A 67,490-nucleotide genomic window follows, 5' to 3' on the forward strand; every position below is an offset into this window, starting at 1 on the left:
ACGACAATTACACTGAAGATTTCGCGAGTGGTTATGCTCCGTACGATGCTTAGTCCGACCATAGAGTGGAAGCGCCCTTGTGCCATTTATGAGTTTTATACTTATAGGGATATTGTCTATAAGATTGAGAGCAATTTAGTTACCTATTGTACCTGCTATTGGGATTAGATTCTATTATGTTTCTTCTCTTTTAGAACTACATTTTCGCTGGTTGTAGAGTGGGATTTCGCCTCACTTTACTTATTTGATTTAGACACTCTGATTATATTTAGTACTCTGATTTATATATGATTTATTCTTTCCTTATTTGGATCTATAGTTTATCTTTCGCACATCGATTATTATTGTTCATGATTATGTTATTGTTTATGTGGGAGGTTGATTACTCGATACCTGATCTTCGGGCTGTGGATCACACTCTCAAGTATGCCAGTTAGGGTACCGGCTGGGAGGATGTGACAAATTGGTATCAGAGCCCAAGGTTCGAGGAAATCCTAACCACAAAAGACAATAACGGAACATTCCTGAGTCATAGATCTGAAATGACTCCTCTACTCTTAGAAGTGAATAATAGAACACTTGGATTAGAAACTTAACCGATGAAGCATAACAAAACATTTTCGAATAACATACCATAATTATACTTAAACAAATGTCACTAATGCAAATAAAAGAAAGGTGCATAATATACAATAATTAAGTGAAACAAAATGAACTTCATTAATTTCAAAAGCTTTTACAACGATTATATCTGAAATGCATAAATGAAAACCCTAAGGTACAGTCTATCTAGGTGATCTCCTCTAATCCCTGTATGCTCTGAACTCCTCCGCTAGCTGAGTCACCTGATGCTCTATCCTATCCCGTCGTGACTCCATCCTTTCATACATCTGCTCCCGTCCGACCTCCATCCTCTCTAGCATGGAAGTCATCGATCTCATCCGTGCCCCAAGATCTGAAGTCTCCGGAACCGCATGAGAGGGGCCACCGCCTCGAAGTGCGATGAAGGAAACTCGTGATGCACCGGCCCAGCCTCGTGCATCTCTCAGATCGTCTCCGGCCCGATCATCACTATCGGGACCGATATCCTCTCCTCCATCCCTCGACTCCCTGATCCTCATCCTCTGTCTCCTCATCATCCTCACCCTCCGGACCAGGAGATCTCACAGTCTGCTGCAGTCTCATCTGACGAATGGTCCGAGTCCCGATGACATATCCCTGTGAACCAGTGTCCACTGGTGTATCCTCGAAACTCACCCCGAAATGCCGAAGATCAAGGTCGGTAGCCTCCCATAGCAAAGGTTCCGCATGCTAGGCCGCAGAACCAAGTCCAGCATGACCTGCTGAATGATGTAGGAGAGATCGATCTCGAAGCCCATGTAGATGCGGTAAATGACTAAGGCCTCCATCACCGTGACCGGATGGTGATGTCCGGCCTTCGGCATAATGTTTCAGCCGACTATGCGACCGATAATCCGTGCAGAATCTGTCATCCATCCGCTGGTCCACGGAGTGAAGCATCGACGACTATCCCATAGTGTGGAGCATATCTCGCGTAGCTCGTACGGCATCAGATAGCTGTCCAAATCTGCTCCCCGCAGTATCCACACACACTGTTGTGGATAGTAAGGAACCCTCAAGATCTCAGCCAGTGATCGGGTGGAAAAGCGAATCTGAGTCTGGAAGACCCTGCTCCTGAGGACAAGTCTAAGTGGATGTCCTTGACCTCGAGCCTCCTCAGTGTAAGTAAGGTTGCTGAAGAACAACCTCACTAGCTCCGGGTAAACCGGCAGATCCTCAGTGAAGAGATGTGTCCACTGCAACGTGTCGAATCTTTGCCGAATCCTAAAGACTCTGAGATGGCGTAGGTGAAGCAGACGTCCCAGCTCGATGTTGCAGTAACTGAAGTAGGCCTCGTACAAAAACTCAGCCTGAGGTGTGTCGAACATGTCCGGTCTCCGAACCTCCCGTCTAGGCTCGAAGGAACCCGACCTCCGCCCCCGAGTACCCCTACAATACGACCACGACCTCTACCTCGTCCTCGCCCTCCCCTCTGCATAGTGTGTATCTGTGAAAGAGACAAGAGACATTTCCAGTTAGTGCTACTTTAAGATTTAAGCCAAAAGGGTATTTTCGTAATTTTTTGAAAAATTTCAAATTTGGGGAAAATTTGATTTGAACATACTAGCATGTGCGCAATACTTGGAATTTCATGTCTATGAAGTTTGTTTGAAGAAAATCGATCGAAAACTTGAATTAAAGCGAAAAATTCAGCAAGAAGGAAAATTTGGGGGATTTTGCAATTTAGGTCAAAATTGGATTTTTGAAAAGTTGAAATTGGTTAAATCAAATTTTATGGACCTATCTACAATATCATCTTGAGCATGTAGCATTTGATTTCGTGCGAAAATTTCAAGCGGTTTGTGAGAAAACGAAAATTTTCTAAAGTTAACAATTTCGGTACGAAAACGTTGCGAGATGAACACCAATATGTTAGAACTTGTTGTCTATGCATGGCATTGTGTTTAAAACCTAGGGAATATGTTTCTAAGTATTCCTAAGCATGATTTCTAGCATTGGATACAAGCAAAACATGGTTTTGTTGAAATGCAAGCATGAGAAGATGAAAATGGAAGAAAGAATGAAAGATTTACCTTGTTTGTGATGGTTGTGTGTTGAAGTGTTGTTGTTGAAGCACCAAAACACCTCAAGAGCACTTGGAAGAACCTTTGGAGACTTTCCCTAGAGCTCTCTCACCTTTGAAAGAGGATAAAATGAAGTTGGAATGTGGAAATGAGGCTTATAATGCGAATTTTCGTATTCTGTCTTGATTGGTCGACTCATTGGTCGACTGGGTCAGTCAACCAATCACTCGACCAATGGACACAGAGACCTCATTTTCTGCTGAATTTTTGGAAAATGTGATTTTTGCCTTATGGATTATTGTTTGATGACTATATGGATATATTTAAGCATGATTTAAGTTTTCAAATCATTTGGACTTGTGGTTTATGTTGAAACTTCGAAATTCGGTATTTTGATGTTCTCAGCTTTTGCAGAATGGTTACTCTGAGAAGTGGGCGTGGTGAATCCAGTGGTCAGGGAGATGGTGAAATACCTCATGGAGGTGGTGAAATACCTCATGGAGGTGGTGAAATACCTCATGGAGGTGGTGAGATACCTAATGTTGATCAAGGTACCCATGAGATACCCGGTGCCCCGAATGTTGGAAGCTTTCGTGATATTGCCAATATTATGGGCAATATGATGCAGCAGCAAGCAGCTCAGTTCAACCAGATGTTGGCGGGTTTCATGACTCTGCATAATGAGACTCGAACTGGTGCTAATGTGAATCCTCATGCCGCAGTCCTGAATGCGGGAGGTTTAGCTGGAACTCCTCATACTCGCCTGATGGAGAGTTTTCTGAAGATGCAAGTGCCCACTTTCACTGGAGTTACCAAGGATCCCTTGTTTCCTAACAAGTGGCTTCGTGAGTTGGAGAAGGCTTTTCGACATCTGCAATGCTCGGAAGCTCAAAAGATTCTGTTTGCTGAACAGAAGTTGCAACAAGAAGTTGATGCATGGTGGACCTCCACTCGGCCTGTTTTGGAAGGTTTGCATGTAGGAGTTGTAACTTGGGAGTTGTTCAAAGAAGCTTTTTGCTTGAATTATTTCCCCGAGGCGGTGAAAGATGCGAAGGAAGCCGAGTTTATGGTTCTCACACAAGGATCTTTGTCTGTGTTGGAGTACCAACAAAAGTTTGAGGAGCTTCATTTCTTTGCTCCAGAATCTCTGAAGGTCGATCTTGCCAAAGCGAAGAAGTTCTTCAAAGGACTGCGCCCTGCCATTAAAGCTTACCTCACAGTCCAGCCTATAGTGAGCTATGCTCAAGTGGTGCAGAACTCGAAGAAGTTGGAAGAAACAGAGAAGGAGAATGCTCGTATGCAAAGGCCCTGGCAGCCAAGGAACCCTGGGTTGGTGTATCGTAATGATTGGCGTTTTGTGTAAAATCCAGCTTTTACCTAACCTTGACCCGACCCGGTCATTGTTATGTTTGTAGGTCCAAAGACCCGAAGTGGTGGTAGGAGGGACTTATGGGCCCTACTGGTTGATGACGTAAGGTCGGGATTCCAGTTTATGGACATTGATGATGCTGCTCCTTCCTTGAGCACATTACCAGTGTTAAGTTAGAATCTGCGCACTGATGAAGAGCGAGACAGTTGAAATAGAAAACGGACTCCTATGCATAATCCAAAGGTACTCCCTGAAACTAGACTTCTTGAGTGAACTGTAGGAGAAAACCCCATGCAATTTGACCTTGTATAGCCCTCCAAGTCCGCACCTAAAGTTGCTGAACTATTCTGTAAAATTCTGCAGAGTTTGTTTTGGTCGATACTATTGGTCGATACCATCGACCAAAGGTATCGACCAACATGTCTGTTGAGCCCAGATTTAAAGATTCTTGGAATATTCTTTTCTATTTATTTATTCCTCGAGACTGGAGCCCTATTCTCGCGTCTTTAACATCTGGGAACGTGAGAGAGCCTCCCAAGAACTCCTCCTTGGTAGTGGTGAAGCATCTTCTTCATCAATCATTGCCAACCACTTATTCCTACTTTCTTGTTCCACTTTAAAGGTATGACTCTCTCTCCTAATCACTTTCTCACTCATCTTTTCTCTATTTTACTGTTGGGACCATGGTCAAGGTGCTGCAACCTTGCATACACCTTGCCATGAACCTTCTAAACCCCATACAATGATGTTTTCACCGATAGGACTATGATTGATTCACCTCATGATCATTGACTACACATTTCCATGATTTATTGCTTACCAACTTGCTTTATTTACCAAAACTGAGATGAAGCTCGTGATTTACTTAATCTATACCTTGCATATGTGCTCCATGTTACTTCTAAACGATTCCCTACCTAATCCCCCATGTTTTCCCCTAATTTGCATTGAGTTATAGCCAATGCTATGATCTACAACTCTTAACCTTAATATGTCAATTTGGGGATTTCCAAATGGACCATTGGATTATGAAAGTTTCTTGATAATTAGTGTCCCCATGTTGTGCTTAGACTATCCTCCAAGTTTCATGTCAATCCAAGACCCGGAAGACCAAATCTGGGCAAGAATCCGAAAAGCCAGCTTGCTGTCCTGGAATTGATTTGGTCGATACTATTGGTCGATACTATCGACCAAATGTATCGACCAATAGAGTTGTTGTCAGCAACTTTTGCCCAGTTCTGATTCGTTTGATCTCCGATTGTTCGATTTCTTCTTTAACCTTTCATATATGCTTGTTTAGGACTTTAAGACTATTTGGGCCACTGCTTGTGATCTTGGACCATTCTCTTCTCCGATTCAAGGTAAGGATAGTTATCGATGTAATTACCTAGGATATGGAAATCTTGACTTGGTATTCCTAACCTAGTAAATATAGTTTCTATTTCATATTCTTATCATGTTAGACTTGCTACTTATGACTTTTAACAGTAGCTTTGTGTTTACATTATATTACTTCAATGTTTTATCATGTTTATCAATTTCAATATATGATGACTTATGTCAATGTCATGAATTGAATGTTTATTATGACGTTGTATCTTGTGAACTGATATGATGAACTTGGGCATGTGATTGCTTAAGTATAACTTGGGATTGAGGGGTACCCTACTGGTGCTTCTGTCCTTGGACATCGGAGGGAATAGTATGGGATGTTCTCCGAAGGTGTCCATTGACGCTTTCCCGGGTTATTGAATGACATGCATAGGATTTGTCTAGATGTATGGCTAGGATGTCCCTATCATATCAGACCCGATTCGGAAGGGCATTGAGACCGAACAACCCGTGGTAGTAGTGTGGATTTGTGGGCGCTCAAGACCGGTATCCACTCCGTGAGAGGACATAAATTGCATTACGGTTACCCGAAAGGGGCCATTTATTGGTAGGGTTACAAATGGCTAGACTTGGGCTCATGGGCACTCAAGACCGGTGAAATGATCCGTGAGAGGGACATGAGAGCTTCCCGTTTACCATTTGTGGATGACCAATAGGGTTGATGAGTCCGGTGAGTAATATCCGTGACTCTAGTGTGAAGGATACCGGAAAGGATCCCGAGAGGGGAGGAATGGAAGTATCTGGAACCGGCATGATATGATTAAGTAGATGACTTGCATTGGGCTAGGCTATACCACGACATGCGCCAATACTTAGACCAAACGGTGATGTGAGAGAGCGGTGACCGAAACCCCCAACCATGGATTTGTCCGAGAGGGATGCAGGACCCAATTCCCCCCGGTGATGAGTGACTGAGACTACCTAAAGAAGTATGGTGCTATGACTTAAAGCATGTCTACCATAGATGACCAGCATACTTAGAATAAAGTCATATTGCATTATATGCCTCATATCATCTCGCATCATTTTATGATTATCTTGTGGTTTATGTGTGGTGGGATAACTTCCTTGCCGAGTTCTTTTGAACTCATTCCTTTTCTCGTTGCAATATTTTGTTAGGCTATTCTACAGGTGATTACTCCGATGGCACCCTCCCCGAGGCGGACCCGGATACCTCATACTACCATCCGGAGGTCAAGCTACGTTGAAGACTTCGGTGACCATACCGAAGAAGATTACCAGGCGTACCAGGGTTAGCCCCGGAGTTGTATGGGAGCAGTCATGTTGGGTCTCCATGATCCTCAACTTTGAAGAAGATATATTTATTATGGAGGAGACTTATGAGTAGTTACCCCTTCTTTTGTGACAGTATACTTAGAAGAATTGTAATAACCTTAACTTACCTTTATAACTTGAGACGTGTACTTAACTAAATTTTGACCTCACTTCCGTTTGGTGAAGGAGTGGATTCCGCCCACTGCCTTCTTAAGTTATCTGATTTGATATTTATTTACGCACTCTGATTATGTCTGACACCTTATTTTTGAATTCCATGATCATTCATTGTTAGTTTATGATTATTATCTGTTCATGATTGTATTATCGTCGATGTGGATTATGTGGTCCCTGAACTATGGATCTTCAGGGCTGTGGATCACATCCCGGGTATGCCAGATAGGGTCCCGGCTGGGTGGATGTGACATTTTGTGAGACCTACACCCTACCCCACTCCTGCTTTTCAGCCTAGGAGTGTAGGTCAGAACTCGAGTCTTCAGCAGCCCGGCCAGTTTAGACAGTATGGCGGAAACCGACCACCAGTGAGTGCAAGTGCTAGGCCTGTGAATGCAAATCCTAGGCCTTTTGTTCAGAAGCCCCCTGTTGCAGCTACCCCAGTTGGACCCAGCAATCCTGTTTGCTTTTATTGCAAGCAAGCTGGTCATTTCGCTCGTGCCTGTCCGGAAGCGGCCCGTCCAAAGAGCTGCTCCCGGTGGTGAAGAGTGCTCCTACTCCTCCCTCTCGTAGAGTGTTCAGTATTTCCAAGTCTTGAGCAGGATCCAAGCCATGAAGTGATTAGGGTACATTGTTAGTTGCTTCTATTTTCGCATTTGTCTTATTTGATACGGGTGCATCTCATTCTGTTCATGTCATCTCGCATTCATCAAGAAGACTGACCTAATCCCCGAGAAGTTGTCTAGTTGTTTATTGATTAGTACACCTACTGGTCCTGTTGTGAAACTAGATAAAGGGTTAGTTAAATGTCCTGTGTTGATTGGTGAGAAGAACTTGGAAGCCAATTTTGTGCTTCTTGATATGAAGGACTTCGATGTTATTTTGGGAATTGATTGGTTAACAGCCCACAAAGCTGTGTTTCTTTGTTCCTCAAAGAAGATTCAGTTCCATATTTGTGGAAGTCCGGTCTTTGAATTTCTTGGTGAGAAAAGAAGGGTTTGTAAGAAGGTGCTGTCTACACTGATGCAAGTCTATGCCCTAGTGGATGATGCTTCATCTGAAGGCAAGGGTAAAGTGGAGAAAAGAGTCGATGAAGTTAGGGTTATCAGTGACTTTGTTGATGTCTTCCCTGATGATCTATCGGGAGTGCCTTCAGACAGGGATGTCGAGTTTTCTATTGATCTCATCCCTGGTGCCGCTCCGGTATCTAAGGCTCCGTATAGGATGGCTCCTACTGAGTTGAAAGAGTTGCAAAACCAGTTGAATATACTCATTGATATAGGTTTCGTACAACCTAGTGTATCACCTTGGGGAGCTCCGGTCTTGTTTGTCAAGAAGAAAGACGGTAGTATGCGCCTATGCATCGACTACCGTGAGTTGAATAAGCTGACTATCAAGAACAGATACCCGCTGCCCAAAATTGATGATCTCTTCGATCAGTTAAAAGGTGCAATTGTGTTCTCAAAGATTGACTTGAGATCCGGATATCACCAATTGAAAGTGAAGTCTAGTGATATCTTCAAGACAGCGTTCCGAACACGGTATGGCCACTACGAGTTTAGGGTCATGCCTTTCGGATTGACCAATGCTCCTGCGGTGTTCATGGACCTTATGAACCGAGTATTTCATGATGTGCTTGATAAGTTTGTGATTGTTTTCATCGACAACATCTTGATCTATTCGAAGAGCGAAGAAGAGCATGCAAGCCATCTAAGTTTCACTTTGCAAAGATTGCGAGAAAAGAAGTTGTACGCCAAGTTTAGCAAGTGTGATTTCTGGCTTAAGAGAGTAGTATTCCTTGGCCATGTGGTTTCAGCTGAAGGTATTCGTGTCGATCCTGAAAAAGTCCAAGCTGTGGCTGATTGGGAAAGACCGAAGTCGGTAACGGAAATAAGAAGTTTTCTTGGATTGGCGGGTTACTACAGAAGGTTTATTGAGAACTTTTCTCGGTTGGCTGCTCCTATGACTAAGTTGACCAGGAAAGAAGAGAAGTTTGTTTGGTCTGACGCCTGTGAGAAAATTTCCAAGAGTTGAAAGATAGATTGACAAGTGCCCCGGTTTTGACTATACCTGATAGTTCCAGTGGTATGACAATTTATACCGATGAGTCAAAAATTGGATTGGGTTGCGTACTGATGCAACATGGCAAGGTCGTAGCCTATGCTTCTCGGCAATTGAAAGATTATGAGTGGAATTACCCCACTCACGATCTAGAACTTGCCGCTGTTGTCTTTGCTTTGAAGATTTGGAGACATTACCTCTACGGTGAGAAGATTGCCATTTTCACGGATCATAAGAGTTTAAAATAGTTCTTTACCCAAAAGGAGTTGAACATGAGACAAAGGAGATGGTTGGAACTAGTCTCTGATTATGATTGTGATATTCAGTATCACCCTGGGAAGGCAAACGTTGTTGCTGATGCTCTTAGTAGGAAGAACCAGAAGAAGACTTTGGATTTGAATGCTTTGAGTCTTCCATTGTGGTCTTCTATTGAGAGCCTTTGATTTGGAAATTGTCCCTGAGAATTCTGATTTTTATTCTTTCTACCATGACGGCAAGATCTGGCGTTAGAGATAAGATTGTTGCTCTACAGAGTTCTGATCAAGAACTTTTGATCAAAGTTGAGAAGATTTCTTCAAATCCTGAGTCGGACCCCGACTTTGGTATATCCATGGATGGTGCTTTATTGTTTAGAGGAAGACTGTGCGTGCCTGCAAACGAAGAAATTAAAAAAGGAAATATTGAAGGAAGCACATCAGTCAGTCTTTACTATACACCCGGGAAGCACCAAGATGTACAAGGACTTGAAGGAACATTTTTGGTGGATTGGTTTGAAGGCTGATGTTGATAATTTTGTTGCCAAGTGTGAGACTTGCCAACGTGTGAAAGCCGTTCGTCAACCCCCATCTAGATTACTTCAACCCCTTCCTATTCCTAGTTGGAAGTGGGAGGATATCTCTATGGACATTGTGACTAGCTTGCCTCGGACAAGTAAAGGCAATGACACCGTGTGGGTGATTGTTGATAGGTTGACCAAATCAGCCCACTTCATTCCTATGAAGATCACTCATACTCTGGATAAGCTAGCAAGGCTTTATGTGGATAATGTGGTTCGCCCGCATGGTGTGCCAATGAGTATTGTTTTTGATCGTGATCCTAGGTTCACCTCAAGGTTTTGGAATAGTTTGCGAAAGCCTTGGGAACCCAATTGAACTTGAGTACAGCTCATCATCCACAATCGATGGACAATCCGAGCGGACAATTCAGACATTGGAAGACATGCTCGGATCTTGTGTGGTGGATATGGGTGGTAATTGGGATGAACACCTAGCTTTGGTTGAGTTTGCCTATAACAACAGCTTATCAAGCAACAATAGGCATGGCTCCATTCAAGGCTTTGTATGGAAGTACTTGTAGGACACCTTTGTACTTGGATCGAGACAGGTGAAAGAAAAGTCTTAGGTCCTGAGATGATTGAAGCTACGAGTGATATGGTTGATATGATAAGAGAAAGGATTAAGTCTGCCCAGTCAAGACAGAAATTTTATGCTGATAAGAGGAGGACCGATTTGGAATTTCAAGTTGGAGAGAAAGTTTTCTTGAAGGTTTCACCAATGAAGGGTGTGATGAGATTCAATATTAAGGGAAAGCTTAGCCCTCGTTTCATTGGACCTTTTGAAATTTTGGAAAAGGTCGGACCTGTTGCGTATCGATTAGCATTACCTCCGCCTCTTGCTGGTGTTCATAATGTGTTTCATATTTCGATGCTTCGGAAATACATAGAGAATCCGGAACACATTTTGCAACAAGCACCTGAAGGACTTAGTGCTGATTTAACCTACGATGAAGAACCGGCCGAAATCTTGGATAAGAAGGACAAGCAGCTGCGGAATCGCACCATCCCTTTGGTGAAGATTCGGTGGAAGAACCAAACCCCTGAAGAAGCTTCTTGGGAGAAGGAAGAAGATATGAAGGAGAAGTTTCCTCACCTCTTTGGAAGCAATGGTACGCTTTCAATTTCGAGGATGAAATTTCTTTAAGGGGGGGAGAATGTGAAACCCAGCCCTAACCTTGACCCGGAAACTTTGTTATTTGTAGGTCCAGTGACCCGAAGTAAAGTAAGAAGTCAGCTTTGGGCCATCCCAGTGGAGGACTTGGTGTCTGGCTTTGAATCCATGAGTGTTGATGATGAGGTTCTATTTATGGAAACTGAATCTTGATGAAGATCGGATTAGTTGATGGACTTGGAGTGCTTTCTATCATGGTTTGAAGGCATTTCTACCTATTAGGTAAGTCACTTGGTATGTGTGCAAAACCCCTTTAGGGTTGGATTTGATCTGGGCCTTCAATTCCCTGTTTAGAAGTTGCTGAACTGATTGGTCGACTCATTGGTCGACTGGACCAGTCGACCAATCCAATCGACCAATGGGTTCTGTCTTTGGTAATTAGGTCTTGCTTGCTCTATTTAAGTCCAATCTCGAGTCTACTTCGTATTTTCTGCCTCCAAACTCTTTGGAACGAACCAAAGACCTCTGCAAGTCATCTCCCTTGCGTCCTTGGTGTTTATCTTGACGAATCTTCGTCAAAACTCGTGTTCTTACACAAAAAGGTATGTTTACACTCTCTTCTTCTTCTTCATCCTTGTTTTCTTTCCTTTTTGAGTTGAGACAGTAGAGGATATGCTGCATTCTCTGTTGCAAACATCTCTGTACTTATCTCTCATGATCTTCCTAAGGATTAATGGCTAATGCGATGATCTTAACCATGATCATTGCAAGCTTTTGAAGGAATCATGATCAAATCATGATATTGTCTTTGTTCATCTTTTGATTTAAATTCTGATCTTCTTAGATCTAATATATTGATCATATTAGTAGTCAATCGCTGTGTTTTCTTTACATAATCCATGATCTATCAATCTCTAGTTGTTTCTCTTCTACCATACCATGCTTTCTTCAAGAATCATGACTGATACATCTATGGTAGGTTTTGTTTCCTTATTTAGATTTATGTTCTTAGATCTATTTTCTTGAAGATCTAAGTATGCCTTCCATGATATCTTTATCAAAATCAATAATTCATTCTCCTTTTGTTCTTGTCTATGATTTGTATCTTGAATTTCTCAAGAACCATGATTGATCTAATTATGGTTACTTTTTGTTTCCTAATTTGTAGCTTGAAAACTTGATTCGATTAGTGTTTTGAGGTCCTCTATATGTTAGGATACTACCAATGTAGTTTACCCCTTGTTTAGTACCCTTTTGAACCACCAAATTCGGTTCTTTATTCTTAAAACTCTGATTTTGTAGGCCACTTGTCTCCATTGGTCGATCGATTGGTCGATGGGACAAGAGACCAATCCAATCGACCAATGAGTACATCAACTCCAGATTTGGTCTGTTTTGGATGTTTTGATATCTTTTCTGTTAGGGATCTTTCCTAATATATTGTATACACTTGTTTAGGACCTTCTTCTCAAGTTTGTCAAGATCTTACTTGATTTCTTAAGATTCCTTTGCAAGTTATAAAAGGTAAGGATGGTTACTTCCTTAACAACATAAATTGCATATCTTAGTTTCTATATTTGAATCTTGTTAATTTATTTCTTTAATTAGATTCTTACAATGTTATACTACTGTAGTACTGTCTTGATATCAGTAACATTACTTGTTTATATTAAATTGACTCATGTATGATTTACTTATCAGTTATACACAAGTTGATTGTAATTATTGATTTCTTTCCATATATGAAGTTACCATATATGTGATGTTATGAATTGATGCTTGTGTATGCTTAAGTATGGTTTGGAAAGGAGAGGTGTCCTTTTGACACTTCTGTCCTAGGACTACTACGGGAATATTATGGGATGTTTCCGGAGATGCCCTCTGGACACCTTCCTAAACTGTTGGATGACATATTTAGGACTATCTAGTAGTGTTTGGCTAGGATGTCCCGTTATGTCAGACCCTAATCGGAGGGGTATTGAGACCGAACAACCCGTGGTAGCAATGGGGATTCATGGGCGCTCAAGACCGGTAACCAACCCGTGAGAGGACAGGAATCACATTGTGGGGGCCATTTATCGGTAGGGTTGCATATGGTTAGACTTGGGCTCACGGGCGCTCAAGACCGGTAACCAACCCGTGAGAGGACGTGAGAGCTTCCCGTTTACCATATGTGGATGACCAATAGGGTTGATGAGTCCGTAGTCAGGGACTATGAGGACTCTAGTGTGAAGGATACCGGAAAGGATCGCCAGGGGCGAGGAATGGACGTATCTGGATCTGACTTGATGTAACTGAGTAGAAGACTTGCATTTGGCTAGGCTTTAACCCTGACATGCGCCGGTACTTAGACCAATGGTGATGTGAGAGAGTGGTGACCTATACCCCAGCCATGGAATGTCCTGAGGGATGAAGGACCCATTACCAACTGATGATGAGTGAATGAGACTTTCCTAAAGAAGTACGGTGCTATGACTTAAAGCATGTCTGTCATTAGAGACCAACATACATAGAGTTAGATTCATACATTCATTGTTTGTCTCATACCATATTGCATTTATGTTTGTTTTGTAATCCTGCCATTTATGTTATTATGGATTTAACTGCTTTACTGAGTTTCTTTGAAACTCATTCCTTTTGTACAATGTTTGTTAGACTACTCTACAGGTTCTGAGTATCATGACTGCTCGTATGAAGAAGCGCAAGGAGAAGAGGCATATCTCCAGGAAAGTGATTGCGGTTACGACAATTACACTGAAGATTCCGCGAGTGGTTATGCTCCGTACGATGCTTAGTCCGACCATAGAGTGGAAGCGCCCTTGTGCCATTTATGAGATTTATACTTATAGGGATATTGTCTATAAGATTGAGAGCAATTTAGTTACCTATTGTACCTGCTATTGGGATTAGATTCTATTATGTTTCTTCTCTTTTAGAACTACATTTCCGCTGGTTGTAGAGTGGGATTTCACCTCACTTTACTTATTTGATTTAGACACTCTGATTATATTTAGTACTCTGATTTATATATGATTCATTCTTTCCTTATTTGGATCTATAGTTTATCTTTCGCACATCGATTATTATTGTTCATGATTATGTTATTGTTTATGTGGGAGGTTGATTACTCGATACCTGATCTTCGGGCTGTGGATCACACTCTCGGGTATGCCAATTAGGGTACCGGCAGGGAGGATGTGACACGGGGGGGAAAACCCGGGGGTCGCGTGGGGGGGGGGGGGGGGGGGGGCGGGGGGGGGGGGGGGGGGGCGGGGGGGGGGGGGGGAGAAAATGAGGAAATGGGGGGGTGGGGGGGGGGGGGGCCTGGGGGGGGCGGCGGCGGTAAAAAAAAGAGGTGGTGGGGGGGGGGGGGGAGGGGCCCGACCCCGCTTTTGTGGGGGGGGGGGGGGGGGGGGGAGCCCCCCCCGGTGGGGTGGGGGGCGAGAAAAAGAAAAAAGAAGGGTGGTGATGACTTAAAGCATGTCTACCCTAGATGACCAGCATACTTAGGGTTAGAATCATATATCATCATTGTCTCATATCATATTGCATCATGCTATGCTGTACATCATATGATTTGTGTTATTATGGAATAACTTTCCTTGCTGAGTTCTTTTGAACTCACTCCTTTTTGCAACATATTGTGTTAGACTTTTCTACCAGTACTACTACTGTTGATTATGACGGTCAACACTATGAGGACTAAGTTGGTGACTCATACCACTTTGGCTACGGTGACTACATCGGTGAAGGCTATCAGTTCAAGACTCATATTTGTCAGGAGTAGATCCGGCCTGGCTTAGTGTCTTAAGATTATGTTATTGAGGAGACATTGTATAAGTTAGAAGAAACTATAACTTAGTTGCTTACCTTGTTATTTCCCTTCTTTGGAGATCTGGTTGTAATCTTTACCTTATTTCGATATACCTTCCGCACACGTTTGTAGAGTATATTTCCCCTATACTCTATAGTGGTCTTTTGATTCGATACTTGTTATTCCGCGCTCTGATGTTCTTCGTGATCCTTCTGTGATCATTTCTTAACTTTTATTATTAGATTACTTGAATACTATAAATTGTTCTTGCTTTTGATTATATTATTGTGATAAGTGGATATGATCGTTCCTAAACTGGATCTATTGGGCTGTGGATCACTCCCGAGTAACCCATATAAGGTACCCCCTGGGTGGATTCGGGGCGGGATGTGACAAAACGTAGCGATGATATTGCTGAGAAAAGGTTAGGGGAGGTCTCCAAGGTGAAAGAGGAGACTGCCCGACTTCGTTCTTTTGTCGGGGAGCTTGTGGTGGCCAAGTCCCGAATGGAGGAGATGAATAGGGAGCTGGGACAACTGAGGTGGTCGACCAAGAAGGATCAACCAAAGGGTCTTCCTTCATCAAACTTAAGAATTTTGGGGCTTCAGGGCTAAATCCAACACTTGGGCCTATAACCAACTTAGGGAAAGGTCCGAATTGACTTTCTAGGGTATTCTAAACCTATCCAGACTGAACTTTGGGTCCCATTTATAGGTCTAATATCCACAAGTCACTTCTTTATCCCAAAAACAAACAGGGTGTCCAGGCTAGGTTTAGGGCTGGATTTCACACAAGCCTTTCGAATCTCTGGTTTTAGATCTTCGGGAAACTTGGGAGCAACAGTAGCCCCTAGCTTTTCCTCCAATTCTTGCCTCTCCCGAACAAGATCACTAATCTTGGCCTCTGAGGTTGAAACGACATAGGAAGACCCTGACTGCAGTTCTACAAGTGAATGCATTGGTGGAAAGTGCATCACTTAATGCTTCATCCAGGAATGAAAGCAATATGAGAAGAAAATTGAGGAAGTCAAGGTAGTAAGAGACTTCGTGGATGTTTTTCCAAAAGATTTATCGGGTTTGCCTCCAAAAAGAGAACTAGAAATCATGATAGAATTGATTCAGAAGCCGCTCCTGTGTCAAAGGCACCATATATAATGGCACCCACTAAACTGAAAGAACTATAGAACCAATTGAACGAGCTCTTAGAAAAGGGATTTATTCAACCAAGCGTATCACCTTAGGGAGCTCCAGATTTGTTTGTAAGGAAGAAGAATGCTAGCATGCATCTATGCATCGATTACTGAGAGCTAAATAAGTTGACCATCAAGAATAAGTACCCACTGCATAGGATAGATGATCTCTTTGATAAGTTGAAGGGAGCAACAATATTCTCAAAAATAGATTTGAGATCTGGATATCATCAACTTAGAGTGAAACCAAGTGATATCTGTAAGATACCATTTAGGACTTGGTACGGACATTACGAGTTCAAGGTAATGCCTTTCAGTTTGACAAAAGCTGTTGCGGTATTTATGTTTTTGATGAACCGAGTATTTAATGATGTACTAGATAAGTTTGTGATTGTATTCATAGACAATATCGTGATATACTCAATGAATGAAGGAGAACATGTTGAACATCTTCATTTCACTTTGCAAAGACTAAGGGAGAAGAAGCTTTTCGCCAAGTTTAGCAAGGGTGATTTCTGGTTGTCTAAGGTAGTATTCATCGGCCATGTAGTTTCAGCAGAAGGAATCCGAGTTGATCTTGATAAGGTCAAAGCAGTTGTAGCTTGGCACAAACTTAAGACTGTGACTAAGACCGGAAGTTTTTTTGGGAGTGGCAGGTTACTACAAAAGATTCATAGAGAACTTTTATAAATTAGCCACTCCTATGACTAAGCTTACTAGACTTGGGATAAGTTCATCTGGATTGATGCTTGTGAGAAGAACTTCTAGGAATTTAAGGATAAACTGACATGTGCCACAATGTTGACTATACCAAATGACTTTGGCAGACTGACAGTTTATACCGACACTTTGAAGATTGGCTTAGGTTGTGTTTTGATGCAACACGAAAAAGTAGTGGCATATGCCTTAAGGCAACTGAAAGATTATGAATGAAACTACCCTACTCACGACCTAGAGTTAGCGGCAGTAGTCTTTGCTTTGAAGATTTGGTGTCATTATTTGTTCGAAGAACGAATCGCGATCTAAACGGATCATAAGAGTTTGAAATACTTTTTCACCTAGAAGGAGTTGAACATGCAACAACGTAGGTGGTTGGAATTGGTTAAAAATTATTACTGTGATATTCAGTATCACCCTGTAAAAGCCAATGTAGTTGCAGATGCACCCAGCAGAAAAAGTAAGAGAGAAGGAGTGATTTGAATGCATTAAACAAACCACTTTTGTACTCTATCTTGAAGTTTGGACTGGAAATTGTTCCAGAAGGATCTAAAGTAATGCTTGCAGCTATGATAGCAAGGTCCACCATAAGAGATAGAATAATTGCCCTACAAGATTCGGACTGGAGTTGAAAGAAAAGATTGAGAAGATCTCTTCTAGTCCACAAGAAGAACCTGATTTCTTTATACCTACCGATGGCGCTTTTGTCACATTCACCCAACCGGTACCCTACCTAGCATACCCGAGTGTATGATCCACATCCCCAAAGATCAAGTATCGAGGAAACTTACAATAATATAATCACGAACAAGACATAATCAAGGTAACATTACATAGACAGAGAGATCAATATAAGATGAAGAGATTAACAATATTATCAGAGTGCAGAAAGAATGATACCAATATAATAATCAATGTAGAATAATCACATGTAGAGTGTGTGAAAAATCACTCCACAGAACATAGCGGAATGTAGCTCGAAACTAAAAAGAAAAGATTACAATTGGTTCCCAAAATAAAAGGAAAAGAAAAGAAGTAATCAAAATAAACTATGGTCTCTTCTAACTTATAAATACAACTTCTAAAAGTATAAGTCTCAGAATCCAAATAGCGAGTAACTAGCACATGAGTGCGACTAATACTGACATGATACGTCTTCACCCATGAGTTCTTCACGTTCGTAGTCACCGTAGCCACCAGCTTGGGAGTAGTATGCGTCATTGGTTTGCGCTTCATAGTACTGGCCTTCATAGTCGTCAATACCTACAGGATAGCCTAACAAAGATATTTACAAAAAGGAGTGAGTTCAAAAGAACTTAGCAAGGCAAGTTATATCCACAGTGACTTAGTAAACATGATATCAAACATAACATGATGCAAGATGATAATGAGACAAACAATGCATGTTTGAATCTAACTCTAAGTATGCTAGTCTCTATTGGTAGACATGCTTTAAGTCATAGCACCATACTCCTCTGGTTAGGTCTCAAATCAGTCTCCCTCAACCATTTCGGTATCATGGGTTCTCTGGTGGTAATTGGGTCATGCATCCGACTCGAACATTCCTTGGTTGGGGTTTAGGTCACCGCTCTCTCACATCACCATTGGTCTGAATATTAGTGCATGTCAAGGTTAAACCTAGCCAAATGCAAGTCATCTACTTGGTTATATAAAGTCAGAGTCAGATACTTCCATTCCTCCCCTCTCGGGATCGTTTCTGGTTTCCTTCTCACAAGAGTCAGCGTATCCTATGGCTACAACCAACTCAGACTATGGACTCATCAACCCTATTGGTCATCCTCAAAATAATAAACGGGAAGCTCTCATGTCCTCTCATAGATTACACACCGGTCTTGAGCGCCCATATGTAACACCCACCCAGCCGGATCCGGCCATACCCGAATACCCATGGGGGTGATACACCGCAAGATCTAGTTTCAGTGACAATTCCATACAACACATGATATAGCATAATTAAAAAGATAAGAATAAATCAACTTCAAGTATACAGTTATCAAATCTGAATGATCAAAAGATTACAGTCATCCATTATCTAAAGTTAATCAAAATTGACATCAGAGTTTGAAGGAAGCATAGTTTGTTGCAGCGGAAATTAAACTAAACTGATTCCCTAATGGGATCCAACCTCATAAGAACAATACTTGCACGGGCATGAAGCTCCATGCGAACCTACATCTTCTTCAATCAATCCTTCAAGAAAGTCTGTCGGCAACGAATGCTCCACTTGGAAGGAGTCCTCATAACCTGCAATATATTCTAATAGAAACAGACACATAAAAAGGAATGAGTTCAACAGAACTCAGTGAGGTCAAGTTAACATCATATCATGCATTCGTCCACAAGATTTCCACATTATACCGTGCATTCATTCATAAGATTCCACACCACACATGTGAAACCCGGCCCTAACCTTAACCCGGATACTCTTTTGTCTGTAGGTCCAAAGACCCGAAGTAGAAGTGAAAGTCAACTATGGGCCATATTAGTAGAAGACATAGTGTTCGACTCTGAACCTATGGAGATTGAAGATGATGCCCCATACTTGAAGACAGTGTTGGATATAGAGAAGAGACTGCACCTTGATGAAGAGAAGATTAGTTGCTGACCTTAGAGCTTTGTGGGATATGATTTAAAGCCATTTTTCCATGCTAGGTATGTTAAAGTATATGTGTTTAAAGTTTCGTTTGATTCCGAGTAGTGGAAGACCCTCAAATCCCTGTTTTTGGGTTTGCTGTCAGCCTGGGTCGACTGCTTGGGTCGACTGGGCCATGCTACCCAGCCAATCGACCCAGAGATGCTGAACTCGAACAGAATCTTCTGTTTTGAGTATCTTGCTATATATACCCCATGACTTCGTGATTTTAGTATCCCTAGCCTCCATAACACTTAGAGAACGAAGGGAAACCATCTCCAAGCCTCCAAGAGTGAAGAAGAATACCTAATCTTGCAATCTTGCAAACTCTCTCTCTTGTTCTTCAATTAAAGGTTAGTATTCTATCTTCTATGTTATTGATTTATTCTTTCCATGATCACTCTCATCTTTGAACTGAGATTATGATGAAGATGCTGCAACCTTGTAGTCATATCTTTACAATCTCTTTCATTCTCATATGCCATGATCATCTCATTCATTCTTAACATGATTCTTATGATTTCTTCTTAAACTATGATCATATTCCTATTTTGATTTATTCTAGCATTACAGATACTTCTCTATGATTGTTCATACCTCTGATCTACTGTGTTCTTGTACTAGAATGAGATCTTATCATCTCTAGTTCATCTCTTTCGTTCATAGCATGTTTCCAATGAAAACTATGATTTAAAATTAGTAAGTAATGGTTTTAATGGTTGTTTAATGTCTAAATTATGCTTTTTAGTCTTAGACTACTGTGTTAGACAATCTCTCCAAGTTTTGTCGCATTCCGGATTGTGTAGCATAGGTTTCGGATCAAGATTCTATTCTTAAATTCGGATTTGCTCTTGGGCAGACTACCTGGGTCGACTGGCTCAGTCAACCCAACCAATCAACCCGCAAGAACAGAATCTGATTTCTTCGTCCGATTCGATTCGATTGATGCTTATTCTTTTAGGACTACTTCCTAATGATTATGTGATGCTATTCTAGGGTTTATTTGCTAACTTTAGATTCATCCTCTTGTCCGTCCGGAATATATTCGAATCTAGTTAAGGTAAGGAAGTTGTTACCATATTAACATAGATTGCATAGATTTAGTTTCTAATTTGGGAACTACTTAGATTTGCTACTGTTATGTTAGTTTCTATTATGATATGAATGCTGCAAGTACATTAGGATCTTATTTCCCTATTTACTTTATGTACTTGATTATGTATGAATACTTACTCATGTATGTTTCTTATTTATTTAATCTGTCTTATTATACTCTTTCATATGATGAGATATCTGTCGTGGATGATATGACTGAATTATGATTGTGATTGTTTAGGTATGATTTGGGATTGGGGAATGTCCTTTTGACATTTCTGTCCTTGGACCTAATTGGGAGTAGTATGGGATATTTCCAATGTTGCCTTTTGATGCTTTCTCGGATTATTTGTTGTCATACCTAAGACTTGTCTAGCAGTGTCTGGCTAGGTTATACCCCTGTTATATCAGACCCGATTCGGAAGGGTATTGAGACCAAACGACCCGTGGTAGCAATGGGGATTTATGGGCACTCAAGACCGCTAACCAACCCGTGAGGGGACATGAATCACATTGTGGGGGCCATTTATGGGTAAAGTTGCATATGGATAGACTTGGGCTCATAGGCGTTCAAGACCGGTAACCAACCCGTGAGAAGACATGAGAGCTTCCCGTTTACTATATGTGGATGACCTATAGGGTTGATGAGTCCATAGTCTGGGACTATGCTGACTCTAGTGTGAAGGATACCGGAAAGGATCGCTAGGGGCGACGAATGGACGTATCTGGATCTGAGTTGATGTGACTAAGTAGAAGACTTGCATTGGGCTAGGCTTTACCCTGACATGCGCCAATACTTAGACCAATGGTGATGTGAGAGAGAGGTGACTTAACCCCCAACCAAGGAATGTCCAAGAAGGATGCAAGACCCAACTACCACCGGCAGACCCAAGATGCTAAGATGGCTGAGGGGGAGTGATTGACCTATCCAAAGAAGTATGGTGCTATGATTTAAAGCATGTCTACCTATAGAGACCAGCATACATAGAGTTAGACTCATACATACATTGTTTGTCTCATATCATATCATCTTATGCTTTGTTTGTGTTACTATGTTATTTATGCTATTATGGAATAACTTGTCTTGCTGAGTTTCTTTTGAAACTCACTCTTTTTTGTACAATATCGTTTGTTAGATTATTCTACAGGTCTTGATGGCTATGAAGCGCAATATGAGGAAGCGCAAGATGAAGAAGCTTACCATACGCAAAGTGCTGGCGACTACGAAGATTACTTTGAGGATCCCTCGAGTGGTCTCTCTTGTTACCAAGATTAGCCCTACTGTGGAGTGGGAGCGTCTGAGCGTAATCGATGAAGTCTATGTTTATGAAGACATCCTTTATAAAGTAGAAAAGACTCTAGCTTAGTTAGAATATATCTTTCTTTCTTGTCTTTAGAATCAATTGTAATCCCTTTGATTATCGAACTACATTCCGCTGTACTCGTGGAGTGAGATTCCGCCTCACTCAACTTTTGATTTATATATCTATTGGTATCATTTCCGCACTCTGATGATTATCTCGTTACTTAACTATGATTCATTTGAATAATATTGTTAACATTGATTTAGTCTTGTTCTTGATTATATTGTTGTGAATGTGGGAGGTTGATTTTACTAACTACTGGATCTTGTGGACTGTGGATCACACACTTGGGTATGCCAGATAGGGTACCGGCTAGGTGGATGTTACAACACATATAGCATGAGTATCAACAATATAATTAATGATAATGACATAATGATTATGATATTATGCTCCTAACTCTATCATGAGATCTCTATGGTAGACACGCATTAAGTTTATACACCAATCTCCTTTGGGCGGTCTCAGTCACTCTCCCTCAACAAGAGACGTCTATTGGGTTCTCCGCGGTTGTTGGGTAAAGTCCTGTCAAGCCATTGTTGGGGTATAGGTCACCACTCTCTCACAAATCACCGTTTGGTATAAGATTTGGCGTGTGTCAAGGATAATCCTAGCCCAGTGCAAAGTCATTCGGTCTCGTACTACATATGGTCCGGATATCTCCCCTCATGCGTAGTGCCCTTTTGGTTCGATACCTTCGTACCTATGAATGGAATCCTCAACGAGAGGCATCTGTTGGATCCCATTTTTTAACCCAGTGGTCATCTACATAAAATGGATAGGATGCTCTTCATGTCCTCTCATGGATCATTTCACCGGTCTTGAGCACCCAGGAGCCCTTATCTATTATATGCAACCCTACCTCTCTATGATGATAGTGGGCCTACTTGACACTCAGGACCCAGCCACTAACATCACAGGTTAACCGGCTTCAATACCCCTGCCGGAAGGGTAGTAGTACTCATGAGGTTACCTAGCCAAACACTTCTAGACACTTAACATTTATGTACTTAGCTCTAGATGCATATTCATGTAAGTTCACTAGGGTAATGGGCGAACCCACAACCCTAGTTTGAAACATAAAATAAAAAGAGTAATTTAATCCAACATAATCCATATATCTTCACATCAATAATTTAGGATTTGAAAATAAAAGAAAACTCACTCCATTCATTCTCATCCATTCTCATATTATTTTCAAAGAATATTGAAAATGGAAGCAAACATACTTTCTTACCTTTCATTCGTGCAAAGTCCCACACATGAGCACAAGAAAATAAATACTAAATCAAGACAAGATATCAATAATGAAAATTAATTAACATGATTAAACATGCAAGATAAGGTTAAGTATATTCCTCACCTTTCTAGTTAGTATAAGCTCTCCAAAGTTCCACAAAGTCACACTCACGAGTTGGTGATTATAATCAAAATAAACCTAATCATGTAAGAAGATCAATAGACATAAGTTAGAAGTCAATTGGGTTTTAATAGAGTTCCCATAATCACCCAACAAAAGCCTAATCTGCCAACTAGGTTTGAACCCACCGTTCTCAACCTAGTTTCGGCGAAAATCAATATTTCACCATCGATTTGAAGTCGAATCAAAACAAAACTTTGGGAATGTCTAATTGGCAGCAATAGGGTCCTAAGGGTACCTTCAATTTGATCCAATTCGTTTTAAATCAAAAAGCCCCAAATTAAAGAGAGTCAAAACGCAAAATCGTTTGCAACGATCCGCACAAACCACTCAAAACTAAAGAGAAACATAAATAAAACTATTTGCAAGCATTTAATACACCTATCATGTTACAACTACTCAAATTCAACATTTATTGCGAAGAACTACTATGAAACCCAGCCCTAACGCTGACCCGGAAACCCTGTTGTTGTAGGTCCAGCAACCCGAAGTAAGGCAAGAAGTCAGCTTTGGGCCATTTCAGTAGAAGACTTGATGGCTGGAGTGGAATCCTTGAGTGTGAATGTCAATGTCCCTTCTATGGAAACTGCACCCTGATGAAGATTGGATTAGTTGATGAACTTGGAGTGCTCTCTATATTGGTTCGTAGGCATTTCTACCTACTAGGTATGTCACTTTAGGTATGTGCAAAACCCCCATGATGTTTGGACTTGATCTGAGCCTTCAATTCCCTGTTTTGAAGTTGTTATTCTGATTGGTCAACTCATTGGTCGACTGGACTAGTCGACCAATCAATCGACCAATTGATTCTCTTTTTGAAATTTAAATCGTGGCTACTCTATTTAAGTCTAATCTCGAGAATACTCCGCCTCATATGCCTCCTAAGCCTCTGGAACGAGTTAGAACCCTATTCTAATCGATTCCCTTGCATCCTTGGTTGATATCTCGCAAGAACTCAAGCAATCTTCATCCTCCTGCATCAAAGGTATGTGTATGATATCTTTCCTCTCTATCTCTGATTTTCTTTTCTTGAATCTGTTCTTGATTGAGATCAGGAAGATGATGCTGCATTCTTGCAACCATCTATTCCATGATCTCATCATGTTCCTTGAGATCTATAATCATCATCATGATCTCAACCCTTGCCAGTTGAATCCTAGAAACCCTAACCCTTGAAACCCTAACCCTTGAAACCCTAACCTTGTGTGGTCATCTGGAGAACCTTTGGTAATCCCCCATGAGAGGGAAACCTCTTGGGTAAAATTTATATGAACCTAAACTTTATCATTGAATGATTCTTCTTGTTAGTTTTGACTATCAATTTACCTCCCTTCATCCGGAACTCTCAGCCTTTTCATGGGAGCCAAAAAGGGTGAAACCCTAATTTCTTGGGTAAAATCAAAACCCCTATTTTGATCATGTTAGAAGACTCTCACTTTATTTTCCTACTAGAATTGTAACCTATTAATCTTTAATTCCTTACCCTTGATCATATTATATTTTTCCTTCATAATCTATGTTTAACCTAATTAGGTTAACTTTCTGGTTCCTGAGTTGTGACCTGGAAACTTGATTTGATTAATGGTTTGTTGTCCTCTATAGACTTAGATGTTTCCATTAAAGTTTCCCCCTTATTTTGTACCCTTTTGAACCACCAAATTCAGATTCATATTCTAAAAATTCTGATTTTTGAATTGTCTCTGTTGGTCGACTGGGGCAGTAGACCAATCAGTCAACCAATGGGTACAGCAACCCCATTCTTGGTCTGTTTTGATTGAATTGTGATCTTTCCTTCTATGTATCTTTCCTAACTCATAGTATACACTTGTTTAAGACTCTTTTCTCAAGTTTAGTCAAGGTCTTACTTAATTCTCTAAGTTCCTTTACGAATTAGAAGGTAAGAACAGTTATCTCCTTAACTACATAGATTGCATACTCTCTGGTTTCTACTTTACGAAACTATGAGTTGTTTACTGTTTGTACACTTTATATTCTGATGTAATACTGTGAGAACAGTAGCTCTTTATCATGTTTCTTTTATTACTTAGACTTATGTGAGATTGCTTATTACTATATTGTTTTATGAATTGATCATGACTTTACATTCTCTTTTATATAATGAGTTGCTGATTGTATGTGTCATGACTGATCTGAGACTGTGTTTGATTAAGTTTGGTTAGGGATTGGGAAGTGTCCTTTTGACACTTCTGTCCTTGGACATTATCGAAAATAGTATGGGATGTTTCCGGGGTTGCCCATCGACACTTTCCCGAATCATTGGTTGTCATACCTAGGGTTGTCTAGCAATGTTTGGTTAGGTTGTACCCCTGTTATATCAGACCCGATTCGGAAGGGTATTGAGACCGAACGACCCGTGGCAGCAATGGGGATTCACGGACGCTCAAGATCAGTAACTAACCCGTGAGAGGACGGGAATCACATTGTGGGGGCCATGTATTGGAGGGTTGCATATGGCTAGACTTGGGCTCATGGGCGCTTAAGACCGGTAACCAACCCGTGAGAGGACATGAGAGCTTCCCGTTTACCATATGTGGATAACCAATAGGGTTGATGAGTCCGTAGTCCGGGACTATTAGGACTCTAGTGGAAAGGATACCGGAAAGGATCGCCAGGGGCAAGGAATGGAAGTATCTGGACCTGAGTTGATGTAACTGAGTAGATGACTTGCATTGGGCTAGGCTTTTCCCTGAAATGCGCCGGTACTTATGCCAAATGGTTGTGAGAGAGTGTGTTGACTTAACCCCCTGCCATGGTTTGTCCTGAGGGATGTCGGACCCACTACCAAAAGGCGTTGTGTGTTTGACCTACCCAAAGAAGTATGTTGCTATGACTTAAAGCATGTCTGCCATAGAGACCAGCATGCATAGAGTTTAGATGCATACATACATTACTTGTTTCATATTGCATTGCATCTTGTTATGGTTTGCTTCCATGTTATTTATGTTGTTATGGATTAACTACCTTACTGAGTTTCTTCGAAACTCATTCCTTTTGTACATTGTTTTTGTTAGACTATTCGACAGGTACTGATTACTATGGCGAACAGTACGATGAAGCGCAAGCCGATGAAGCGTACTACACGCAAGGTGTTGGCAACAATCAAGATTACTCTGATGATCCCTCAGTTGATCAAGCTGCGTACTACGATTAAAGACAACGTATATGTGGAACGTCTCAAATGGAGTGATGAAGTCCACTATATTGAAGACGTCATCTATAGAATAGAAAACTCTGATGTTTAGTTATCTTCCTTAGTTCCTTTGATTTAGTTGTTATTTCTTTTAGATTTACATTCTGCATTCCGCTGTATATTGTGGAGTGATTTCCACCTCACTCTACTTCTTTTGATGTGATTACATCTAGTATCATTTTCGCACTCTGATTATATTGATTATTCATTTCTTGACTTTAAGCTTTTGTTTATAATATTTAAACCCTGATTATTTCCTGTTTATGATTATGTTATTGTATATGTGGGAGGATGATTTCCTCGATACTTGATCTTCAAGGCTGTGGATCACACTCTCGGGTATGCCAGTTAGGGTACCGGCTGGGTGGATGTGACAGATTGGTATCAGAGCCCAAAGTTCAAGGAAATCCTAACCACAAAAAACAATAACAGAACATTCCTGAGTCAATATCGCCAATCTATAGACGTTCTAAAATCACCCTTTTTACACCTTGATGATTAATCTTTTCTCTTCACTTAAACTCTAGGAGAGTTCTTGAGTCATCTCAAGGGTCATCCACCAAAATTGGATCCATTTCCAACCCTTTGGACTCCACTTGAATGGCCCACATTTTTCGTCGAGCCTGGTTTTCTTGGTTTTGAAGCCTCGGGTTAAAGGGGTAGAAATTCGGGGGATTTCACACCATAAGCCCAAGTCTACTACTTACGACCCTACCAATGAATGGCCCCCACAAACCCACATTGCTACCACGGGTTACTTGTCACATCCACCCAACCGGTACCCTATCTGGCATACCCGGAATGTGATCCACAGCCCCGAAGATCCATAGTCCAAGGACCACATCATCCACATCGACGATAACATAATTATGAACAATTAATATTAAACTAACAATTGATAATAATAGAATTCGGAAATGAGATACCAAAGATAATCAGAGTGCTAAAGTAAATATCTTATCAGATAAATTAGGAAGGCAGTGGGCAAAATCCACTCCTTCGATCAAGCGGAAAGTGAGGTCAAAACTGGTAAATTACAAATCCCAAGTTATGAAACTAAATTTAAAGTTATTACAATTCCTCCAAGTTTAACTGTCACAAAAGAAGGGGGGTGGGCAGCTACGCATAAGTCTCCTCCACAATAAATATGTTCTCTTCAATAGTGAAGACCATAGAGATCCAACATGGCTGCTCCCAAACTATCCAAGGGCTAACCCTGATACGCCGAAGGATCTACTTCGGTACCGTCACCGAAGTCTTCATTATAGCTAGCCTCCGGATAGTAGTATGAGGTATCCGGGTCCGCCTCAAGGAACATACCATCAGAGTAATCACCTGTAGAGTAGTCTAGCAAATATTGCAACAAAAAAGGAATGAGTTCAACAGAACTCAGCAAGGTAATTATTCCACAACACATAAGCCACAAGATAATCATAAAATGATGCAGATGATATGAGACATATGATGTGATATGATTCTAACTCTAAGTATGCTGGTCATCTAGGGTAGACATGCTTTAAGCCGTAGCACCATACTTCTTTAGGTAGTCTCAGTCACTCATCACCAGGGGGAATTGGGTCCTGCATCCCTCTTGGATAAATCCATGGTTGGGGTTTTGGTCACCACTCTCTCACATCACCATTTGGTCCAAGTATTGGCGCATGTTAGGGTAAAGCCTAGCCCAATGCAAGTCATCTACTTAATCATACCATGTCAGTTCCGGATATGTCCATTCCTCCCCTCTCGGGATCCTTTCCGGTATCCTTCACACTAGAATCACGGATATTACTCACCGGACTCATTAACCCTATTGGTCATCCACAAATGGTAGACAGGAAGCTCTCACGTCCCCCTCACGGATCATTTCACCGGTCTTGAGTGCTCATGAGCCCAAGTCTAGCCATTTGCAACCCTACCAATAAATGGCCCCTTTCGGGTATCCGCAATGCAATTTATGTCCTCTCACGGAGTGGTTACCGGTCTTGAGCGCCCACAAATCCACACTACTACCACGGGTCGTTCGGTCTCAATGCCCCTCTGATTCAGGTCTGTATGACAGTGACATCCTAGCCATACATCTAGACAAGTCCTATTTATGTCATCCAATAACCCGGAAAGAGTCGATGGACATCTTCGGAGAACATCCCATACTATTCCCTCCGATGTCCAAGGACAGAAACACCAAGAGAGTACTCCTCAATCCCAAGTTATACTTAAGCAATCACATGCCCAAGTTCATAATACCAATTCACAAGATATAACATCATAGTAAACATTCGATTCATGACATTGACATAATTCATCATATATTGAAATTGATAAACATAATGAGACATTGAAATAAAACTAATGTAAACACAAAGCTATTGTTGAAAGACATATGTAACAAGTCTAACATGATAAGAATATGAGATAGAGACTATGTTCATTAGGTTAGGAACACCAAGTCAAAATTTCACATCCTATGTAATTATGTCGGTACCTATCCTTACCTTGAATTGGAGAAGAGGATGGTCCAAGATCACAAGCAAGTGGCCCAAATAGTCTTAAAACCCTAAACAAGCATATATGAAGGGTTAGAGAAGAAATCAGAACAATCGGAGATCGAACGAATCAAAACTAGGCAAAAGTTGCTGACAGCAACTCTGTTGGTCAATACATTGGGTAAATAGTATCGACCAACAAGCATCGACCAAAAGAATTTCGGACAGCAAGCTGGCTTTTTGGGTTTTGGCCCAAATTTGGTCTTCCGGGTCTCGGATCGATACGAAACTTGGGGAATAGTCTAAGTACAATATAGAGACACTAATTATCAAGGAATTAACATAATCCAATGGTCCATTTAGAAATCCCCAAATTGGCATATCAAGGTCAAGAATTGTTAATCATGGCATTGGCTATCTTAATGCAAATTGGGGGAAAACATAGTGGATTAGGTAGGGAATCACTTAGGAGTAATATTGAAATCATATGCAAGGTATAGATTAGGTTAATCATAGGCTTCATCTCAGTTTTGGTAAATAAAGCAAGTTGGTGAGTAATAAATCATGGAAATGCATGGCTAATGATCAAGAGGTAAGTAAATCATAGCAAGATCGGAGAAAACATCAATGTATAAGGTATAGAAGACTCATGGCAAGGTGTTTGCAGGGTTGCAGCACCTTGGCCATGGTCCCAACAGTAAAATAAGAGAAAAGATGAGTGAGAAAGTGACTAGGAGAGAGAGTCATACCTTGAGAGTAGAGCAAGAGAGTGGAAGTGAGTGGTTGGCAATGATTAATGGGGAAGATGCTTCACCATTACCAAGGAGGAGTTCTTGAGAGACTCTTCCACGTTCTTAGCTGTTGCAATTGTTGGAATAGGGCTCCAGTCTCGAGGAATAAATAAATAGAATGAAGAATATTCCAGAGAATCTTTAAACCTGGGTTTAGCAATACTGTTGGTCGATACATTGGGTCGATAGTATCGACCAATAGTATCGACCAATTCATGTTTCTGCAGAATTTTTCAGAATAGTTCTGCAACTTTAGATGTGGACTTGGAGGGCTATACAAGGTCAAATTGAATGGGGTTTTCTCCTACAGTTCAGTCAAGAAGTCTAGTTTCAGGGAGTACCTTCGGATTGTGCACAGGAGTCCGTTTGATATCTCAACTGTCTCACTCTTCATCAGTGCGCAGATTCTAACTTAACACTGATAATGTGCTCAAGGAAGGAGCAGCATCATCATCAATGTCCATAGACTGGAGTTCGGACACCACATCATCAACTAGCAAGGCCCATAAGTTCCTTCTACCACCACTTCGGGTCTTCGGACCTACAAACACAACAATGTCCGGGTCGGGTCAAGGTTAGGTAAAAGCTGGATTTTACATTACTCGGTCTCAATACCCTTCCAAATTGGGTCTGATATAATAGGGAAATCCTTGTCAAACACCGCTAGACAAGCTGTAGGTATGACAAACAATAATCCTGGAAAGAGTCAAAGGGCACCATAGGAAATGTCCCATACCACTTCCACTGATGTCCAAGGACAAAAACGTCAAAATGACATTCCCCAATCCCAAATCATACCTAAACAATCACATTCCCAATTCAGTCATAACATACACAACTGATATTCCAACATATAGGAAGGTACATATAAACATGATCAATTGAATATGTAAATTACACGAATAGTATCATACATGATCAAACTATTAAGAGAAATACATGAACAAGGTCCTACTGTACTTGGAGTACTTACAGCAGTAAAATCATAATAAGAAACTATGAGAATTGTAGCAAATCCATGAAATTTCCAAATTACAAACTAGGATCAAGCAAATCTAGGTTAATATGGAAACAACTGTTCTTACCTTAATAAGATTCAAAGAAATTCCGGAGAACAAATAGATCATGTCCAAGTTTAGCAAACAAACCCTAAACAAACATAAATACATCATTAGGAAAAAGTCCTAGAAGATTAGAAGTCAAACGGATCAAATCGAACAAAGAAGCAAGCTACTGTCAACCTTGGCAGCCTACTTGGTCGATTGGTCCAGTTGACCAACAAGTCGACCAAGTGAATAGTACGTAGTTGAAAATTGAATTTTGGTTCGAAACTCAACTTTTGGGATTCAAAACACTCCGAAAATTCAAAGGAACATTAGGAATAGTAATCTAAAACTAACTAGCATAGCTTAGACACCAACAATGATCAAAATCATGACTTTCTAATTTGATCAAAAACATGGTTTTCAATGAAAACAACCATGGATTCAAAGGAGAATTTAAAGAGAACAAGGTTTCACTCTAAAGGATCATTAGCAATAGATCAGAGATGAGAACTGTGAAATCCCCCATATTTCTACCCCTTTAACCCATGGCTTCAAGACCAAGAAAATCGGGCCTCGTTGACGACAAATGTGGGCCATTCAAGTGGAGCCCAATGGGTTGAAAATGGAACCAATGTTGGTGGATGACCCTTGAGATGACTCAAGAACTCTCCTAGAGTTTAAGTGAAGAGAAAAGATTAATCGCGATGGTGTAAAAAGGGTGATTTTGCAACATCCGTAAATCGGCAATGGAGAATCTGATTGACGTGAATAAGGTATCAAATCGAAGATCGTCGAAAGACCTTTCAAACAAGCCAAAAATCACCAAAATCTGAGTCCATTTGAGGGTTCAACTTGGGGCCGGTTGAACAGCCGGTCGACCGCCCCAACCCCCCACCCGTTTTCCAGCTTCGGGGCAGAATCGGGTTTTTCATGTTTAAAACCCTATTTTGAGTTTATAACCTCTCATACTCGCATTTTAGAAGGCTAGTACGAGGCTGAGTCTAAAGGAGGAGGAGAAACCAAGGGAAAGGAAGGTTTTTAACCTTTCGGAAGCGTGTCGGCACCAGGATCTTTGCGGGATCATTAGGAAATGTAAGATTCATCAAACCCTCTTCTGTGGGCTTGGTTTTAGGAGTAGTTCTTCGCAATAAATGTTGGATTTGAGTAGTTGTAACATGATAGATGTATTAAATGCTTGCAAATAGTTTAAATTATCTTTCTCTTTAGTTTGTGAGTGGTTTGTGCGGATCGTTGCAAATGATTTCGCGTTTTGACTCTCAGAGACGCTCCCTGGCGACTCATGAGAGCCAAATTTGGGGCTTTTTGATGCAGAACAATTTGGATCAAATTAAAGGTACCCTTAGGACCCTATTTCTGCCAATTAGACATTCCCAAATTTTTGTTTCGATTCAACTTCGAATTGATGGTGAAATATTGATTTTCGCCAAAACTAGGTTAAGAACGGTGGGTTCGAACCTAGTTGGGAGATTAGGCTTTTGTTGGGTGATTATGGGAACTCTATTAAAACCCAATTGACTTCTAATTTATGTCTATTGATCTTCTTACATGATTAGGTTTATTTTGATTATAATCACCAACTCATGAGTGTGACTTTGTGGAACTTTGGAGAGCTTATACTAACTAGAAAGGTGAGGAATATACTTAACCTTATCTTGCATGTTTAATCATGTTAATTAAATTTCATTATTGATATATTGCCTTGCTTTAGTATTTATTTTCTTGTGTTCATGTGTGGGACTTTGCACGAATGAAAGGTAAGAAAGTATGTTTGCTTCCATTTTCAATATTCTTTGAAAATAATATGAGAATGGATGAGATTGAATGGAGTGAGTTTTTTCTTTTATTTTCAAATCCTAAATTATTGATATGAAGATATATGGATGATGTTGGATTAAATTACTCTTTTTATTTTATGTTTCAAACTAGGGTTGTGGGTTCGCCCATTACCCTAGTGAACTTACATGAATATGCATCTAGAGCTAAAGTACATAAATGCTAAGTGTCTAGAAGTGTTTGGCTAGGTAACCTCATGAGTACTACTACCCTTCCGGCAGGGGTATTGAAGCCGGTTAACCCATGATGTTAGTGGCTGGGTCTTGAATGTCAAGCAGGCCCACTATCATCATAGAGACGTAGGGTTGCATATAATAGATAAGGGCTCATGGGCACTCAAGACCGGTGAAATGATTCGTGAGAGGACATGGAGAGCATCCTATCCATTATATGTTGATGACCACTGGGTTAAGGAATGGGATCCAATAGATGCCTCCCATTGAGGATTCCATTCATAGGTGGGAAGGTATCGAACCAAAAGGGCATTAGGCAAGAGGGGAGATATCCGGACCATATGTAGTACGAGACCATATGACTTTGCACTGGGCTAGGATTATCCTTGACACGAGTCAAATCTCATACCAATCGGTGATTTGTGAGAGAGTGGTGACCTATACCCTAACCATGGCTTGACAACACTTTACCCAACAACCGCAAAGAACCCAATAGACGTCTCTTGTTGAGGGAGGGTGACTGAGTGTCACACCCCACCCGCCGGTCTCGGTTATCCGCCCAACAACCCGTGGGAGTGAACCGTCATAGGATCCACGGTCTTACCCATCAATAATAATAAACACAAGTATAGACAATCAAGAGCAAGAATAAGTGCAATAATTAATAAAAAGGTTACAGGAGTCCAAATACTCCAATAAATATCCAAGAAAGAATCAAAGGAAAGAATCAAGAATCAAATGTAATATCGAGTTCAGCGGAAGCAAAATAAATAAAACAAATAATCTTCTTTCCGATTTTCTTTTCTAAATCTAAAAACTGGTTTTCTAAATTAGTAAGTAAAGGGGTCCTCCAATCTTTCTCCATACGATCATCAAATCCTAGCACTCTGTCTCCGTTGGCCATCAATGGGTGCTAAAAGCGCACACCAAGCATCTTCAAGAGGCTTCATGCTCTGCAAGTTCATGAACCACTGTTTGTGCCACATCAACTTCATATGAGAAGGCTCTTTCATACGAATCATCTCCAACTTCCGACGTGCCACCATTTGTACAACTCATATAATATGTACAATGAATGGAATGAGTTCTGACGAACTCAGTAAGGAACACACAATCCTCATATATATGTCAATACAATCCACGAATGCACATATGAAATGATATGGATGATATGCAGAAATATGAATGCTACTAAGATCTAACTATGCAAGTCTCTAATAGCTAACATGCTTTAAGATATACACCAGCCCTCCTCTGGGTAGGTCTAGTCACTCTGATCCAGCAAGGACTGGTTACCTCTGTAGGGATCCTGGGCAAAGGGTTAAGTCCACACCTGGCTCTCAAACCATGGCTGGGGATAAGTCAACACTCTCTCACCACGACCATTGGCAATGAGTACTGGCGCATGTCGGGGTTTCTAATCCAATGCAAGTCATAATGGTAACATACTATATGAAGTCCAGATACTTCCCCTATGGCACCAACCAACTCAGTTTAGTATCCTTCGCAACCTAGGAGTGAGAACCGTCACGGACTGGCTACCGCTGTTGGACTCCACTCCTGAACCCTATGGTCATCCACATATTATTGGGGCGGATGCTCCCATGACTCCTCATGACACTCGGTCCGCTCCTTGGACATCCATGAGCCCAACCCTAACATATGCAACCCTACCATTGCATGACCAACAGTGGACCACTGAGTCTCCGCACAGGACTGATTACCGCTGTAGGATGAAACAAAGTCACGTCACCATTGTCACGGGTCACCCGGCTTCAATTCCCCTACCGAAAGGGTAATAGCATGTGGGGTACCTAGCCATGCAATTCTAGACTCTCCTAGGTATGTCATCTAGTAATCATGATAGTGCTAGAGGCATCAGTGAGCATGTGTCCCATACCACAACCCTCTGATATCTCCAGCCAAGATATCCCAATGGAATACCCCTTCCATCACAACTACACTACATCACTCTTTATCATACCATAAACAATTGTGCAATATCATAAAAGATAAAGTACATAAAAGAACATTTCAAACTACAAGTTTACAATAAGATTCACATGCTTTATACAATTGCAGCAAGATACATAATTAAAGAATAGTAAATAGAACACCTGATTCATCATGTATATGTACTTTAATATAAATAAGAATGCATGTCCTTACCTGTAATTTAGTAGAAGTCCTTTAAATTGCAATCCAAACACAATTATAAAACTTTAAGTAGAAACAGAGGACACCTATATGCAGGGTTACAAGAATGTATAAGAGTCAGAGTGAAAACAAATCCAAAATCAAACCTACACAGTCACTGGAAACCAGCCGGTTGCTTGTGTCGGTCGCTTAGGTTAAGCGACCTCCACAAGTGACCGCCCCTGTTTCAGATAGTTTCCAACTCCGAAAATTAGACTTTTGATTATTCGATTTCAATCCATTTTGGGATGATCTTAGTCCGAATTTCAATCCTAATAGGTCTATAACAAAGGGATGAAACAGAACCCTAAAATTAACAAAGATCAACCACCCAAAATTCTTCCCTTGATTAGATCCATCCATTAACAAATGCAGGGATTCGTTTCAGGACAGAATCTCATCAACAACATTGGAAAGGGAGTTACAACTAATCAATTGGGTAACCACTAACAAAAATGGGGATGGGTTCATATCAATTAGAGGTTAAAAAGAAGAGAATAGCAGATGGAGATTCATTACCTTAACCAGAATCACCAAGAATAAAAGGGAAAAGGTTCCAGATCACTAACAGCACTTCGCCCACCTTCCAGCACGTTTCCACTGCCGCCTAATCGCCCAAAATAGCAATCTCGAACATAATAATGCATTAATAGGGCAAGGGATGTTATTTATAATGAACAGGGGGCAAAATAGGGCATTTTCCCGCAAGCAGAAAGTGGCGGTCGCTTGGTTTAATCAACCGCCACTAGCAACTGGCCCCAAGTATATTGCTATACAAGGGTGCTTTGCTCAGGGGGTTGAAACCCAAACACAACCTAACCCAAAACAACACATGGGGGAGGTCTTACCTTCATTCCGAACATCTCCAAACACCACTTGCCTTCTACCAGAGATCCAACTTCCTAGTAAGGCAGGTTCTTCAACAAGAGAATCCAAATCCATGGGTTTAGGGTATGGATCATGGATTTCTATCTGGACACTCCACAAAATTAATCCGACTAGACCTTCGGGTTCTCAGACTTGCAATACGGATTTCGGGTTAGAAATACGGGGTTGCTACACTGAGACCGCCCAAAGGAGATTGGTGTATAAACTTAATGCATGTCTATCATAGAGACCTCATGATAGAGTTAGGAGCATAATATCATAATCATTCATATATCATGTTATTATCATTAATTATATTGTCGATACTCATGCTATATGTGTGGTGTGGAATCTTGTGAATAAATGCACGATATGATGTGGAAATCTTGTGGACGAATGCATGATATGATGTTGAGTTGACCTCACTGAGTTCTGTTGAACTCATTCCTCTTTATATGTCTGTTTCTATTAGAATATATTGTAGCTTATGAGGACTTCTTCCAAGTGGAGGATTCGTCGCCAACAAACTTCTTGAAGGAGTGACTGAAGAAGATGTAGGTTCGCATGGAGCTTCATGCCCATGCAAGTACTGTTCTTATGAGGTTGGGTTCCATTAGGGAATCAATTTAATTTAAATTCCACTGCGATAAACTATGCTTCTTTCAAACTCTGATGTCCATTTTGATTAACTTTAGATAGTGGATGACTGTAACATTTTGATAATTCAGATTTGGTATATACTTGAACTTGATTTATTCTTGTCCTTTTAATTATGCTATATCATGTGTTGTATGGAATTGTCACTAAACCTAGGTCTTGCGGTGTATCATTCCCACGGGTATTCGGGTATAGCTAGACCCGACTGGGTGGGGTGTGACAAGAACTAACATGAGGATGGATCTAACATGCTAGAGAATTAAAATTAAACATACATTCATGAAGATATCAATGATCTCACTTAGAAAATCAAATATGGAGATCATAGCATCATTGGAATGAATGGAGATTCATTCTCAACTTTGGAGATTGTTGAAGAGGCGTTTGCAAGGATGCAATACCTACTTCATAATCAAAGTAAGGAGATTAGATCATAGCAAGAGTAAATTCAATAGCAAGTTAAGAGATTACTAACCTTGATGATGAACAAGAGATGAAAACTTTGGGAATTTGCAAATAGGTCTTTCACAACACCAAGAGAGGCTTTGAGAGAGGTTCTCCACGTTCTCTAGGGGTTTTAGAAACAAAAGAGGCTAAGAAATATGAAGTCCTATTAAATAGAGCATCAAAGCCCTAATAAGAGGATCTTACAAGATCTTGCTGTCTCTGTTGGTCGACTGCTTGATCGACTAGCCCAGTCGACCACCCAGTCGACCAAGCCTGACAGTAAGGCTTAGTCAGAGACTTTAAGGCCCAAACCTCTTCCAAATCAAATGGGCTTCTTCCAACTCAACATATGACTCATCTAGCATAGAGGAATGCCTTCAAATCGTGTCCATCTAGGCTTTAGGTTCATCGATTTCATGGGTTCCAGATCAAACACCATGTTGTCCACTGAGATGGCCCATAGTTGCCTTCTTCCTTCACTTAGGGTCTTCAGACCTACAAACAACAGGGTTTCTAGGTTAAGGCTAGGGCTAGATTTCACAACTTTGACTTATAGAGGGAAGACTGTATGTATCGATAGTAGAAGAACTTAAGAAGGAAATTTTGAAAGAAGCACATCAGTAAATATTCACTGTACATTCCGAAAGTACCGAGATATATTGAAATCTGAATGAACACTATTGGTGGATTGGATTGAAGAAGATGTAGAAGATTTTGTGGCCAAGTGTGACACTTGCTAGTGAGCTAAAGCTGTTCGACAACCGTCGTTGGGACTTTTGCAGCCGCTCCGGTTCCTAGTTGGAAGTGGGAAGATATTACTATGGAATCGTCACTAGCTTACCCCAATGCTAGTAAAGGGAATGACAATGTGTGGGTGATCATTGATAGATTGACCAAATCAGCTCATTTCATTTCTGTGAAGATCACATATACCATGGATAAGCTAGCAAGAATGTATGTGGACAATGTACTGCGTCTACATGGAGTTCCTATAAGTATAGTATTGGATAGAGGTCCAAGATTTACCTCTAGATTCTGGAATAATCTACATAAAGCATTGGGAACTCAACTGAGTCTAAGTACAGCTCATCATCCACAAACCGACGAATAGTCTGAGTGGACAATTTAGATCTAGAAGACATGCTCAGATCTTGTATAGTGGATATGGGAGGTAATTGAGATGAACACCTAGATTTGGTGGAATTTGCATACAACAACAGTTATCAATCAACGATAGGTATGGCTCCTTTTGAAGTACTATATGAACACACTTGTAGAACCTCGTTATATTTGACCGAAACTAGCGAAAGAAGAATTCTAGGTTTAGTGATGATAAAAGCAACAAGTGTGATGGTTGATATGATCAAAGAAAGGATCAAGACATAACAATCAAGACATAAGTCTTATGTGGATAAAAGGACTAATCTGGAATTTCAAGTACTGGAAAGAGCTTTTCTAAAAGTATCACCTATGAAGGGTGTAATAAGATTCAACGTCAAAGGAAAGCTTAGCCCTCAGTACATCGACCCATATGATATCATTGAGAAGGTTGGACTGGTTGCATACCAATAAGCCTTACCTCCATCCTTAGCCGGTGTGCATAATGTATTCCACGTATTGATGCTACGTCAATGTGTGAAAAATCCTGAGCATCTCCTCTAGCGAGAACTAGAAGGTTTAGGAGCTGATCTTTCCTATAATGAAGAGCCAACCGAGATCTTGGACAAGAAGGACAAACAGTTGCAGAACAGGACCATACCCTTGGTGAAGATCCAGTGGAAGAACCATACCCCCAAGGAAGCTTCTTGGGAGAAAGAAGAAGAGATGAGACTGAAGAATCTTTATCTTTTTGGAAACCTAGGTATGCTTCCAATTTTGAGGACTAAATTTCTTTTAGGGGGGGGGGAGAATGTGAAATCCCTTAAAACCCTAACCCAAAATCCATATTGTAGGTCCAAAAACTTGGAGTGCGGGAAGAAGGCAACTATGGGCCATCCAAATTGAAACCATTGGATTTGACTTTGAACGAATGGAAGTAGATGGAGATGATGCTAAGTTAAGACTTTGTCAGATTACAGAAGAAAAACTAACTCGAATGTTGACAGAGTTGGTAAATAGATCGAAAGTATAGTAATGGCACAATAGAAGGTCTTGGAAAACCAAGCAAGACCCTTCCATAACTTGGAAAAGGTCCCAAGAAGAAGCCAGGGCTTCTAGAGCACCAAAATTCCCTTTTTATTAAAAGTCCAGGGGTTGGCAGTCTGCCTTGGTCACCCCAGGCAACCAAGCCGGTCTAGGGGCTATGGATCACACCTCTGGGTATTCAGGTAGGGTATCGGCTAGGGGGATGTGACACTAACCTTGTCCTTTAGATTTGGAATACACCTCCACTGAATGCCTTCTCAATCCCTACTTTTGAGGAGGTCAAATTCGATCCTCTCCAACTCGGGAAGGGAGATTCAAGCTGGTCGGAATTTCCACAACTGGAGTTGCTACAGTTGGAGTTACTCCTAACTGACGGATGTAAGCTCTAATAGATCTTGAGTTTGGAGAATTTGTTGTTGCATCGAAACGAAACGCGCATCAAAATGATGTAGATCTAGTAATAGCGAAGATGTTCTTGCTACCACCTCAAGATAACCATTTTCATGTTGAATCTGATTCTTGGAAACTCCTCTTGGCGATATCTCCTCTGGAACTCTCTACTTTTGCTTTGAAACCAAAGGCAGTTGTGTTATATCCTTTTTGGTCTTCTTCGGCCTTGGCCGCAACTCCCTTTGACTTGTCTTTGGAATTTCGGTCGGTAGCAAATTCTCTTGATCTTCAGGAACTTGAGCTATAGCTTCTGCTCAGGTTCCCATAGACGACACCAAAATGTTGGTGAATAATTTAGTTGGTTGACAAATTGTTCTACTCCAACACTTAAACATACCAATTTAACTCTAGTCGAGGTCTTTTGAGCCAATTTGATCTATTGAGAATTTGGGGATGAGAATATGATCCTGCAATCACTAAGAGAGAACATTAGCCACAGAGCCAAATCGTTGTGATTGGTGATCTGCCTCTGACGGTCAAGTTAGTTGGAAGATTTTTAGATATAAGAACACAGAGAAAGAGTTTACTTCCAGTAAAGACGAAAAGTGAACATATGAATTCCCTTACCTAAACTCCAGCTCTTTTCCTATTTATACTTAACTTCATTTGCCTTTCGGGCCCCTGTTAGCCATCCGATCTCTCTATCTTGATCTGATGGCTTGTATTAGCCTGCTCAACCGTTGGATCTTCACCAGCTGGTGTTGATTCCATAGCTTTGGTTCGAATCGGGTTTGAATATCTTTTTCATAACATAACCAATATCTATTACCCGTTCTTTAATTCTCTAAGGCAAAAGAAAGCCAGAATTGTTTTCTGAGACAGTTACCACTGCATCCAAATTTCGGGGATTTTTATTTGCAGCAGCCACGGTTCACTGCCGCCGACGGTCCAGATTTCACCACGATTATAAAAACGTATCTTTTTTTTTTTGGTAAACATTATAAAAACATATATAACGGTTGGAATTAAAAATGCGAGGGTATGAATGTAATATATAATTTTGTTTTTTTTATCTTCAAATGTTTTCTATTTTAGACATTTACAAAATCAAACCCTGTTCTCCATCCACCGAACTGCTTCACCATCGATAATCCCTGATTTTTGCCTCCGTTTATTCGATCTTTGGACAAGTGAATCAGAGATCCGTGATCCCTTAATCACGACCACGATGAAAACCTCTTCATCAAAAGCTCTAATAGATCCGATGGTGCGGCAACGACATGCGTGGGCAGAGGAGCCCTAGTTGTAGCAACTGGAGATTTTCACTTGAATCAGAAACTTGGCGCCGTAATAGATTTTCAATTGAATAAGCAATTGGAGATTTTTAGGTTTTCCCTTCAATATTCATATTTTGATAACCTTGGAAACTCCTTTTGTTTGACCTAAAAAAAGTTACACCTAATTCCAAGAACTCTTGCGAAGCATGGACGTCGCTATCAAAGCACCGAACCTGAAATTCCTCTATAGTTTCAGCGGCAAGATTTTCCCCCGTTATCGGGACGGCAAGCTTCGTTACGTCGGAGGACAGATCAAAATCCTTTCAGTTGATCGTTCCATCTCGTTTGTTAACCGCTCATTGTTTCTCTTCCAAATTTTATTTTTCGTTTTCGAAATTGAGATTGTGAATGCAATTTGTATAGAATTAATGGTGAAGGTTGCAGAGATGTGTGGCTATTCCGTATGTTTGAAATGTCAGTTGCCGATGGAAGATCTGGATGCCTTGTGTCCATTACCTCGGACGACCTAAATTTTAACCACTGGCAATGACCTAATTTTACACCGGAGAAAGGAAGAGTACATAATTTGACACAGAAAAACAACAAGAGAGATTGATAGGAAACAATGAAAAAATGGATTAAATTTTATGATGTATATGATTGTAAAGCCTTAAAAACTGGATTTGTAGATCCAAGGTTGTTAATGGATTTTTTTTTAAGAGGCCATTAATGGATTTGAGCCTTCAAATTTTTCTGGAACCACTGTTGTAGGGCATCATTAGTCTCCATCACGGTGTCGACATTCGTTCGCTGATTACATTTTTGTTGGTAATACATCAAAAGTAATTCAATTCAATTAATTGATGGGGAAAAAATTCCTTACCTGGATTTGCTTTCCCTTACTTGAAGTATTCGCAGCGGAAGTCTAGCTCCACGTTCTCGTTCCACCACCAAAGATTTACCGGCGAGATTCCACAATCACAGGGAAAGGGAATAATATCCACAACCCAAATGCCGTGGATTAATGGAATGAAGATCAAATACTAGGAAAGAAGAATTTCTAAGCCTGCAATTCTAAGAGAGAGGGAGAGAGAGATGGAGCCGCCGTTTCTCAGAGATAAATCTCGTGCGAATGAATCACACACTTACTTACTAATGCGGTGGTTACCAAAATATATAACCCTATTTTGTAACCGCCCTAATAGTGAGTTTCCAATATTGCCCTTGGGCATTTAATTTATTAATCATATTAATAAATTCCAACAGCTCCCACTTGCACAAGGGCAAGTGTTAATCTTTCAATGTGTCCCGGACACACTTGTATATCCCGGATATACACATTCAATCTCTCGCTATGTATCCCGGATACATAGACCTCTTGTGTCCCAGATACACATGCATATCCCGAGATATACATATATATTGATCTCTTCACTATGTATCCCGGATACATAGACCACCTGTGTCCCAGACACTAATATCCACAAGTCATACTGGCAAGATGGGTTGTGCGACCAGTGATATACCTGCATGCGTGAGCCCCAAACTAGAAACCTTCCCAGAAGGCCAGAATGGCACATCACTCATAGAAACAAATCAAATAAGCATTAGTATAACATAGTGTCCTAGGTTTATTCAAACTCACCAGACTAAAGGTATCTCGATCCCTCTGAGAGATCAACTTCTTGTCCTTAAAATGTTCACTACTGTAACACATACAGTTGGCGCCCAGACAAACACTTTTTAGGGTGCAGTTGAATCAAACCTTTCCTTTCGCCCCAGACCATCACTACACTTAGGATTGACTCCTTTCCCGGTAGTGCCCCTTTAGGTCGAATCAATCATGATCATAGGTAACACCCCAAAGTAGCCACATCAACCCTTCGTTTCATGATGTCGTCGAAAGTCACTAAGAACACTAATGGACCATAAGGTCCAGGACTCACACAATGAGAGGAGCAGGGATCCATCCTCTCATTTCCAATGATCGCTAAGCACACATAGTATGATATATGTGCTATGGTGGAGCATTCTATATACAATAGAACGTATGTCCATCTCAACACCATACAGGTCTTAGTCCAGTTGCAACCCCTTGCGCCTAACCCAAGTTTCTTTATTGTCGCCACCCTAGCGCCACATAAAGTACTTGCACCTGACTCCTATAGGCAACATGAATAGTGGGAACATTCATGTCGATTCTCTTCACAATAGAGAAACTCATCTTGATTCCAAATCAAGGCGACATCATGATTATGAATTGACCTACACAAAGTCATTCACAATCCGTCTCATCTCTGCTCGCCTCCAAGGCGCCAGAGGCGAATGCTCGTGTGAGTGAGCCATTCTCTTACCTATTGACATATTTTGTTTTATGCTAGCAAAACACAATCACACATAAAGTGAATAAAAAAATGCTGGAATGAACTCATATTATTCATTAATAAGAAAGTCTCAGTACAATAATAAGTCACAATCTACGCAAGCCCAAGGATTTTACATGAGAAATAAAAACATCCTTGGCTATAGGTTTGGTAAGAGGGTCAGCTACCATCAAACTAGTAGATATGTGCTTAAGTACAACTTTCTTTCTTGATGTAATGTCTCTAACAAAGTGATATCTCAACTGTATATGTTTGGTCTTCCCATGATACTTGGGGTCCTTGACATAGCTAAGAGCTGCCGTACTATCACAATAGACAAGGGCAGCCTCTTTGGATGTCATCACAATCCCAGTATGTCGAAGGAATCTCCTCAACCAAACAGCCTCTTGAACCGCAGCTGAGCATGCCACATACTCTGCTTCCATGGTCGAGAGGGATATACAAGCCCGCTTCTTGCTACACCACGAAATGGCCCCGCCATTCAGCAAGAAAGCATATCCAGAGGTTGATTTGCGCTCATCGATGTCTCCAGCCCGATCGGCATCACTATAGCCAACTAACCGCAAATCCGATCCTTGGTAACACAACATGTAGTTACTCGTTCCTCCGAGATATCTCAATATCCTCTTGATCGCTTTCGAGTGCTCTATGCCCGGGTTTGATTGGTACCGACTAACCAAACCCACTTGCATAACAAATATCCGGCCTAGTACACATCATAGCGTACATAAGGCTACCCACCGCACCGGAATATGGAACTCTTTCCATCTTGGTTTTCTCCTCTGGAGTCTTAGGACCCATATCAAGGCTCAAATGCAAACCCTTCTCCTTTGGAGTATCAATTGGTTTGCGGTTGTGCATCTCAGTATCTCGTCAAGACATTGTCAATATAGGTCTCTTGAGATAAACCCAGGTAATCTCTTTTGCCTATTTTCGACAATCTTGACACCAAGCACATAGCTTGCTTCACCCATGTCCTTCATATCAAATACGGAGGACAACCATTTCTTAATGGTTTCCAATAGCTCCTTGCTATTGCTAGCCATAAGTATGTCATCTACGTACGGTGTCGAATGACATAATTATTATCGAGATCTCTTGGTGTAAACACGGTGGTCTTCCTCAAGCATGGAAAAACCATTTTCCATCATAGCTTGGTGGAAGCGCACATTCCACTGTCTAGATGCTTGCTTTAAGCCATATATGGACTTCTTAAGCTTGCACACTTTGCGCTCAAGTCCATGTGCTTCAAAGCCTTGAGGTTGATCCATATAGATCTCTTCCTCAAGTTCTCCATTGAGAAAAGCAGTTTTTACATCCATCTGATAAAGCTCCAAGTCCAACTGAGCAACAATGGCTAGTATGAGGCGAATTGAGGCAAACCTAACCACAAGGGAAAAAGTTTCCTCATAATCAACGCCCTCTCGTTGGGTGTAGCCCTTAGCCACTAAACGAGCCTTGAATCTCTCAATAGATCCATCCGCCTTTCTTTTGATCTTGAGAACCCACTTGTTCCCAATCGCCTTTCAGCCTGGCGGCAAGTCAACCAAGTCCCAGACATGATTAACTTTCATCGACTCCAACTCTTCCTTTATTGCTTTTAACCATTCCCTTGAGCTTGACCCCGCAAGAGCTTCCTGCACGCTCTTTGGTTCATGCTCATCGACTAAAATCATCTCACAGTGGATCTCTTCAGGAGTTACCATGTAGGCTTCATCCTCTATGTCGAAACGTCGACGAGGAACTAGCCCGCGCCCACTACGGCGCAAGTGCATGTCAGATTGCTCACCGTCTAAGGTAGCTATCACATCTGCACTCCCACTCCCACTAGGATATCTGGATGAACCCCAGGTTTATTATCCAGAATCTGAATCCCTGGAGTGACAAGACCACTATCTTGTATCTCAAAGAATTCCGATGATTCTTTGTTAACTCCTGAAAGAGATGGAAAATCATTCTCCAAGAATGTTGCATCCCTAGACTCAAGTTCCGTTCTCCTCTCACTCTCATCTAGTCCAATGAAGACATGGCCCTTTGAGGGTTCGGAATATCTCACAAAGATACACTTTCTTCCTCTGGGTCCAAGCTTTCCATATTGGTGAGAAGTAGAGTGAACATATCTTGCACATCCCCATGCGCGCAAGTAACTCAAATCTGCTTCCTTCCGGTCCACAACTCATATGGTGTGGAAGGAACCGATTTGGTTGGAACTCTGTTGAGGATATAGGCCGCATGATCAACAAAGCATCTCCCCAATAAGAGATGGGTATATTTTCTGCGCCATCATGGATCTCACCATGTCTAGCAAGGTTCTATTCCTCCTCTCAAGCCAACCCCATTTTGTTGTGGAGTCCCTGGAATAGTAAGTTGTCTAGATATCCCCTTTTCATCACATAACCCTTTGAACATATCGGAGAGATACTCTCTACCTCTATCCGTTCTAAGAGTTTTAATCCTTTTATCTCGATCGATTCTCAACCAAGCTCATGAATTTCTTAAAACATTCCAGAGCTTCGACTTATGAGAAATTAGATAAATGTGACCATACCTTGTATAGTCATCTATGAATGTGATGAAATATGACTGTCCTTTTCTAGTATGCACATTCATGGGTCCACACACATCCGAATGGATAAGTTCTAAAGGAAGAGAGGCTCTCAAAGCCTTTTTAAATGGTTTTCTAGTTGCTTTTTCTGCTAGACATGACTCACAAGGTTGGCAAATCGGATAGTGAACCTTGGCCTAAGAGACCTTCTCTTGCCAAACTTGTTCATCCTATCTAAGCCAATATGTCCTAGTCTAGCATGCCACAAATTAGAATCAATACACACAGTATTTTGGCAAACAAAAGCACTACTAGAATTAAATGAATAATTAATTGTATCCAATACAATGAAACCATTATCAAGAAAACCATAACCATAAACTGTATCACCCAGATACAAAACCATAGAATTGTTTTCAAATACAACTCTAAAACCATGTCTTAAAAGATAAATAACAGAAACAAGATTTCGCCGAATGTCTGGAGCATACGACACATCATGGAGTAATAAATGATCCGGCCACCTCGCAAAACTAATTTGCATGTGCCTATGCCATGAACCTCCACGCTTGAGCTGTTCCCCATTGTTATTCTTTTGCTTCCTCTTGGAATACGACGGTATTCCACGAAGCTCGAGCTTTCCCTTGTTATGTGTTCTGTCGCGCCTGAATCAACAATCCACAAAGGATTTCGTTAAAGAAGCATAGTAGAACTTGTTACATAACAAGATGAGGTATAACACACAAGACATACCTCTTGCTCGGTGCAATCACGAGCAAAATGACCAGGCTTTCGGCACTCGAAGCAAATCAAAGCTGATTTCTTCTTGCCAGCACTAGTCCCCCTTGAACGCTTGGGCCCACTCTTGTTTTTTGTTCCCACCCTGGTTACTTTGCTTGGACCGCTGAGGTTGAGCTTTCTCTCTCTTGCGCTTGAAGCCTCGCACCCTTACTAGTGCTAGCTTCAAAGCAGCAAATACATCGATTTGAGGGGTATCGGCCAACATCCGATCCTCATCAAGCTCAAGGTGCTTGGCAGCTTGATCGAAAGTCTTGACCTCATCAGCATGAGTCAAGAAGATCTTCATATGCTCCCAAGTCTTTGGCAATGACCTGATGACTGCGGAGACTTGCTCCTCATCAGTCTTTTGGCGCCCACATGCGCTCAACTCACTAATCATGTTAGACATGATGGTTATATCTTGCCTCATGGTGTGACCCGGCGCATCTTATAACCGTCAAAAGTGAGTCCGAGCGGCGGCCTCTTGTGGTGGAAGTCCCTCCATACTGGAACTTCACAGCCTCCCACAAAGACTTTGCAGTCCTATGCTTCTCATAACGAAGCATCATGTCATCCCTCATGGAGCTCAGGATTGTAATCTTGGCTACCCGGTCTTTCCTCTTCCAAGCATTGTATATATCAAGGTCCCTGCGATCTTTGTGCGGTGGTACCTTCCTCGGAGTGGGTTCATGGTCTGGTTTATGGTCTCTAGCATATCCCTGCTCTTCCGGGAGATATTGCACCTTTCGGTGCCAAAGGTCATAATTCCTCTCATTCGACTTATCTCCTTTAGTGAGGTCAAGCAACAATGCTCTTGGTAGCGACCATTTTTCTAGAGATATTACATACAAGAATGAGTTCAATAAATCTAGCATAAAACACAACTCATGCAACAAAAAATCACACTAGCATAGTCAACCTATGGGATAAGCACTTAAACCAAAAGAGATGCTAAAAAAACATTCAATCAAATTCTCATGCAAACCCACATAGACTTATACACTAGCTTCATTTTGTGCAAGAAACATGATTGATAGACCCATAAATAAAAAATAGTTTTATTAAAATAAAACATACAATCATGTTAAAACTATGAGGTGGTTCACACAGAACACTTCTACCTCATTAGCTCCCACTAGGCCCCAATAAGCCCTCAATGCCCAAACATCACACAGATTGTTGGGCCATTGGTGTCCAGTAAGTTAGAAACACATTCTGAACTGGACAGACCAATATCCAAAAAAATCCATCTCCCAGACGGATTGCGCGTGCCGCCTGCACGGAATTTACGTTCGCCTTTTATGCCCAGACGGATGACCGTCGGCATTCCTGTGACCAGACGGATGATCGGTCATCGCCAGCACGGAAAATCCGTCTGCGGCGTGTCGACCGGAAACGGCGTTTTTTCTGAATTTTTCATAAACGAAAATTTTCCAAAAAACGGTAAAACACGTTTTTTCACTCAAAAAATCATCCAAAAACACATGAAAAAAATCCAACAATAAATTTTAAACAAAAAATTATCATCATGGATTATCAATTCATGCAAATCTTCATTAAGGAAATTCACAAAGATCTCCCACTCGGATCCGAACCAAAATAAGGGTTTCCATAAAACCCTATCAATTCTCCCATGGGTTTCGTATTAAACCCTTGATCCTCCCATTGGATCCATACAATTAAAATAAACAATGGGGAGGAACAAAGAACCGTGGGAACCAATGGCTCTAATGCCAATGTTGGTAATACATCAAAAGTAATTCAATTCAATTAATTGATGGAGAAAAAATTCCTTACCTGGATTTGCTTTCCCTTACTTGAAGTATTCGTCGCGGAAGTCTAGCTCCACGTTCTCGTTCCACCACCAAAGATTTACCGGCGAGATTCCACAATCACAGGGAAAGGGAATAATATCCACAACCCAAATGCCGTGGATTAATGGAATGAAGATCAAATACTAGGAAAGAAGAATTTCTAAGCCTGCGATTCTAAGAGAGAGGGAGAGAGAGATGGAGCCGCCGTTTCTCAGAGATAAATCTCGTGCGAATGAATCACACACTTACTTACTAATGCGGTGGTTACCAAAATATATAACCCTATTTTGTAACCGCCCTAATAGTGAGTTTCCAATATTGCCCTTGGGCATTTAATTTATTAATCATATTAATAAATTCCAACAGTTTTAGTCCCTATTTGTCCTATTGCGCGTGTGTCGTTGATAACAATATTGAACGGAAAACCGAAGAGAAGCAGTCCGATAGATGGAGAGCAGGGTTTGGTTTTGTAAAATTTTAAAATAAAAAACCTTTAACGGTAAAAAAATAAAATTATATTTACATTCGTACCCACACATTTGTAAGAATGGTGAAATCTAGACCGTTGGTGGCAGCCAACCGCGGCTGCTGGAAATAAAAATCCAAATTTCGGCATGTCAGTCCGGACTGGCCTTATTTGGTTCAGTTTTAAACAGAGTTATAGACGTCCATGGTACTTTCCCATTACCAGAAAGGATGTCACCCTGAACGAACCGGTATTGGCTCATGGTTCAGCCGGTCGTTGTATTCCATGGAGATTATGTAAGACCCAATTGCCAAAAAAACCTTAGGATCCTGGGTGGACTTCCAACTGTAACCAAACACCTGATAGCCGTTTCTCTCTTGTAACCTTCTTCCCTAATCCCCTCCTTAAAACCCTTACTTCGCCGGTGCAGACTGCAGAGAACTGAAAAACCCTAGTTTTGCTGGTCTTCGATCATCGGAAATGGTACAATCTTCTCTTCTTTCTCTTCACTTCATTTTTCTCTTTTGGTGATTATATTTGATTTGAATAGATGTATTTATATTGATCTGCTTCTGCAAGACCGCCGAAGCCGTGAATCCGAAAGCGTACCCGTTGGCTGTTGCCCAGCTCACAATAACCATTCTGGATCTTATTCAACTACCTGCGAACTACAAACAGCTCAAAAAAGTGCTAATGAAGGTTTGTTTCCTTGCCCTCCGTGAAGCTTAAATCTAAAGCCCTGCACATCTTTTAACTTAATATGTAATGGCTTATAGTTATCCTACTTTAGCTACCAAGACACTGAATAGGGGTACATCAGAGTTCATAGTAATGGCAGCTGATACCGAACCGCTAGAAATTCTTCTCCACCTTCCTCTTCTCGCCGAAGATAAGGTAAAGATAAGGTACTGCCTCTTCTTTGATCGCGTGTTTCCTTTCAAGCTTCTGTCGTTTCCTGGGAACCTGAATATTTAATGGGCTTAAGCACTCTGATTATTTCATTGATGGGATTAAATATGAACTCTCTGGGAGTTTGGATCGACGATTGTTTATCGATATTATTGTCATTAAAACGTTTTGAGATTTCACTGTTTCTTCATTACGAAGGTAAATGTTGAAGTTTGTTAAACAACTTCCGATGTTTGATTATAAATATGGGTATCTCAGTGATGTTATGTCGTACTTTTGAAGTTGAATGGATTGAATATAACTGGCAATGCTGAGTGATTTGCAGATGGAATAGGACAGTGGATGCTGGTAAAATACTTATCTTGGCTGTTAAAGACTTTTTATCTCGCTGTCTTTTGAGACGGAGATGTCGCCTTTGGAAAAGTGTCTTTAGAAATATCTTGACTTGTTTTTTAATTTACTTGCTAAAATACCAACGCATGAAGTTGGAAAAAAGGCGCTGCTAGAGTTGTTATGGGAGGCGGAGAGTGCAGAAAAATTTCATCATTTCAAGTGCAAATGGATTAGGAAGAAATACATTTGGGGGCATTGGGTTAAAGGTTTTAATATTGGGACCAGAGCTAGGAACTGGAACTATCCCACCACTTAGCTTTTTGGTATAGTTTGGAGTGAAGGGTACCATGCTTAATTGTGTTTGTATCTCTTCCACGGATGTTTATCTTCCACCATAATGCTAATTATGCCATCTTTTAGCTATAACCTCCTATAATCTTTGCTTCTCGACCTCCCCTTGTAATGCTACAGGGTCTTTATTCTTCAAAAACTCCATGATTTCAACAACCACGATTGACATCTCAGGAACATCCCTACAAGTGCTGGAATTTTGATTCACTTAAGTTTCATGTTTAAAACTTGGACCTTGATAATTCTCTTGGTTTTCCGACCTGTATTTGGTAACTTGTAGTGCATTTATCATTTTTTTTTAAGTTTCACATTTTAGTCTTCTAAAAATCTTTAGATGAGAGCTTTGCAGATAGTTAGTCAACCATCACACCAGTTGTTCCAGGACAAAGTATTGTCCAAAATTGCAGTTCTTTGCTTGTTGAGATTGTCAGAAAATTGAAAACCTCAAAGCAGAGGAAGGTCTCGGATCAAATGGATATACTAGGGAAAGAAGGGGTCCCAGCAACCGAAGAGAAGTAAAGAGGTTTGGTGTAAGTTAGAAGATGATGTTTTACATGGTAGAAGATGATGATGGGGGATGGGATTGATATAGCATTTGAGGGTAATAGTGTAATTTTCACTTGGGTAATTATATAACATCTACCTTATCAAGGTAGTATGGTCAACAAATAGTTGATTTTCAAAATTCAATACATAGTAACCATAAAATGCTGACAGATTAGATTTAAGTGAAATGGTGATTGTAAAGTAGGTGATGTATATAGGGATGTTCATTTGATTGTAAGATACATCAGGGGATGTCAAGTAGTTTACTCTTTTTCTTTTAGCCTATTATTAATTTTTTGTTCGTATTTGCCTGTGGAATTCAATCCAGCAGTTCCTACTCCTTGAATCATTTGAAAATTTTAGAGATCCGGATTTGCATTATTGCCTTTTCCCCATCTCAAGTATCATAAAAGAATGCTTGTAAATGTACACAGGTATTTGTCTCTTGATATCCTGTTGATGTCTACCACTTTGAAAGATGGTCTAATGCTGCCTCTACTTGTTCTGTTAATTTTCTCATCCCATATACTCCAGAAGAATACCTGGATGAGCGGATTCCACTGTGTCAAATCTCAATCTGTTTGTGGTCAATTAGTCAAACATTTGGCAAAGATATACTTTTAAGCTTCACCTTGTTAAATTTAGCCCCCTTGCCCGGTCCCCGGCCCCGGCCCCGCCTTCAACCTTCCTTTTCCTCCTTTTTTATGAAAGGTATGTATCCAAATCTATACATGGATGCAGTATTTTTAAACCAAGGTTGATCATATTGCTAGTTGAGTTAAAAACTGGAGTTCGAGTGAAGAGCACATAGCCATTTGAGCGTGCTTCTTCTCATAAAACTCCATAGAGAAATTTTGCCTCGTTTATCTTGCAGAAATGTACCCATTTTCATTTCTAGCTATCGAAACATGGCATACATTATATTCTAGTTATTGATGAAGCATCTTGAAGTGTCTAAGGATTGGGTTTAAAACTTGTGACATAGGTCATGTGATGATACTCAAACTAAGTCAAGATGTTTAAATCCTGAATTAGGTTCAAAGGGTAAAACAACAAGGTCACTTGATTTATTTGTACTACTATACTCATTGTAAGTATTTATATAAAGTAGTACCTCCATATTATTGATAGGATGAGTAACTCTTAATTATACTTCCATATTATTTATAGGATGAGTAACTCTTAATTATACCTCCATATTATTTATAGGATGAGTAACTCTTAATTAAGCGATGCTTGTGAAATGTGGGGTTGTGTTCGATATGGTGCACCCCTAGTGCTGCCCTACACAAACATAGGGGGGGGGGGAGTCCACCATCCGAGGAGAAATTTACACAGCCAATTTTTTAAAAATATCTATGAGACTGAGATTTAAGGTGGGGCCGTTAAAATGTTTACTTTTGGGAAGGGATTTTTTTTGGTTTTTATATTATGAGAATCTTTAGTCTCTCATTGGTTAGAGAAGAGCAAAATGTGATATCTATTTACAGGAGGTGCAACACCTTGTATTGTACTATTGTTATTGGCGGTTGAAGGATGTGATTTGAACTAAACCAAACCAAACCAGGCCGACATGGGGCATGGTGTGTGGGCCTTGTATGGAAGCAGACATTTTTTGGTTTAATTTTTTGAGGGTCCATATTCGTTTGAAATGTTTTGGATCTTTAAGAAGACTCTTTTAAAGCAAAGAGATGCTATTGGATAGGTACATAAATACAAAGGGAAGTATCCATGCCCTTTCATTTACAAACATTGGGTCTCTATTTGTACCCTATATTTGGATTCTTTGGTTATTTGTCTTTTGTCCCTGTGTCTTATTTGTTTTTACAGCTTATACTACCTCAAACACCCTATTGTAATCACTATTGGGAGTGCACCTTAGTGATTAAGGGGTGATTGATCTTGGAGGTAGAGACATTAGGTATATCAACCTGACAGCACATATCAGGGCATTGTCAGACCTTAAAGAAAGTATATATCTCAGTTCCTGTTGTGTTCTTTTTGTGATCTGATTCATCTGAAGTGCTCATGGCTCTTCTAACACGTTTAAGTTTGTGAATGAAAGGGTAGATTCCTACCTATCTAGTGGCAACTCCTTGGTTTAAAATAGCTTTCTAGAAGGTCTAAAACTTTCTAACCCTACATGGACCCTCAAAAATAAACCTAAAAATCATGGGTTCCTAAAAAAGGTCCATGCTTCATGTCCTCCAAGTCCAAGTCAAATATGTATTAACACAGCTCGGCCCGGCATGGTTTGGTGGTTCATCTCGTGTGAGTACACTTTAACTTCCAATAACAATACAATGTGTTACATCTTCGATAGATAAATATCATTCTGTTCCTTTCTTACTAACATGGGACTAAGTATGTGGGATTGTATATTGTTATCTCATCTAAAAAAAAAACATGGGACTAATGATTCCGACAAAACAGCAACTAAAGAAAGGGGAGCAAACACAAGTAAAATTAAAGAATTCTTTTAATTAAAATAAATAACGTATTTTATGTTCTAAATTTTAATGCAATGTTTCATGTGACCAACAACTGGACATTGAGGTTTCTCACCAGCTGCTAGAAGTAACAGGTTGGAGCATTGGGGGTATGCAGAGACGAACACCTACAGTCCGTCAATTTTGGAAAGCGGAAACTCAATGGGGTGCTGGACACTATGCTTTTTGGCCTACAGTTAGGCATGCGTATAGCGAAAGAAAGGGGGATAAGGATAGATGAGATTTGGACCAATTATCATCAAATTACAAGGCTCTTACCATGGCCATCAAGAGAGAAGCAGTCTCTAGAGGAATTACCAAGGTTATTGGACTTAGCTAATACAACAAAATATGTGAAATATGTTGACTTACCCAACCCAGTGCTCCAATTGTATTTTGAAAAGTATGCATATTTTGCAGCTACATAGGTGGATAGTTGTACTAGTACATCATCTACAATATGTAGGTGTTCTCAGCACTAACTTTTCCTCTAATTGAAGTTTTCATTTCACCAAAAAAAAAAAAAAAAAAAAAAAAAAACAACTAGACATTATGAAAAAGAAGAATAAAAAAGAGAGATATAGATTACGTCTACGGGTGGACTAGTTCCTTTTTATTAATTAACATTCAACAACCAGCACTAGCGCTGTTTTGTCTGCTCTTCAACGATTGGTGAAGAGACGGTGCAAAATAGAAAAAATACTTCATTTTGGTTCAACCCGTGGATAACATCATCCACATTCCATTTGGTGGGTGATCCGTCAGTGGGACCTTGGCCGCCTAGGGCAATTGTTGAAGGCGTACTCAACTCTATGTCATTCAGAAACAGGGAGTACTCACAAAACCTAGCTTTACTTCCTAACACATTGTTAACTCCTGAACAGGACTCGTGGATCTCGTTGGTATCAACCAATGGAACCTTCACGACAAAACAAGTAGGAGAAGCAATGCAGAAAATAAATCCTAACCACAAATATTTTGGGAAGTACAAGCTGGTGGAAATTCATGTGGAAGTTACCAATCCATCCCAAGTTCAAGGTTGTTTTTTTGGAGATTACTGAACAAAGGACTACCGCTTGCTACAACTTTGATTCCCTGGTTAAGTTCATCATCACTTTGCAAATTCTGTTCCCAGGCCAATGAAATATACTGGCATTTGTTCATTTCGTGCGAATGGACAAAACGACTATAGGCAGCAGAACCCTTGGGCCTAAGAACAGAAAATCTAATAGCTCATTCTGATTCTATTCTTGAACTTTGTGAAACCATGGTTCAAAATTGGGGGATGGATAATACCACAAAAAAATGGACAATGTCAATTTTCAGTATAACATGCTATTTTGTTTGGAAGGAAAGAAATCAAGTTGTCTTTGCGGGAAATGTGCCAACCTTAGAAAGGGTACTCAATACCATAACTAGATGCGTGGGGGAGCTACATTCGATATCATCTTGGACTTCTCAGCCTGAGAACACTGAAGTGATCTCAAATTTCTATAATGAAAACTTCAACACTTGTATATGTAAAAACATAAGGGAAATTATCTTACCCATATTGATATGTGTAGGGGTTTGTAAGCCAAGGTTAGACGGAGTAGCTTGGAGTATTGGGGTCATATGGAACGGGATAATACAATACCTAAATAAAGGCATCATTAGCAAAGGGACAAGGGCACAAGCGATAATTCTTGGGATTTGAGAAGGCATCAGGGTCATAGAACAATGGCAAATGACATCGCAAGAAATTTGGTGCAACGATGAGAAGCTGATAGATCTACATCAAGGTGTGAAGAATTTTAATTGGCCCTTAAACATTATACCTTTGTTGATTGATTTTATAAAATGTATTAAGACTCCCCTTATTATGTTTAAATCCCCAACCCTCCTGAAAACTCTTTCCTTGATAGCTAACTTAGTAGATATGAACTGCCACATGGACATATGTTGTAACTGCTTGCTTAGTTTTATAAAGTTGTTTTCACTATTAAAAAAAAATAAATTCAACAACCAACTGTTATACTGAGAGTCAAGTCCAATTAAAGTACAAAGCATACCTATCTAAGTAAATTAGATGAATTAAAGAGATAAAACATTTCTATACTAGATGCTTGAGGCAGAGAAGGAGTTTATATCGAATCCAATATTCAATGAAAACTATTGGAATAAACTATGGGAACTCAAGATGTCAAACAAAATTTGTAATTTCTTGTGGATTTTCAGTCACAATCAGCTGCTGTCAAATGTTAGATTAAGAAAAATGAAGCTTCAATCTCATGCTTCATGTGGATTTTGTTATGCGAATTAGAGAGTACACTTCACATTTTTAGAGATTGTTCATTTGCTCTTGGCATTTGGAATAGACTACTGCCAAAGTCAATGCAAACATGGTTCTTTAGGAGTAATCAAAAGGACTGGCTAACGCTTAATATATGTAGAAAAAGTCAAGGTTGGTACCTAGATTGGGCGATAAAGTTCAGTTGTGTGGTGTATAAAATTTAGTGCTGAAGAAATAGAGAAAGCCATGAAGAAATCTTCACCAAACCAGGAAACGGTGCAGAGCTTTGTTTAGACCTCTTCAACCAAATTAAATCGATGTGGAGAACAAATAGAGGAAACAATAAAACCCAAATGCCCTAGAAGTGCTGGTGGATGGATTAATCCTGAGGAAGGATGGTTCAAAATAAATGTGGATGCATCACTATGCAAAGGAGAATACAGTCAGATAGGAGGTGTAATTCGCAACACAGAAGGCAGCTTCCTTGGAGGATTCGTGAAGAGAAAAATGAAGATGAATATTTTAGAAGCTGAATTGCAGGCGATCTATGAAGGAATTAACGTTGCATGCGAAAAGAATTTTATGCCTTTATATGTGGAATCCAACTCTCTCAAAACTATTGATTTGTTAAAGCCTAATGCAAGAATACAAGGGAAAGTAGCAAGAGTGGTGCATGCAATAAAGGAATATGTGGGAAGCTATGAAGGAATTAGATTCCAACATGCGTACCGGGAGTCCAACTACTTTGTTGACTGGATCACGAAGAGACCGACTTCTTTAGAGGAACCTTTGTGATTCTTTCTAGATCCACCCCAAGAATTGGAGGAGATCCTACTGGCAGATAAGATTTGCATGCTTGAGTAGTTTTTTTTTCAGGGTTGCTAAACCCCGTTTATTTGTTACAAAAAAAAAGAAGAAAAAGAGATAAAACAGTCGAGAGAGAGTTTTAATTGACTTAATAGCTCAAGACTTCAAAACAAGTGACAACAATGGTGATGGATATGATAAGGATGAAGATGGAGAGGGAAGCAGCAACAAATATTGCAGTGGTTGGGTCTTGGCAGTTCACATGGTCCAAATTGGGATGGGCTATGATACGGGAGGCACACACCTGGCCGGGTAGAAATATCACCCCAGGTTGGTTTGTGATTCTTTCTAGATCCACCCCAAGAATTGGAGGAGATCCTACTGGCAGATAAGATTTGCATGCTTGAGTAGTTTTTTTTTCAGGGTTGCTAAACCCCGTTTATTTGTTACAAAAAAAAAGAAGAAAAAGAGATAAAACAGTCGAGAGAGAGTTTTAATTGACTTAATAGCTCAAGACTTCAAAACAGTGACAACAATGGTGATGGATATGATAAGGATGAAGATGGAGAGGGAAGCAGCAACAAATATTGCAGTGGTTGGGTCTTGGCAGTTCACATGGTCCAAATTGGGATGGGCTATGATACGGGAGGCACACACCTGGCCGGGTAGAAATATCACCCCAGGTTGGTTACCGGTCTTTAGTGCTCACAAATCCTCATCGCTGCCATGAGTCACTCGGTCTCGATTCCCCTTCTGATGGGGTCATATATGACAAATGTTTCTCTAGTCAAACACTTCTAGACCAATCCTAGGTAAGTCAATCAGTAGTCAGGGAAAGTGCCAAGGGGCACCATAGGAAAGCGTTCCATACACATTCACTAGTGTCCAAAGATAGAAATGCCAAAAGGCATTTTCCATTCCACAACCACAACCTAGGCAAACACATCACATCATGATTCCATACATATCACAATCAAGTCCAATTCACAATTCATCGTTTATAATCAATTCTAGTATTTAAATCACAACATGAATAGCCTACTGTAATTATTGAACTAAAACAATATAGAAAAGAATACTAATCAGTAGCTATCATAAGTAAACGAAATCTAACAATGTATAGAATGCAAGTATGTAAATTGTGAGTGAAGTACTCACCTTGTATCCGACTTCGTAACCTTCAAGTAAGAGGTCAGTGAGCAAGTCCAAAATCACCTTAACAACCTTAAATGAACATGTATAGATCATAAGGAACCAACTAAAAGATTGGAGATGAAACGGAGATAAACAGAGAAAAGTTGCCATCAGCAACATGGTTGGTTGATGGTATCAACCAAGGGAGGATCGACCAAGCAGTCTACCTTTTTCAGCTTGTTGAATTTTGGATCTCCGAGTTCAAAATCAACACTTGTGTCCTCAACCCACTTAACCAAGGGTCTCCCCTAACTTCCAAGGAGCTTCCAAAGATGTCAACATGGAACTCAAGGTCCAACTTCCAAGTCAAACATCAAACAAGTCACTCCTTTATCCAAAACAAACAGGGTCTTTAGATTAGGATTTGGTGGGATTTTACAATCTCCCCCCCTTAAAAGAATTTCGTCCTCGAAATTGGGAGTGTACTTGACTTCCAAAGAGACTGGCATACCCAGGTGTGTAATCCACGGCCCCGAAGATCAAGTATCGAGGAACCAACCTCCCACATATACAATAACATAATCATGAACAAGATAAAATCATATAAACAATAAGATCAAGATAAGAATAAGAGAGAATATAATCAGAGTGCAGAATTTAAATGATACCAGTATATGAAAAATTACAAGTAGAGGGTGTGTAGAGAAATCACTCCCCAAATCGCAGCGGAAAAGTAGTTCTAATATAATTAAGGTTACAATCCAGTTCTCAAAAGAGAGGAATGAAAGGGATAAACAACTAAGCTAATGTCTCTTCGGTCTTATACAGTATATCCTCATAAACATAAACAAAGGAAACAAGACATGGCCACCTCCATTCTAGGGTGGGACTAATCCTGGTATGCAGGAAAATCCATATAGGGATTTTCAAAGTAATCTTCATGATCGCAAGCACCTTGATGGTAGTATGCTTCATCAATGAGCGTCTCGTAGTATGGATCATCATGTTCTTCTGTTCTTACAGAATAATCTAACAAAGATATTTGCACAAAAAAGAGTGAGTTCGAAAGAACTCAGCAAGACAAGTTATTCCACAATAACATAAATAACATGATACAAAACATAGCATGATGCAATATGATATGAAACAGACAATGCATATATGAATCTAACTGTATGCTGGTCTCTATGGCAGACATGCTTTAAGTTATAGCACCATACTTCTTTGGGAAAAGTCTCAAATCACTCATCATTGGTTGGTAATGGGTCCCGCATCCCTCTCGGATAATCCATGGCTGGGGTTTAGGTTATTGCTCTCTCCCATCACCGTTTGGTATAAGTATTGGCACATGTCAAGGTAAAGCCTGGCCCAATGCAAGTCATCTACTCAGTCGTATCAAGTCAGATATAGATACTTCCCCTATGACACCAACCAACTCGGAATACGAACTCATCAACCCTATTTGACATCCACAAATAATAGATGGGAAGCTCTCACGTCCTCTCACGGATATAATTCACCGGTCTCGAGCGCCCGTGAGCCCAAGTTTACTATTTGCCACTCTACCAATAAATGGCCTCTCACAAGTATCCACAATGTCAATGTTATCTATGACCTCTCACAGATATAACACACCGGTCTTGAGTGCTCACAAATCCACATTACTACCACGGGTCGTTCGATCTCAATACCCTTCCCAATCGGGTTTGATACAACAAGGACATTCTAGTCATACACCGCTAGACAAGCCCTATGTAGACATCCAATAATTCGGGAAAGCATCAAAGGGCACCATCGAAAATATCCCATTGATGTCCAAGGACAGAAATGTCAACAGGACATTCCTTAATCTCAAATCATACTTAATCAATCACATTCCCAATTCAATCATATCATACACACCCGATATTTCATCATATAAAAAGATACAAATAACATGATTGATCGCATATGTAATGATAAGAATAAATATTCATAATAACAAATATACATAAACATGATACTACTGTACTTGAATTACTTACAGCAGTAGTACAACATTAATAATTACAATAATGAAAGTGAATCCAAGGAGTTCCCAAAATAGAAACAAGATTCACGCAATCTATCTGATTATGGTAACAACCGTCCTTACCTTAATTTGAATTGAAGATAGTCCGGAGATCAAATAAAATGTCCCAAAGTTAGTACTTGAACCCTAAACAATCATAGATACAATATTAAAAGAAACATCCAGAAGATTGGAGGTCGAACGGATCAAAACGGACGAATACATCAATGTTGTATTCAGCTGGCTGACTGGCTGGTTGATTGACCCAGTCGACCAGGCAATCGATTAGATGAACAGTAATAGGGCTGAAATTGGATTTTTGACCCGAAACCTAGATTTCGGGACTCGGATCACTCTGAAATTTGAAAGGAATGTTAGGAACAATATACTAAGACTATCTAGTGAAGATTTAACATTAAACAAGGATCAAATCAAGACTTCTCAATTTGAAACCCTAACTTCTAAATTGCTAAAATCAAGCTCTTCAGTGAAATCAAATTGTAAATGCAAAGGGAAATCAGGGATTCAATTAATAGAATGATGAGTAATAGATTAGAGACAATTACTAACATGTAATTAGACCTAGTATGCTAAAGAAATCAGTTTAGAAGATGAATCATGTTGTTATGAAGAAAATCAAAGGAATGCAAGGTTAAGAATCCAATATGAGATCTATAGCATTGATAGAATAAGAAGGGGGTTTATACAAATCAAAAGAGACAATAGAAGAGGTGGTTGCAAGGTTGCAGCTCCTTCGTCATAGTTCCAATAGCAAGAATAAGATGAGATAAGAGTAGATTAGAGAGAGAATGAGAGATTACATACCTTGTAGATGAAATTAGAAAAGAGAAACTAAGAATCTTGTAGGAGTTCTTCAACAATACCAAGGAGAGGCCTAAGTGGAGTCTTCCCATGTTCTCAGGAGGTTCTAGCAATAGAATAGGGTTATAACTACGAAGTCCATTTAAGTAGAGCCTAAAATAACCTAAAAATCAGATTTTCTCATAATTAATAATAAGCTGGCTAACTGCCTGATCGACTGAGCCAGTCGACCAAGCTAGAACAAGAACTTCAGACAGGGAATTGGATGGCCAGATCAACTCAAAATCAAATGGCCTTCTTCCTACATCTCAATTAACTAGTCTAGGTTAGAGAATTACCTTCGAATCAAGTCCGGAAGTGCATTAGGCCCATCAACTAAACTCCCCTTCTTCAAGGTGCAATTTTTTATCAAACATTGACAATGCTTTCAAATATGGAGCACCATCATCAATCTCCATAGATTTGGGGTCAAACACCATGTCTTCCACTGAGAGGGCCCACAATTGGCTTCTTCCTCCACTTCGGGTATTCGGATCTACAAACATCAAGGTTTTCGGGTCAAGGTTAGGGTTAGGCTAGGGTTGAATTTCACATTCTCCCCCCTTAAAAGAAATTTCGTCCTCGAAATTGAAAGTATACCTAGGCTTTCAAAAAGATGAAGAAACTTCTCCTTCATGTTTTCTTCCTTCTCCCATGAAGCTTCTTCAGGAGTGTGATTCTTCAACCGAATCTTTACCAAAGGGATGGTACGATTCCGCAACTGTTTGTCATTCTTGTCTAAGATTTCGGCTGGCTCTTCATCATAGGAAAGATCAGCACTAAGTCCTTCAGGTGCTTCTTGTATGTGTTTCGGATTCTCTATGTACTTCCGAAGCATCGACACATGAAACACATTATGAACTCCAGCAAGAGATGGGGGTGAGGCCAAATGATATGCGACGGGTCTAACCTTTTCAAGAATCTCAAAAGGTCAAATGGAGCGAGGGCTAAGCTTTCCCGTTACATTGAATCTCATCACACCCTTCATAGGTGATACCTTTAGGAAAACTTTCTCCCCAATCTGAAATTCCAAATCGGTCCTTCTCTTATCCGCATAGGATTTCTGTCTTGACTGAGTAGACTTAATCCTTTCTCTTATCATATCAACCATCACACTTGTAGCTTCAATCATTTTTGAACCCAAGACTTTTCTTTCACCGGTTTTAGTCCAATACAAGGGTGTTCCACAAGTGTTACTATACAAAGCCTTGAACGGAGCCATGCCTATTGTTGCTTGATAATTGTTATAGGCAAACTCAACCAAAGCCAAGTGTTCATCCCAATTGCCACCCATATCCACAACACAAGATCTAAGCATGTCTTCCAAAATTTGAATTGTTCGTTCAGATTGTCCATCAGACTGTGGATGATGAGCCATACTCAAATTCAATTGGGTTCCTAAGGTCTTTTGCAAATTATTCCAAAACCTTGAGGTGAACCTAGGATCACAATCTGAAACAATACTCACAGGCACTCTGTGCAGATGCATCACATTGTCCACATAAAGCCTAGCTAGCTTATCCAAAGTATGAGTGATCTTTATAGGAATGAAATGGGATGATTTGGTCAACCTATCAACGATTACCCATACCGTATCATTACCTTTACTTGTTCGGGGCAAGCTAGTCACGAAGTCCATAGAAATGTCTTCCCACTTTCAACTAGGAACATGAAGGGGTTGATGTAATCCTGACGGAGGTTGTCGAACGGCCTTCACACGCTGACAAGTCTCACACTTGGCCACAAAATCTTCCACATCGACCTTCAAACCAATCCACAAAAAATGTTCCCTTAAATCCTTGTACATGTTGATACTTCTTGGGTGTAGATTGAAAATAGACTGGTGTGCTTCTTTCAATATTTCCTTCTTAATTTCTTCAACAGCTGGCACATAAAGTCTTCCTCCAAACAATAAAGCACCATCCATAGACATACCAAAATCAGAGTTCAACTCAGGATTCGAAGAAATCCCTTCTCAATCTTCTCCTTCAATTCCTGATCAGAACTTTGCAGAGCAACAATTCTATCTCTAAGGGTGGATCTTTCCGTCATGGTAGAAAGAACAAAATTTGAACCTTTAGGAACAATTTCCAATCTAAGTTCCGAAATCGAATACAACAATGGTTGACTCAAAGCATTCAAGTCCAACTCTTTCTTCTTACTTTTCCTGCTAAGAGCATCAGCAACCACATTCGCTTTATCAGGGTGATCTTGAATGTCACAGTCATAATCAAAGACCAATTTTAACCACCTTTTTTGTTTCATATTCAACTCCTTTTGGGTAAAGAAGTATTTCAAACTTTTATGTTTTGTGAAAATAACGATTTTCTCACTGTACAAGTAATGTCTCCAAATCTTCAAAGCAAAAACAACAGCGGCAAGTTCTAAATCATGAGTGGGGTAATTTCGCTCATAATCCTTTAATTGTCAAGAAGCATAGGCCACCACCTTACCATGTTGCATAAGAATGCAACCCAAACCAATCTTTGAAGCATCAGTGTAGACTGTTAAACCACTGGAACTATTAGGTATGGTCAAAACCGGGGCACTTTTCAATCTAATTTTCAATCTTGAAAATTCTTCTCACACGCGTCGGTCCACACAAACTTCTTTTATTTTCTAGTTAGCTTAGTCATAGGGGCAGCCAACCTAGAAAAATTCTCAATAAATCCTTTGTAGTTTCTCGCCAATCCTAGAAAACTTTTTATTTCCGTTACGGTCTTCGGTCTTTTCCAATTGGCAACTGCTTGTACCTTCTCAGGATCAACACGAATATCCTCGGCTGAAACCACATGGCTTAGAAATACTACCCTTGAGAGCCAAAAGTCACACTTGATAAACTTAGCATAAAACTTCTTTTCTCTCAACCTTTGCAAAGTGAAATTTAAATGTCTCACATGCTCTTCTTCACTCTTCGAGTAGATCAAGATGTCATCAATGAAGACGATCACAAACTTGTCAAGCACATCATGAAATACTCTCTTCATGAGATCCATGAACACATCAGGAGCATTAGTTAAACCAAAAGGCATAACTCTAAACTCAAAATGACCATATCTTTTCCTAAAAGCTATCTTGAAAACATCACTTGACTTCACTTTCAACTGATGATATCCAGACCTTAAATCAATCTTCGAGAACACGGCTGCACCTTTCAACTGATCGAAGAGATCATCAATCCTGGGCAGCGGAATCTATTCTTGATGGTCAACTTGTTCAACTCCTGGTAATCAATGCATAGACGCATACTACCGTCCTTCTTCACAAACAAAATCAGAGCTTCTCAAGGCGATACACTCGATTGTATAAAACCTCTAACTAAGAGCTTATTCAGTTGGTTTTGTAGTTCTTCCAATTCAGTAGGTGCCATTCTATATGGGGCTTTAGATACCGGAGCATCTCCTGGAATCAAATCAATAGAAAACTCAACAACTCTATCAGGGGCAGCCCTGATAGATCATCCGGGAAAACATCCACAAAGTCACTAACACCTTTAACTTCTTCAAGCTTCTTCTCTTCCTTAACCTTGTTTTCAGGTGAGGCACCTTCCACTAATGCACAGACTTGCATCAATGCGGTCAAAGTCTTCTTACTAATTCTTCCCTTCTCACCTTGAAATTCAAAGACTGAATTCCCACACATCTGAAACTGAATTTTCTTCGACGAACACAAAATTACAGCATTATGAGCTGTTAACCAATCAATTCCCAAAATCACATCAAAGTCCTTCATGTCAAAAAGTACTAAATTCGCCTTCAGATTCTTTTCACAAATCAGAATAGGTCAATCTTCTAACACTTTATCTAGTTTCACAACAGATCCAACAAGAGTACTAATCATCAAACAATTAGATAAGTTATTGGGTGTTAGGTTAGTCTTCTTAACAAATGCAAATGAAATAAACGAATGAGATGCACCTGTATCAAATAGAACAAATGTAGGAATAGAAGTGATTAACAATGTAATTGTTACCACATCATGGTTCACATCTTGTTCAGTACCAGATATACTGAACACTCTTCCAGATGGAGGGGCAGGAGCACTCTTCGCTGCAGGGGCAAACGGCTGAACCGGCTTCTTAGGGCAATTGCGAGCAAAGTGTCCAGTCTACTTACAGTAAAAGCAAGCAAGGTCCCTTGATTCAACAGGAGCAGCTACAATTGGAGACTTATGAACCATGGGCCTAGGATTCACAATCCCAGGCTGAGAAGATTGCACATTCTTTCCAAGTCTAACTCCACCAACTGACTATGCTGACCTGCATGAGCGAAACCAAAACTCTGACCTACACTCCTTGGCTGGAAGGCAGGATTAGGATATGGTGCAGGTCTAACAAATTGCCGCTCAATACGGTCAACAAATCCAGGATTCCTTGGCTACCAAGGACTCTGAACACGAGCACTCTGTTTCTCAGTTTCTTCCAACTTCTTCGAGTTCTGAACAACCTGAGCATAGCTCTCAAGAGGGAGCATAGTGAGATATGCTTTGATCGCAGGCCGCAAACATTTAAAGAACTTCTTTGCCTTAGCATTATCGGGCTTGATGGAATCAGGGGCAAAGAAAAAGAGTTCTTCAAACTTTTGCTGATAATCCAACACAAACATAGAACCCTGCACAAGAGCCATGAACTCGGCTTCCTTGGCATCATTCACCGCCTTAGGGAAATAGTTCTTACAAAAGACTTCCTTAAACAATTCCAAACAGACAACATTGACATGTAGATCTTCAAGAATAGGCCGGGTGGAGGTCCACCATGCATCAGCTTCGTGCTGGAGCTTCTGCTCGGCAAACAGAACCTTCTGGGCATCAGAACACTGCAAATTTCAGAAGGCCTTCTTTAACTCCCGCAGCCACTTATTCGGGAACAGAGTATCCTTCAAGATGTTAGTGAAGGTGGGCACTTGCAACTTCAAGAAACTCTCCATTAGTCAGGTATGGTGAGTTCCAGCAAACCTATCCGCATTCGGGATAGGGTTCCCATTCACACCAGTACGAGTCTCATTGTGAAGGGTCATGAGACCTGTCATTATCTGATTGAACTGGTTAGTCAGTTGCTGCATCATATTACTTATGACACTAGCAATATCTCGAAAATTTTCAATGTTCGGGGCATCGGAAATGTCATTGGTGGTATGACTATTCTCTTGCGTTTGCTGGTCAGAACCACCAGCGGGTACTTCTTCATTCCCAGTGCTTCCAGAACCAACAAGGTGATTCCTTAAGACAACCATTCTGCAAAACTGAAATATCACAACACCGAAAATCGAATATTCGTCAACAACCACTTGACCATATGATTAAAATGCTTAAATCATGCTTGGAATCATCAATATAGTTAGTAATCAATCATACATTAGACAAAAATCTAAAATTTCCAACAAAAACTAGCATTCAAGACTTCAGCCTTTAGCTAGTCGACCAAGCTGATGCTGCACATGAAAATCAGCTTTTATACTTCATTTTCAACTTCAAAACTCATTTCAAACTCATTTCCTTTAAGGGAGGGCTCTGGAGAAAGGTCTTCCAAGTTGTTTAGGGCTTCAACAACAACAATACAACACACATTGATCATTAACACAAGGTAAACACTATTCATCTTCTTCTCAACTTGTGTTCTTCACTTAGATTTCTTGAAAAACCAAGATATACTTGTTGTTCTAGGTTAGAAACATGTTTATGCATCCTTAGCAACACATTCTCATAGTTTTCTTGCAATACCAAACCTTAAACATCAAGTATAAACACAAACATGTTTTTGCTATCACTAACGCAACCGAAAATCCCCAATTTAGTAAAAATTCGATTACTCTCAAACCGCTAGGAATTTTAATACCAAATCAGTTGCTACAAGTTTGAAATGATATGCTAGACGTACTCATGCAATTTATTTCAACCAATTCCAACATTTCCAAAAATCAAAATTTTGACCTAAATGCAAAAATCTCTCTTTTCTAGTTGCTGAATTTTTGACTTTAGACCGAGATTTCGATGGATCTTCTTCAAATAAACATCTTTAGCATGCTGTTCCAAGTATTATGCACATGATAGTATGTTCAAATTTCAATCTCGCCAAAATTGAAAATTTCTGAAAAATGTTACCAAAATGCCCTTGTTGCTGAATTTTTCTTAATAACACTGACGTTCAACTTCTTTCATCTTCTCTACAGATTTAGACACTATGCCACCTAGAGGACGACAAATTGGTGCCAGGGGAGGGGTAGAGTACAGCTACAGTCACGGGCTGAGGTCATCGATAGGCACCGCTTTGTCACACCACAGGCGAGTTCTTATATGAGGTGTACTTTGGACACTGCCGCATCGAGTACAGGCATCTACTACGACTACGAGAGCTTAGGACCTTCAGAATCAGACAGATGTTTGATACTATGCAGTGGACACACTTGTTCATGGATGATCTATCGGTATATTCGGAGTTAGTGAGGCTGTTCTACAGCAATTTGACGTCATTCGAGGAGAGTTTAGGGGCAGATTTTCTTCAGTTGGTTGTAGAGAGTCAGGTTTGAGAGACACAGATCATATTTACTACACGTACACTTGCAGAGATTTTTAGGTACCTTTCTACCCACATGCTTGTGTATGGATACCAGCGAGTGCAAAGCTAGACAAACATCTTCTCCCATATGAGCTACATGAGATCTGTGCTACACTTTGGGACGATGATCGCTGTTACCGTTCACATATCAGTTGTAGGATGACTTTTTCGGTTAGGGTTATTAGCCGGATTGTGGTTCGGAACATCATTCCTAAAGCCGGACATCACCATAAGGTGTCAGTGATGGAGGCTTTAGTCATTTATCGAATCTACATGGGGTTCGAGATAGATTTGGCTTACATCATTCAGAATGCCACAATCGAGATAGTCGAGCATCTGGGTATGAGGAATCTTTGCTTTGGGCAACTACTGACGCTTATCTTTAGGCACTTCGGGGTGAGATTGGATGACGCGGAGATGACTACTCAAGATATGGGGTATCCTATTGGCACGAGGACTATCGGACTGATGCAGCTAGATGATTCTGTGAGATCACCGGGTCCAGAGGATGATGATGAGTTAGAGTATGAGGGTGAGGATGTCCC

General features: G+C 40.4%; 1 long non-coding RNA gene across 1 annotated transcript; it reads left to right on the forward strand.

Annotated features, from left to right (window-relative positions):
* The first annotated feature begins 48,988 nt into the window (after window positions 1-48,988).
* Window positions 48,989-50,934, forward strand: LOC148998832 (uncharacterized). Its single transcript, XR_016171099.1, has 3 exons — window positions 48,989-49,123; window positions 49,220-49,339; window positions 49,417-50,934. It is a non-coding gene; the product is annotated as an uncharacterized LOC148998832 (long non-coding RNA).
* Window positions 50,935-67,490: the final 16,556 nt, after the last annotated feature.

The sequence above is a fragment of the Hakea prostrata genome, unplaced genomic scaffold (genome assembly GCF_041222555.1).
Source record: "Hakea prostrata isolate BN-2017 unplaced genomic scaffold, UWA_Hpros_2 contig_117, whole genome shotgun sequence".
Classification (NCBI taxonomy): Eukaryota; Viridiplantae; Streptophyta; class Magnoliopsida; order Proteales; family Proteaceae; genus Hakea; species Hakea prostrata.